Source organism: Hoplias malabaricus, chromosome 1, assembly GCF_029633855.1.
Source record: "Hoplias malabaricus isolate fHopMal1 chromosome 1, fHopMal1.hap1, whole genome shotgun sequence".
Taxonomy (NCBI): Eukaryota; Metazoa; Chordata; class Actinopteri; order Characiformes; family Erythrinidae; genus Hoplias; species Hoplias malabaricus.
Genome location: NC_089800.1, coordinates 79,425,105 through 79,495,857, shown reverse-complemented (window position 1 = coordinate 79,495,857; position 70,753 = coordinate 79,425,105). Strand labels below are relative to the sequence as shown.

Here is a 70,753-nt window from a genome sequence, read left to right as displayed (position 1 = left end):
AGGCTTTATCGATTCCCTCCTAAAGCGAAGCACAAGTCCTGCACTTGCTGAGCCAGTCAAGGCATCCAACTCGCACCCACACAACAGATAATGCACACACTTATGAAAAGTGGCATGCTCTTAGCTTAGCAAACTAACAGCTCCTGGGTGAGGAAATAAACTAAACAATGACTTAAATACAGAGAGCTAGAAGTGTTACATAATGCTGAAATGTGCCTCCTTTTTATGTGTCATTCTACATTAGAAGGTGCACACTTTTTACGTCTCTTGCACTATTTAAGTGCAACTGCAAACTGGAATAACAGATGGTAGCAGCATGGAGCATACAGCCTATGATTCGTGTGGTGGATCCTTCTTGGCGCTGCCGTGACACTGACGTCGTGGTGGTGGTGTGTTAGTGTGTGATGTGCTGGTGCGAGTGGATCAGACACAGCAGTGCTACAGGAGTTTAAACCCCTCGGTGTCTAGACTGAGAACAGTCCACCGACCAAAAACATCCAGCCGACAGCGTCCTGTGTCACTGATGAAGGACTAGAGGACGACCGACACACACTGTGCAGCGACAGATGAGCTACTGTCTCTGACTTTACATCTACAAGGTGGACCAACGAGGGAGGAGTGTCTCACAGAGTGGACAGAGAGTGGACACTGCTTAAATATGCCACTCATACCAGTGCAACACACACTAACACACAACTGCAAACACGTGAGTGTCACTGTAGCATTGACAGTGTCCTGAACATTGAATAACAAGGTGAAAGGGGGCTAAAAAAGTAAGCAGAGCAACAGATAGACTACTATATTGGCATTGCTCGAGATAATTATCTGTAACGATAAAAAGATATTTCTTTTACTGAAGAAAATCTATGAAAAAGACTCATGAGAGCGTACGGAAGGCTCTGACATGTTTATGACCCTGCATGCACATTAATAATAGATGTTGTACCCATTAATATCATGCAAACTGCAAGCGTAAACATCAAACACTTTGCCTTAACTTGCACCCTACATATATAAAGATCGAGGTGTCACTGTGGTTACTAATGACTGCTTTTTAGCCATGTGACTCTAACCCTAACCCTCTGACTCTAACCCTAACCCTCTGACCCCAACCCTAACCCTCTGACCCCAACCCTAACCACGAATCCAGCTCGTCTATTACCTGCCACACTTCTTGCAGGGGAACTCTCCCTCCTGTCCTGCCGCACCCTTGGTTCCGCCCCCACTCCTCCGCACCGTGTTCTCCTGCCGAGGTTTAGGTTGCGCTGCGGTGACGTGGCTGACCCCGAATACGGGCTGAACCCTCCTTCCGTCCTCCTGACTCCTCAAGACCAGGACCGCACCAGCCTGCAGAAGGGATTACAGTCAGTTCAATAGGCAGCATTCCTATAGCTCTCACATCTATAGAACTAGTGCTGTCAGACTGCAGCAATAGGAGCATGACAGCGCACGTGCTGTTGCTTTCAGCGGCCACTAGTGGGCGCCACACCTAAGTCACTTTCAGACTGAAAAATCTATTTTAGAAACGATTTAGCAACTAATGCAAAGCTATTTTGAAGAGAATGTGTTTATAAAGAAAATGATGATTTAAAAAATGTGATCTCAATGTTAGTTTTGTGTGAACGTAGTATATTAAAGCTTAATTTAATTAATTAATAAAACGACCAGCTATTTTTAATACTACACAACATAAAATGACAAAGGGTTACACAAAACCCTTTAAAACTTATTTGAACACCTAATATTATTATTGCAAAGTTACAGTTCAGTTCTCTACTCAGGGTCTGAACTATTGCAGTATTGATTTATTCATTTGCATTGCACCTTTAATTAGTTTAGCATTGCATAATCCATTTCCAATTCAGCCATTTTTTTCAGAGTTTTGCTGCTTTATTTTAGATTTGTCATGGTCTCGTTGTGTTGTGTTTGGTGTGTGTTTTCAACAGTGTATTATTCACTTGTGTCTCTTTGTGCTTTGCTCTGCTGTAACCAAATTCCAGTACATCCTAATGTTCACAGGAGTATTTTTATTATCTGTGCACTGACCAATTAAACTTAAGGCATGAGAGTTCACTCTGATCTTCTTGTACTCACGTTCTCTGTGGCCCGAACGCTTTCAGTTCCCCTGCCGGGGCTGCTCTCTTTCTTCTTGTCGCCTGACGCCTCCCACTTCCTGACTTCTTCATCCTCCTTTCGCAATTCAAATCTGTGTGAGCTCTGCAAATTGGACGAGGGGGAGGTTACACACAGTACCACGTTGCACTCGTCCGCATGAGACAAACGCCCACACAAAACCACAGATGAAGAGCAGCTTACTTTATAGTCCACCTCCTCCTCTGTGGGCCGCGTTTCAGGAAGCTCTGCTTCACCGTACAAGAGCGTGCCGTTCCTTCCGATCTTCACCTGCTTCTTGTAGGTGTAGTAAAACTCCACACATTGAGCTACAGTCTTGGAGCTCACCTTAAAGTCAAGCAGAAACATCCAGGTGTTAGAGAAGTAGAGATAAATAATGTCTAAATATCATTTAATTTGTTTGCTTTGGACACTGTAATATAAAAGGCACATACAGAAGAAGAAGATCCCCTTAGGGAAACTGCTTCTCTGCATTTGACCTGTCCGTGGCAGTGAACACACAAACACACACACTAGTGAGCACTGGAGAAAGGGGCTGCCAACCACCTCGGCGCCCAGGGAGCAGTTGGGGGTAAGGTGCCTTGCTTATGGTCACTTCAGTTGTGATTTTATTTTTCTTCGCCGGTCCCAGGAATTGAACCAGCGACCCTCTGGCCTCAAGCTCGCTTCTCCAGGCCACGGCTGCCCCCCCCCCAAGGCTACAGCTGCCACCCCTAACCTGGGCTGTCTACAAGAGCAGTATTGTGTGTTAATATGACTGGACGGAGAGCCAAACACGGCAAAGACAGTTCCTCTGTCTGGGAACTGGGCTGGGCACTGGGCTGTGGAGCTTTACTCTCCTCAAGTCAATGCTCAGGACTAGACATCGGTGACCTATAACTCATCTGTATACGTAAGCTAGGTTTTCGCACATGTGGTGCACTTTAAACCAGCTGAAGTCGATACTTAAAATGACCCCGTGGATTTGGATACTTCTGGACACAGTGTAGTATGATCTGCTTGCTACTTTTTATTTCAAACTTTTTTTTTGAATAATAGAAAGAAAGAGTCATAACAGCCAAACAAAAGTAAAAACGATTCCAAACATCCTACTCATGTTCCTTATCCCTCCCACCTCACCCACACACAGACAGATTTACAGCCCATTTCTTTGTATTAAACATGTACTACTAAAAAAATAGGAACAAAAATCTGAGGGGAGAAATAATCTGGTTAAAAATGTACTGGGATCAGCATTTATTCTGTATTTAATCGTCTTCTATTTAAGGAAAGTTACAGTGACCTTAAGTTACTGAGAAAAACCTACTTTCAGAAAGCTGTGTAAAAAGCCTTAAAAGGGGAAATATTCTCTCTCTTTTTAATGAAACATCTGTGACCTGCTTTAGTCAAAATAACACAAGGATCAAACAATACAGCAATGTTCTCCCTCTGTCTAAACATCCCTGTTGAGAACAGCCGGATTCAGCACCTGTTCCTTTAAAAGCTAAGCATCAGCGATATAAAAGTGTCAAACAAATAAATACAGTGGAGTTTGAGTTCCTAACTTGTGTTTATTGATAGTCAGAAAACATGTTATTTCTTACTAATTCAAGGAATAAGGTTTAAAAGATCATTGGTCCCCACCCCCCAACGGTGTTCAGAAACTCTAATAGGCGTCTTCCCTGTGACGTAGATGGTGGACAACAACTGCACTTAAACTACACAGAAACTGCACTTAATTTAATGCAAAATGATGAAAAGGTGGGTTGTTTTTGGCTGCAATCATTCAATGTACAGTGGGTCATCTGTGCACAAATGGCCCAAAGATCCCCAAATATTCAGAAAAAAAGGACTACATTTGTCAACTTTAAATGGGCACTTTGGAAAGGACCATCCGCTCACTCCGTTATCTGTAGCTCATTTCACTGGCACTTTTCCAACAATATGGGCATGTAAGGAAACCAACGAAAGGTGTTCAAGAGCCTCTGTAACATGGAGGTAAACAGGGTAAGGACACTCACTTCGCCTGTTTTAGTTGGTGTTAGTTAACGTTAGCTTGACTTGCTAAACTCGGTGGCTCAGATTACACTCGGCTACGTAGCTGCATTACGGAGGTTTTTAGTGTCGGATGAATTCGAGTTCGACTTCGATCACATTTACAAGAATAACGGTACCTCTACATCTGAGTTTAGCTTATTGCTAGGCTATTGTCATGAATAATGTTGGTTATTTAGCTAGATACTGTCATAACAGTCAGTCATAACGGTGACGGTCGCGTTCAAGAATTTCCGTAGCGAGCTCGGGTTTTTCCGTCAATTTAATAAAATTGTCAGTTTTAAAGCAAATTAAGCTGCTATTTTCATTTTAACTCATACTTATATATGTCAGTAACTAAAATAATGTGAAATATTCATGGAGGTCCATTAAGTGGTGCTTAGCCTTTAAATGATAATGAGCCCTGTGTGTGTGGTAGTGAATGGAAACTTTTTCCACAGGCATTTCCATCTTTTTTGTTTGTTTGTCTTATTTCCCTGCTCTCACTTTTGCCCTTTTCGCTCATTTCTCTTATTTTTTCAACTTTAATTTGTTTTTTTCTCTCTTACAATTTCTTTGCTCTTGTATTTGGTCATTTCTCTTACTCCTCTGTTATCATTGTCACAATTACAAACTGCTTTTCTCATAAATCTGCTCTCGTAATGTGTTATGCACATGGGCATGCTCCAATGAAAGGGGGTGGGGGGATGGCCTATCTTACATAATAAGGTGAGCAAAATCAAAGCAGCTCACTGAAGACCATTTTTCTTGCAGCCTATTGGAGGTTGTATACTTAAGATACTCAACTTAAAGTGCAAATAAACTGGAAAGGTTTTTCATAACCTGTCCCATTAAATAATAAACAACTGTGGGAATGCTGAAAGGTCCAGTGCCAATCAATAACAATGTTTCAGCAGGCAAAGCAGATGTACTTAAGCATCACCAGGGAGCGGGGTTCTCATCGGTCAGCGCCATATAACACTAAAAATAAAGTGACTCAAAATAGTGGCGGAGTTTTTTTTTTTCTCCAGATACATATTTTTCCACTGTGACTTAGCCACTTCTTGTGAGATCCTACCATTTTCTGCACCATGAAGAAGTCTTTCTTGTAAGCAGCGATGCCTTTGTTGAAGATGCGTCTCTCCTCAGGCGTCCAGCTATCCGAGCCTGGAGGGGACAGACAGGGAGGGAGACAGACAGAGAGAGAAAGAAGAGAGAGGAGAGACAGACACTTACTGTGAGTCTGTATGCTCACACACACACACAGTCAGGACACACACGGGCAAATAAACAATGGTGCTCCTGTCCTCTTACAGGGATTAACTACATGCTGCAAAAACACTCCCCCGTTTCCCCCCTTCTCTCCCGCTTGCCTCACTCACTCCAAGTCTGCAACCAACAGTCCTGGCCCACCCCCGTCCTTTCACCCAATAATCCCCCGAAACCACCCCTCCCCCAGAACTCAGCTGGTATTGTTTATGACCGAGAGACAACGAGCATGGTGCAGAATTCCAGCACAGAGTCCCACCAAGCACAGCATAAACAGTTAGAGACTCATCTCTAAGGACAGTGTGGTGGGGTGTGAGGGGGTGGGGGGCAGAGACAGAAAGAAAGAATTAAGACGGCAAAACGACTGCCTGAGGGTGAAGTCAGGGACTTACCAGAGTAGTGGTAGTCTGCCAGGGGGTGGGATTTGGGGAAGATGGGGTTTTTCAGCAAAAGAAGGGCAAGGGCTCCCTGGGAAAAAAGAAAGAATATAATTACTATTGAATAACTATTGGTGCTTTGACACAGAAATCATTCATTCATTCATTCAGTTATCCATTCATTTATTCCCTGGCTCCAGAGGAAGTGCCAATCCTCTGGAGGTCACTGGCGAAGCAAAGTGATGACCAGCTATGAAAGATACACTGATATGAAGAGATAAACGAGAACAAAACAGGTGTGTATCGCACCATGCTGTGAGAGGGACAGATAAAAGGGAAAAGAGACAGATAGAAGCAATAAGAAACAATATTAGAAAATATATTAAAGCAGACAGGAAGGGAGTGAAAGAGAGAGATATATATGAGAAAAGAGACAGGCAAGGGAAAAGCAACAAGAGAATATTAGAAAAAAAAATATTAAGGTACACAAAGAGAGAGAGAGAGAGAGGGGGGGGGATGATGGCCAGAGAGAGAGAGAGAGAGAGAGAGAGAGAGAGGTGAGTGATGGCCAGAGAGAGAGAGAGAGATAAACAGAAAAAGGTGAGTGATGGCCAGAGAGCGAGAGAGAGAGAGAAGCAAAAAGAAACAATAGTAGAAGAATTTAAACTAGAGAGAGAGAGAGAGAGAGAGAGAGAGAGACACATTGTGCTGCCAGACACCCTCCATCTCCCTGGCAACATAGGCAAGAGCATTTCACTGGAGGCGTTTAAACAAGCAGCGCCAGTCACTGGCTAATATTCCTCTCTCCCTCTATCTCCGCTGTGATCTGTCGTTCTGTTTTTTTAACACCGAGCAGCAAACTGAAGACGGCGCAAAGCAAAAGACTAATCCTTCTGGAACTGCTCCTGAGAACAGACAGCAGCGCCGCACAGAAGAGCATGAACTAATGCAAAGCAGGAACCGAACAAGGCACTCCGCTCCACATAGACACACCACTATGACAAGCCTCTGTGTGTAATCTGAAACGGCCATCAGTGATCTTACTCAGGGTCAAACTGACACAGTCCGCAGCGCCAACACACAAGCACATGGTTGAGTGGCCTTTGGTGTAGCTGTGTGATGGACAGCTGGCTGCTACTGCAGCAGAGTGAAAGCTCAGCAGTATCCCACTGGCCTCTGCTGCTGCTGGTTCAGCCGAGTGCACACAGAAAGGGGAGCCACGCGTATAATGTTCCTTGCGTGCCTGAGTGGACACGTGCGCACACAGGGCTAGTGTTAAAGCAGTTAAAAAAAAACGAGGGTTTCAAAGACTGAGTGTCATTGCCAAATGGAACACAGTCGATTTACATGATTCCAGATTCAGTGTGTGTTTCTTACACGTGTGCACAAGAGGAAACGGACTTCTAGGGGAAATCTGCTATCAGTGTGGGTCAGAATGATTCATCTTCCACATGAGCTCATCTCTTAGGACGCACCGACCACTTGCACCTCGCCAGTGAAGCCTTACATCACCTTACACTCACCATGATGTCACCCTTGCACTCATACAGGCAGTGCAAGGCCAGCTCCTGATTGGTCCCTCCGCCACATAATACGCTGGAGCAGGCCAGGTGCATGAGGTCATCCACTGCAAACAGAAGAATAAGCATCATGACCAGGAGCAGCAACATACTGTTATTGTCATTGTCAAGAACACCTCACCATTTTATACATAGATCAGCTGTAACATCATCTCCACTGACCATACAGATGCACTTTGTTAGCCCTTTCATCCTGTTCATCGGTGCTCAGAACCCCCACAATGCCATCACAGAACCGGGTGCCTATTATTTGCACTGGAGTGACACTGACGTGGTGGCAGTGATGTGTTGTGGTGGTACGAGTGGATCAGACACAGCAGTGCTGCTGGAGTTTTAACACCCCGCAACATCACTGCTGGATGGAGAAAAGTCCACTGACCAAGGAGGACGACCAACACAAACTGTGCAGCGACAGATGAGCTACTGTCTCTGAGTGGACACAGGGTTTAAAAACTCCAACAGCAACTGCTGTGTCTGATCCACTCGTACCAGCACAACACACACTAACACACCACCACCACGTCAGTGTCACTAGAATGGTACAGCATCCAAATGATAGATTACCTGCTCTGTGGTGCTAATTTCAGGGGCATGTGAATTGAAGAAGATGGGGGTAACAGAGTATGCAGAGCAACAGCTGAGCTACAGTCTGTAATTGGAGAAGCACAAAGTGCTCCTGCGTGGACTGTATGTATACAGGTGTGTATAGGCATCATTAACAGAGGCCCAAATCCATTTTTTACAAACACACGCTTATTCTTCTACTTTATCTCCAGGAAATTTCTGCATCTACTAATAGTTAGTTACACAACTGCAAAACCACACAGGATATGTCAAAGCATGTGGTAGCAGATGAGTGCAGAGTGCTATGTGAGCGTGGTTACCTCTCTCCTGCAGCTGGCCTTTACACTCCTGCTCAGGCAGCGGCGCCCACACCAGCTCGGCTTTGTGTGGGTCGAGCTTTGCAGCGGAGCGCTCCCTCAGCTCAGGGACCTCTGCCTGGTACCGCTGCCCAATGTTTATTCGCCTGGAGGGATAGGTAGAGAGAGAGAGAGAGAGAGAGAGAGAGAGAGCAAGAGAAAGAGAGAGAGCAAGAGAAACACACAGACAGAAGGAATAGAGGATGTTAATGGCCTTTCGTTTTGTTGCTGACAACACTCGTTATACCATAAACACTTTCCTTTTAAACTAAATTTCCAACTTGTGTTTGGAGCTCTGACTTTACACCGAGAACTGAAATCACAGCTGATGCAAAGTGGCACTTTTTAAGAGAGCGAGCAGACTGTGGCCATGGGTAATTCACACAACATCCCAGCTAGTCAGAGCCACCTGTTCCGAGCCTGTGACTGCCAAGGTCGAGGATAAGGGAAGAAACATTTTGTTTTCTTGTTTTGTTGCAGGATATGCTTTTATCGCACTGTTGGCAAAACCCTTCAGCAAGAAACACTTCCATTTATTACGCTTAACTGCTGGGTGTGCGCTTTTGTGTGTGTCTTAATTTCTCGTTTATGAACATCAGACGCAGAAGAACCAGCTGGTATCAGTCAGAGATAACATCCTGCAAACAGTGGCAGTCTAGCTGAGACCAGTGTTTTCAAGCCATAACACACACACACTCCTACTTGACAAACCTTCTACAGTATGAAGTATATAAAAGTAATGTGTGTACTGACACAAACTCGTTAATAGCTGAATATTATGGCTCTGAGAAACAGGCCTAAAGTAAATAAATAAAAAAATAAAAAAACAATTATATAAGTAATAAAAATAAAAAATTAAAAGTAACTATTATAATACGTTTTTCCAGATACTGAAATGAACAAATCACCAATAAAAACTAGGACACAAGTTGGTGTGAACAATTCAAAAGTCTCAATGACAATGATATAATTATTAAACACCTTTTCTATTTCAATAAACCCAATCACATTACTCCGGTCGGATACTGTGTGTGTGTGAATGTGTTGGTTTAGCTTTGTCCAAACCTCTCCTCGCGGAGTCTGTATTATTTGAGGTTATCATCCATTACCTAGTTTTAACGGTGAATTAATAATGATTTTAAATAACGTGTGCTGTGGATTTAACCAATTCGTGCAAATCAAGGAGAATCTGAACAAAACATTGTTCTTCAAACTCACTCTTACCTACTACTTTACAGAAAAACAATTATCTTTTATTTCTTATTTGCTTGATATTATTATTTGTTTGTATTTTCTGTGATTATATATAATTTATACAAGCCCCACGCTCACTGAGAAGGCATTAGTTTAAATATATATCATTATCTTAGGCGCCTAAGACTTCTGCACAGTACTGTACATTACTTAAATTATCTGTCACCGAATGATGCTCATTACAGGTCACTGCCGTCAGTTCAGTTTAAAACTATTAACATTGACAAAGCCAAGAGATTTATGTCTGACGGTTTCTTGTTTGTTCTTGGCAGTTTTTCCTGTGGCTTTTATATTGTTCATATCAATATTGAAATTATATTGTATCGACCAATAATGAAATATATCATATATATGATAGTATTCTTCAAGCTGCCATCTTCATAGGTTTCCTTAAAACAGCAGCAGACTAAAGTTAGAGCACCACAAATAATCTGATTGAGTATATAATATCACCTTCATCTAAACATCCACACTCCATGATTGCTGCTCTTTTCACTCGTTTTCTTCTCTTCTGGGGTTAGTCCTGTTTTCCTTGGGTCTCCTATCTGATATTCTGTAAATCCTATTTCATGCAGCCAACCGCTTACAGACCAGCGGCTTTGAAATATCTGTCCTGACAGTCTGATATCTTCCTTTTCCTTTCGTGACCTTCCATTTCTGTAAACTTGCACCGAATATTAGACACAACTGACTGGGAACAACCAGCACCACACTGAAGGAGTTTCATAATCCGTTCCACTGTTTCGACTGACCACTCAGGGGTCATGTTTACCTTCAATTATCTGAGTTTAGCAGCACACTAAGATCTGAAATCACTCACTTTTAACTGATTCATTTGCATCTGGCATTTGTTTTGGAAATGGAAATTGGGATTCCATATTTTCTGCCATGGGTGGTAAGTGATAACAGACTGTAAATGATGAACGCTGATACAGTGCTTGCAGTGGATGTGGAAGAAGGTCAGTTGTAGTTTGAACTGAACTTTGTGCATGTGTGTGTTTGCATTAATGATAGCGATACTTACGGCTCAAGACTGACAGGAGTGGCCTCACTCATAGCAGACAGCACTGGAGGGGTGATTTCTGTACTGTCTACACACACATTAAAAAAAAAAAATGTATGACCGTTTTTATTTATATTTCCTTGTTTAGTAGCTATAACTACTAAAGTCCAGTGAATAGGATTCTACAAAGTGTGTTATAACAGCAATGAAGACTGAGTCTGATCTTAAGTAATATTTGAAATTAACAAATTAGCCATCATATAAGCCACTTAAACAGAGTTTAAATAAAATTAACCCTTGTATTTTTGATTACATAACATTATATTTAAGCAATATCACATGAGGACTGCTGCTTTTCTCCACACAGCTGTGATTTGGCCGCAGGCACGAGGCTACAGGCCATGTACTGAAGATAATCCCAGCATGCTGTTTTGTTTACTCTGGTTTATGATAGCACAACGCCAGCTTTGGCAATTGTAAGAGGGGTGACTGACCATTTAAAAGTTGTGACGTTTCTAACAGTTATTACAGCAGAGCGTTACATGTTATTACATGTAGCTCTAAATGTCCCAACGTTGTTATACTCAATATTAGCACACAGGGACACACTGGTTTTCCACTGCATGGTATTTACTCTACTCTTCTCTGCTTTTGTGCTTTTCCACCAGGTGAATCAGGTCCTGGTTCTGGAAGTCGTCACTCTACGCCACGCAACGCAGACGTCCAGCACCAACTCTCCAACTGTTAAATCTCCAGCTGCAGCAGAGATCAAATTTGTTTTTATCCGAAACATGACGGCAGTTCGTAAAATTACGGCGTGGTCTTTTGAAAAGGTTCAAATGCTCCTTGGATCGGTGGCCGACAACAGATGACTGAAAGGAGCTGTGTTCTGTCCCAAACAACAACAACACGTGAATACACGATGAGTAAACAACGCTTAAAATTACCGATGCCGTTGTTCTGGTTTCCAAAGCTATATTTCAGCAGAGCTATTGCAATAGAAAACCAAAACATGCGAGGGACCAAGCAGTAAGTAAAGCTAAGTCGAGTAGGTACCACGCAGTGGAAAAGAGACATAATACATATGCATCACTGCTTCCTCAAAGGAGTCACCAGCAAGTTCTTAATCAATCAGCACACAATCAGAGAATCCCAATGCGAGTGTTATTGGCTATAGGGCACTTACTGGAGCGCAGGAGGCTGCGGGAGGCAGACTTGGGCGTGACGGGTGGAGGTAAGCCCTGAGTGCTGGCGGCGGCAGCAGCAGCAGCAGCAGAGAGGATGGTGGAGAAGTAGAGGCCGGAGCCCTCTCGTACAGGGCTGAGGATGGGAGGTGGGGTGTAGGGTGGCAGTGTGAGCGGGTTGTCGATCAGGCGCACGGGCGAGCGCAGGTGGCTCTGGTACGGCGTGATGCTGGAGTAGATGGGTGGGGCGATGAAGGTGACCTGTTTGGGTGGTGGGATGAAGAGGGGCTCCGGACGAGGCCTTCGCTTCGACTTGCCCGATTTACCCTCTGTGTCTCTGGTATTATCGGACCCTCCATTCTTTCATCAGGAGAGAGAACAGACAGTAGTCAGGGAAAAAAAACTGATTTAAAAAAAATAAAATAAAAAAACAGAGAAGGACGCTCTAAGGCCTGGGTTCAACCAGACCAAGACACTGATATTCCTTAAAATATGCAAGGGCAAGAAAAGAAATAATAGGGAAAGAAAAAAACAGGAAAAAAACACCTCTGGATTAGGGAGTGGATTAAAAGGACTATTACCCTGCTTTTAAAAAGGGTGTGTAACACACATTAGAAAGTGCTCATGGTCAGAGGATTGAACCTGGAACCTGGTGCAGTGTTTCTTCAATCACTCCAGCAACACTCACCTGGCTGGAGCTCTCAGAAAGAGAGTTGCGGAGAGAGCGCCGGCGTGTGACGATGACGGAGGGTTTGTGGTCAGGGCGGTCGGGGTCGTTGGGTCGGAGTGGCCAGCTGGCTGAGAGAGAGGCCTGCTCCTTGTCTGAGGAGACGTCATCCCGCCGCACGGGCACTGACACAGGGATGACGAGGGGCACCAGGCTCTCGTCTCTGGCCCGTTTGACACTCACTCGATCCATGTCCCGGACTCCTTGACCAGGGCCAGAAGCTGAGGGACTCCAGGGTCTGTGTGGTTCCTATAGAAGTGAGACACAATGTCATTAACTATGTGGATAAAGGCTGGCAGAAAAAGGGAGTAGGTAGTTTGATAGAATAGTTTAGCCATATATAAAAATATATCATGTAAAATTGTAAAGTTTGCTTTTATAATTAAGATTATACAGAACTGACGTTTGTACCCCAGCAGCTATCACTGGCATATGATATGATTATACAATTGTATATAATATAATGGGAAAAATGTATATGTATATTACATTGTCAAAAACAACAGCAGCATTCACCATAAGACTTTCATTGTTAGCAACATTAGAGTTAAAGCAACCCTAGGTAAGATTTTGGATTATTGTTAAATGGGCTCCCCCTACAGCTGGCGAGTGTAATTCATTTTTACAACACTGTCCTGAAATCAAGGGTCGCATGAAGGATGTGAGAGTGTTTTGCTACCCCTCTTTAAAAGTTGTTTCTGGTACAGGTTCTGCAGTGCTGAGCCTGGCGTAGCAATGACAGAGGCTCTATTCTCCATATTACAGCTCTGTGAAGGATCACGATGATTTTGAACCTGAACTTTTAAGGTAAATATACCACATAGTGTTACTTTAAAGCTAAAACTTCTGGTTGAAGGACCACATTTATAATTTAATATTACACAAAATTGGTTTTTCCACTAAACTACTTTAAAATGTGACCATACAATCACACATTCATATATACAGAGATATGGCTTAAAAAACCCTGAAGGAACAGGAGCAGCTAAATGACCATTAGAAACTGCATAAATAGCATGTAGCCTCTTCGTGATTCAGGCAGTTCCTCTTCCGGCAGCCTATTCCAAGAACTTTCATTTTCTGTTTTTGTTACAGTTGCTGTTAAGAACAATACGTTTAGAGAGCCCTTATTTGCTGTAAACATACATTAACCTAGAGAAGTATGAATCAACTAGATGTGGTGAATCAACAAGTGTTTACTCTATTTTGCCCTGAAACCCAAGGCAGGCACTACGCATGCAGGCATAGACATGCCATTATTATTTGTATCATCAGTATGTTGAAACAAAGGCATGTAACCACATGATAACATCTAGGCTAATAAGCTCAAGCTTCATTGTGGTTATGTTGAGAGCGATGCAGTTTTCTATCTCTGTGTTTTATACAGTGCACACACACACACACCCACACATAATCCCCAATACAAGATCATCAGTGCAGGCAAAACGTGCTCTGCAATGATTTCTTAATGGTCACCGATTTCCAGATCCTGCATTTTCACAATACGAGTCCAAGAAACAGAACAGAGCATATATTTCCTGTCTGCCGTTGACTTTTATTTCCTGTTTCTCCTGAGTAACCAGACCAGACGTGAGAACATTTTGCAACTCTGACGTTAAACCTTTTATATAGGCTCCTGTCTAACTTCATTTCACTGCACAGAAAAATCTTTCAATGCATTCCTTAAAATTCTCACATCCTGTTGGGTTCTGAAACCACACACAAATAACCCAGAGGCTGGAGATAAATTAGAGCAGGGGCCAGGTCTGCAGTGGCTAAAGTATTCCTGCACTTGACCCATACGCAGGCCATGGCAATGTCTCTCCAAACACACAGAAACACACACATGGTAGCAGTGCAAATATGCAAATGTCTGCAGTCAACACTCAAAGGGAAATTCCACCATTTTTTCAAAGTTACTACATTCAGAAAGTGTTGTTTAAGTAATTCAGGGTCATTTACTGAAGAAAGGCTTAGCAAAGGGTAAAACTTTACAATGTTTGAAAGGGACCATCATAAAAGTACCATGTAAAAGTATGAAACCAGGGTCTCAATGTCTACAAATATAGGCCTTTCATTTACTAACAAATCAACCAATGAATACTGTGTTGCAGCAGAGTCTCAATCTTCAGACAAAGTTTGCTCCAAAAGATGAGCGACTACAGTCATGTGGAGGTATTCTAAATATATTCTAAATATTTTTTTTATACAATTCAATCACTTGGTAAGTTACGGTTGTTTACAGAATAAGCAGATGTTTAAACATTTATTTGTTTATTCTTAATGTTTGAAATTGTTACGATTTGTACTAAAATAAGATGTAATTAAATATAATTTAAATAGAAATTAAATATATTATTAATGCTAATATAACATTTATTTTGTTATAATAGTGTGTTCTTGAAATTATTAAAATTATTTGCAGTGTTTTTTCATATCGCCAAGAATAGTGTTATCGCCCAAAAACCATCAAATATCATGATATTGTTTTAGGGCCATATCGCCCACCCCTATTGGAGTGTAATTCACTTTTACAGCACTGTCTTGAAATCAAAGGAGATGGGTTGGGGTTTCCTACCCTCGTCACACAGTTACATAGTGAAGTTTCTGCAGTGCTGAGCCTGGAATAACAATGACAGAGGCTCTGTTCTCCCCATATTTTAAGGTAAAAATACAACCTAGTGTTCGAGTAAATGAATGGAATATCCCCTTCGTTAAAGCTCATTTCTTAGTAGTGTACCATGTGTAAGTGTGGGCAGGTAGAGTTTTTCAGACTGTGCCCAATAGGCCACTCATACAGAGGCTCCAGTCAGCAGCGCACACATCCTCATACCCGCCCCATCTTCTGTCAGAAGCACGTTTTCTTTGTACAGAGCTGTTAACCACCATAAAACCACAGAGGCTTAGGGACAGAGAGTGTATAGGTAACAAAACACACACACTAAAGCACTTAAGCATTAGTAATATCAGTAGCATTGACTAAGATAGAGCTTTCAGGACCATCTAACCGAAGTTAATCAGAAAATGACACGCCAAAACCTGTAATAAAACAATGTGCTCCATCATATTAATATGTGCACATCTCATTTCTTGCTGTGATTGGTCATCACTCTGGCATTAATGCATGAAATGTTTTGTATCGTATTGATTTATTCCATTATAGGTTGCTTTAAAGGACAAGCCCTACCCAACAGCTCTGGAGCACTGATGCATTCCTGTGAAACAAATCCAGTAGTTCCTCAGAAGCAGGGATAGACTGGTTTATACCTCTGTGACAATCCACAGATATCTCTGCTTCACGATGTGATCATACGCAGATGTTCAAATAGGCGTTAGCCAACATATTTTAAAGGTGACGTTCACGCTTTTAATCAAAAACATAGTTTTAATCAATTTCAGAAGATGTTTCCTCATCATTTGCTGCTCTCCCGTCGGTTTGTGTTCTAATGTGTTTACGAAGCAGAGAGAGAAAGCCTAGAATATCAGAAAGAGACCCTTTGTTTTTCTACCCGTTTACAGTCTGATGTGCTAGGCTTTCTTCGGCATCCAGAGTTGTTTAGACAGTGGGCAGAGCTTCATAAGAACGCTAACTGCATGAAAGTAAACATAGACCAAAACTGATACAAAATTATACAGCTCGAGTTACACATGACTTTCTGTGGTAATTCAAACAGTGAAGAAAAATTTACGGACAAGTTCAAATTCAGTCGCGTACAAACAGTCGTTTTTTCCCCTCAAACATATCATAAAAGACGCTGAGCTTCCGAACATAAACAAACAAGAGAACGGTAATTCCCCAGAACCGTTGACGTTGCCTTTAATGTAAATGTGAATGCGTGCACTGAAGAGAATGATTGGAAGAAGGGGAACACTGGTCAACACTGGAACACAGAATTATTTAAAAACACTAACAGGGGAACCTCTGCGGTGATATCACACCGCACCTCTTCAACAACACATCCGCAAACTGCTTCTTTTTTTTGGCGGTAGTCTAGGACGATCTGGTTCACTACTGTTTGCATCTCATGACCACAGCTATCAGTTCGCCTATCAGTGTTTACTTGATGCACAGCTCCACAGAACCACACAAAACATGCAGTTGAGATGGAGCATCTGTGCATTACCCCTCCCCACGACTGCCTTTGCGAGGCAGATTATGTGGCTCTATGCAGACTGTATAAATCAGCCTTTAAACATTTTGACGACGTACACAACGTGTTTACATACACTGTTTAATATATTTTATTAGAGTAAGTGCACCTCACTAGGTTCAGCTACCTGAACCTAGTATGGTAGAATGATATGTAGAATAAACACTCCAAAAAGGTGCCAAAACACACCCTTAATCTAGGCTCATCTGGTGTGTGTGGGGCACTGGTGGGTGTCATCAGGGGCGGTAACACTGGTTGACTTATTTGCAGACAATGGGACAATGACATGTCATCTGACTTGCTGCACAAGGGGAACTAACCACAATAAAAATGTTATTTTGACTGTTTGGAAAATGTGCTCAGTTTAAGCAGGACTGGTATATATTTTATATTACAGAACAATACATTTCAGCAGTTAATAAGGTTGGGTTTGTAAACAGGTTATTTGTTATTTATAAAATTAGGCAGCAATTACTCTTTAAATACACGTTAAATGGGAGAGAGGTAAAGTGATAGAGCATGATGTGACCATAGTTCAAAAGTAAAATGCTGCAGAAATCTTGAAAAACTGGTGGAATTTCCCTTTACAAGCAGAACGCAGGTCTTCCCAAGTTGCTGCTTTAAGATATACCCAACAAACGTAGCCGTTCTTGTTTCATAACCATTAGTTTTTGTACTCGGTTTCAAATGTACCACATGTTTTAACTCATTGCAATGATGTAGGATCATTTAGTAGCTATTCACTGAAGTGGATATAGCCAGAGAGTTTTGAATAGACCTGCCTGCAGCCAAACTCTGTGCCAACCCCACCCTGAACTAAATGCGACCAACCTCAAAGCCTACACAGCCATGTCCTGTACAAATATGCACTCTGAACCAAAATAAAGAGAAGTTCTTGAATGCCTGCTACATATTTATAGAAGAGTTTATCTCTAAAATATACTACATGTTGATGCGTTTCTGTGCTTCACAGGCTGAAGATGGAGTACAGTAACTGGTGTGTGTGTAGGTGAAGCGTAAGCCACCATATCAGTGCTTTGAATCATCTGCTCATGTGAGCTGTGACGCCAGCAGGTGGTACTTGCTCTTTTCACATTCTTATATACAGCCGCCAGCTACTGTACAGCAGTGAAACCTGCAGAACCAGTAGGCCTTTTTAAGGATGGTTTCACCTCACACTCACAAGTAGCAAGTGGGCTTCCTTTCACAAACCATTCAAGTGTTGTTTCGAGACATTCAATCACAGTGTCCCAAGTGCCTGCAGCATTGTGAAATAGATACATAAACACCCAGTGCTTTTCCACTGTATGGGACCTACTCTCGACTCAAATGGGAACAGTGGGCTTTGGAAACCAAAACAACGGCGGCGGTAACGTTAAGCGGTGTTTACTCATGGTGTATTGGCATGTTGTTGTTTGGGACTGAACACATCTCCGTCATCAGTTCAGACAGATCAGTAGAGTTTGTTCCTTCCTTGTTGCAGCATCCATCTTTCTCTGGATTCTTTCATCGGTCACCGATCCAAAGAGCGTATGAACCTCTTTAAAAGACCACAGTGTAATTTTACGAGCTGCCGTTGTGAGTCGGATAAAAACAAATGTGATCTCTGCTGCAGCTGGAGATTTTACAAGCTGCTAGTTTGTGCTGGATGTCTGCATGTCATTGTGATTGGCCAATCAGAACTCTGCGAGGCTTATATGTCATGTTAAGCCCTTACTCTACTCTCTGGGAACCACGAATGAGCAGATACTAAAAAAGAGCCTGGTTCCAGGGACCAGATTTACCTGTTGGAAAAGCAAAAATGGCAAGCAGAGTCGAGCCGAGGCGAGTAGGGACCGTGCAGTGGAAAAGCGCCTTAAACAAAAAAGGTTCAGATACTGAAAAAAGTCAGGTAAAACTTACCCTAACAGTGTGAGAGGGAAGAGACTCCATCTCTGAGGCCTTCTGAGCAAGGGTCTCGAGGTTGACCTCTTGGGACACTCTCCTCTTTCGCCGGGTGCTCTGGATAACCCCTGTAGGTGCAGCTCGAAGGCCTTGCTTGGCTTCCCCTGCTTCGTGGGCTCCATTATGAGAGCCCTGAGTCTGATGGTCAGCGGGCATGAGGAATGGATTCTCCGGAGGGCCCCCTCCCTCTTTGGAGAGTCGTCTGGATCTCCGAGGGGCGGGCTGCTGCTGCGACTCCGTGGATATCTGCGGGTCGAGGTCCTGAGCCTGAGATGACGGCTGTTCAGGTGTATCCGGGGATTGCTCCGTCAACCGAGGCTTCTCGGGCTGTGAGGGTGCCTGTGGCTGTTGGTCACTGGTGTAATACTCCACCACTTGCTGTTTCTGTTGCAGCTCAGGCGCCTTCTGCTGTTTTTGAGATTGCGGCTGTTGGGCGTGCTGCTGCTGTAGTGGCTGTGCTTGCTGTTGCATTTGAAGCTGCTGTTGCTGTTGTTGCGACTGCTGTGCTTGCTGTTGTGACTGCGCCATTTGTTGCGACTGCTGCTGATGTTGCAGGTTTTGTTGCTGTTGGTGTGTTTGCTGCTGCTGATGGAGCTGCTGCTGCTGTTGTTGAAGCTGTTGCTGTTGTTGGAGTTGCTGCTGAAGCAGCTGCTGCTGCTGTTGTTGTTGTTTCTGGAGCATCAATCTCTGGATCTGCTGTTGCTGCTGAAGCTGCTGCTGCTCCTGCTGCTGCATATGCTGAATCTGATGCTGGGCATTTGTCTGTGTGTTATAGTTCAGATTTGGCAAGGTCCTGTTCCCCTGGAACACCTGATAGTATCCTAGGTTTTGCTTGGGCTGACCGAAAGCAAGCTGAAAAGACTGGAGAACTGATGTGTTTCCAGCGCTGGACGTCACGTGTTGCTGCGGATTTAAGACTCCAGTCTTGTGACCCTGCTGAAAGGCTTGCTGCTGCTCCCAGTCCAGACCCCTGTTGGTTTTAGAAGCATCCCTAAAGCCTTCACCACCTGCACTGGGTGCCTGCTGTTGCTTTTCCTGTATCCTAATCGCAGTTGGCTGCTGCTGCGCCATGCCTTCATGGATCGGTTTCGCAAAACCAACCTGGGCCTGAGCTCCCAGGTACTGAGGAAAATTCGCAGGCCAAGATGACATGTTCACTCCTTGTGACCAGGCCACAGGCCTCTCCTGAGGCTGCTGTGCAGGGTCCTGATTTGACCACTTCATGGGCATGGTCTGTTGGTAATGTCCACGGTTCTGGTTTCCCTTTTCCGGGCTGAAAATGACAGAATTGAGGTACATTTGTGGAGCCTCAGCATTGGAGCTTTCCACAGCCCCAGCTTCGCTGTGGCTTTGCTCTGAGGGAGGGGCCGCCAGACCAAAGTAGGAACCCTCTGTGTGCTGAGAGGCCTCTTTCATTGCAACTGCCTGGTCGTTAAAGAAAGTGATGCGCTTGCCTGTCCTCTTTGTGTTGGCTTTCTGTTGAGGTGGCAAACTCATGGCTATCATGAATCGGGATGCTGAAAGAGGGCTGGAGTGGGCTTGTGTGGGGGGACGGGGGAGGGCAGGGAGGGGTGGGGGGGTGGGGGGGATTGCGACTAATAGAGTTTGGACCCCCGAACTTCACAGAGCTCTCTCCAGAGGGGTGAAAATGTTAGTGTCCCTCCTGAATCACAAGGTTTTAAAGAAAGAGTGGTCATCCAAATCTGCTTAGCATCGTTGGGATGGAGGTTAGCTTTAAAACACAGAACTGCAGCATCGCATTTGTAGAAATCAGAATACCCACTGACAGAGCCTCGAACATGTCTATTAGCTTCTTTTTTGCCAAGTCTCTTGTTGCTCCCGGGATATCAAGGCAAACTGAAGCGCCTGAAGCTTGGCTTGTGCTGCTCGTTCATGGGTGACAACCTGAGAACAGAATAAATCAACAACATTATGGTCAGCTTCGAGTGGACGTACTTGGGACACAGCGGGGGTCCAATTGAAAAGCCTGTCTCAGCTTTTTCATGAATAGAGACACTGTGAAAGAGATTGTCGCAGGGGCAAAGGGAGATTTAAAGTGTGGTGTAAAGGTTGTGTTTCTAGTGTTTTAGTTCATAATTGCTAAAGTATTTAGTTCATAGTTGCTGTGCACAGAGCTAGAAAGAAACACACACACACAACCTTGCAGTCATTTCAGTAAACCACCCATAATACCACATGGTGAGTCACAGCAAGAAATGAGAGAAAGCTATCAACTGTGAGTTTGGAAAAGTGCATTTACAAATAAACAATTATTTATGGTCAGGGGTGAGTGAGAAAGAGCGAGGGAGTGAGAGAAAGAGAGAGAGGAAAGCGAGTCCATTTCCATTTAATAATGAAACAAATTTGAATATGATTACATTGTTTCAAAATACATCATCCAAAGATGGGAAGAAAATAAATAAATAAATCACGCTACGCTCCATATTTCACACTGTTACAGCACATGATTATAAAACCCTATTATCGCCAGACTGGGTTTCAAAATGATTTTCCAACTGAGGCTATATATCCAAAGACAATCTACACTTAGAGAGATTAGCGTTTATCGACACTACCACACTTCCCCATGGAAACTATCCTGTGGTTATATCACCTCTGATTCTGCCTCTCCACTATGCCCCTGACAAAATAAAGCCATATGCCATCAGCGTGTGCAGACGGGATTTGTGCAGAGATGACGTTTAGAGATTTAGAAAGTCTAGGCTTAAATCATTCAGATGCTGCCGTTAAGGCTTCAGAACAGGGACACCACGTCCCACCTCAATTATTTAAAACGAGACTTGTGATGGCCTCAAAACAAACAAAAAAAAAAAAAAGTGTGTTATCGTAGGTTAATAGTCTACGACTTTTCAGAGCACTGCAAGGCTTGTGGTTCCTCTTTCTCAGCTGCAGCCTCTTAACGCACCAAAGAAGTGAGCGTCTTTAAAAAATCGATGCCATAAGTAACTCGAGAGAGAGTTGTTACAATCATGAGACTTTCCATGCGATCAGTGCTAAAAATAGTGCCCAATAAAACAGTGCTAATGGTCTGCAGACTGAGGCCGTGCTAAGAAGTCTGTCTTAACATGGTACAGCCAGGGAACAGAAGATTAAAATGGCAGCCTAAGACATGTCATTGTCATTTGCATTGGTCTGAAGATTGCATGACAAAAAAATAACGTAGTTTTGTCTAGTAACTGACTTGCAACAACAGTAGTTCTGTTTGGTGCTGTGTGTGTGTGTCTTACAAGTGCTGCAAAACATAAAGACCACAGGATGTGCAACAGAAAACTGTGACCATGTGCATTAACCCTACATCCCTAGTCTTTAGACACACACTCATTCTGGGTTTCGTTTGAATCAGGCACATTAATACACACTTAATTAACCCCTACTGACAGGGGTGATGGCCTTTTTTTTCACATTGCTGTGAGGATTTGATTGGAAGAGCCTCTGTTGTTCAGGATCCAAACATATCTCCAATTTGGCCCTAAGAGACTGAATAGTACTCCTCTGGTTCTCAGTCCAATGCTGGAAAGCTTTATACCCCTCTGTCCCATGTTTACCATTAAGGATGAGGACTTTAGTCTCATATGCAGCTGTTCCCAAGCATCCCTTTCTATTGGTTAAACTTATCTATGGTGATTGACCAAGGCCTGTGCTGGCAATGAGTGCATGTTTAAGTGGCTTAGTCACTGATTCTTACGTGCATGTGGATACTTGTGCACATATACTGTAGTGATTATGGTAATTAATAGTCTGTTACATGACTAGTTTTCACATAGGGTACTGCAAGAGTAATGTAGAATTAAAGGTGGGCTATACCCTTTCACCCGCACGCTTGTCTATTGTATTTCGCCTTCAGATATCGCCACCCTTAATCCTAGCCACAGCTCTGGTGCATTAGTCAAGGCGACCTCTAGTGGTCAAGCGGGCAAACTTCAACAACACAGGCAGCTTCTCCCTCACGGCACTGTTATTCATTTTCTTCCAACAATTTTCTTTTTAGTTCACTTGTGTTGACACCATTGCTCCAGTAACTATGTTCTTCATATATTATTGTTCACTTGTACTTATCAGACATTGTAAAAAAATATTATAATAATTCTCCTATCGCACCTTTAAAATCCATGTTTTTGATGCCAGCTTTAAACTGTGGTGCTAATATTTCTAAGAAAGTGTTTCTGACAATCAGAAGTTGTAAAAGCACCGACCACCAGGTCATGACAACATAAAGCAGGGGGTTACTTTATCTTCTCCACTTGAAATAGCCAGCTGCAGCTGCTCAGCTCGTGCAGTCCTCACAGGGGGGTGCAGTGTAATCTGAACACACACACACACTCAGAAAGGAGGAATACACCTAGAAGTCAGCAGAGCGACGGAGAGCACTGGTGGGCGAGGAGTGTAAACAACAAGCCCGAGTGGAGAGCAGAAAGTAGCACAACACACAGGGCGAGGAGAAGGAGGACTGTGGGGTAAAGGACGGGTTAAGACTTTCAAAGCACAGCAGTGCTGCCCCATATTATCAAGAGATCGGATAAACAAGAACAACGCTTGTTTATAAAGTGTAGTATGAGGCTAGGATGGTTACACAAGCCCTCATCCCTCCCCTGTTTCAGCAGAGGTCGAGGGATAGTGTGTTTAATAGGCTTGTAACGTCAAACACAGCCTCTTAATCCTGCTTGACTCTTCACGTCGTCCAAACTGCCCTGCTCTGGACACAGAAACGACGACCCTGTCCTGCACAGAGGGGCAGGAGCCCTTCCTGGATCCCCTCCCTCCCTCCCACACACCCCCTCTCTCCCTCCCTCCCTCCCACACTCACTCCCATTCCCAGAGCAGTCAGCTCAGCGCTATTTACGAGAAGTCCTTTGTTGCAGAAAAGGGATTATCCAGTCACTAATTCCACGGCACGTTGCAACAAAGTGATCCAACAATGCGCCGCAATAAAGGCGAGCAGGACGCGCAGAGGGGGACATCCGAGCTGTCAGCTCAAGCCTTGAGTGAAGTGGCAAGGGCGACTTAGTCGCCTGTGACCCCCGTCAACCGCGGACGCCCAGGTGAAGGGGGTCGGCTACTGAGGGTCAGAAGCGCTTGCAGAAACTTCTCGGACCCGGAGCCGGTTCCCAAGCGCGCTGCCTGCTCCTCGAACTCGAGCAACTACGAGTCTCTGAAGTATCCTCCATTTTGGTAAACACAGCCCTGACTGACCCAGTTTAGCTCCGACAGTGTAGAAACACAGTGGGGGTCCTACCGTGCGGGTGGGCGCTCCTCGACTCTCCGGGTCGGTGTCCAGCTCGCGTTCACGGCGGCTAATGCAATAGAAGAGAAATGACTGCGTGCATCTCCGGGGTTGAGTCATGCCACGCTGACCTCACTCCTGTATTACTCAAGAGGCAAAGGGCTTCTCCGCGCATGCGACACAGGCGTGCATGGAAAAGCTGGAGCTCCTTGTCGCTTTCTCTCTCTCTCTCTCTTTTCTCCCCCACACACTCTCCCTCGTCTCTCCGTGCAGAAGCGAAACAGGGACGGGGCACGCTCGCAGGGGGGTGTCCTTTGAAACGCGCGGAGAGAAAGAAAGAGCAGCCACGGCAGAAACAACGCGCTCAGTTCAGCTCTGTTTCAGCTCGGTCTTGTGATCGCCCTCCTGCTCCACAGGCCACGCCCACTTCCCCCCGCACCATATATGGTCTTCCCGAACACGCGGGCGCTGCGGGGTCGTGCGGGAAATTCCGTCAGAGGGAAACTGTGTCCAGACACACACCAGGGGCTACTACACTGCACATTACACACCGTTTCATACACCGCAATACACTCCAAAATACACTTCATGCACTACAATACACATCATACACAACAATACACTACAAAATACACTTCATACACCACAATACACTCCAAAATACACATCATACACAACAATACACTACAAAATACACTTCATACACCACAATACACTCCAAAATACACTTCATGCACTACAATACACATAATACACAACAATACACTACAAAATACACTTCATACACCACAATACACTCCAAAATACACATCATACACAACAATACACTACAAAATACACTTCATACACCACAATACACTCCAAAATACACTTCATGCACTACAATACACATAATACACAACAATACACTCCAAAATACACTTCATACACCACAATACACTCCAAAATACACTTCATACACCACAATACACTCCAAAATACACTTCATGCACTACAATACACATCATAATACACTTCATACACCACAATACACTCCAAAATACACTTCATGCACTACAATACACATCATAATACACTTCATGCACCACAATACACTCCAAAATACACTTCATACACCACAATACACTCCAAAATACACTTCATGCACTACAATACACATCATAATACACTTCATACACCATAATACACATTATGAACCATATTACACTCCATAATAAACATCATACACCACCCGACACTCCATATTACACATCATATACCACCTTACACTCAATGATACGCATCATACAGCACACTACACCCCATAATAATCAACATACAACGCAATACATTACATAATACACATCATATCTTGTACTAAACTCCACAGCAGACACCACAGAACTCTGAACAATTACATAATTAGGAACACAAACTAAACTAATTGTCCATTTTGTGAGCTCCACTTGCTATATAAAAGTACACATATTTCTCTGCATACTTTGTCACCCCCTCAGAGCAGTTATGATTGGGTGGCGGATCTCTCTTAGTGCTGCAATGACACTGATGCGGTGGTGTGTTAGTGTATGTCTGAGAATAGTCCACTAACATAAAACATCCAGCTGACAACATTCTGTCATTTGCAGTAACAGATGCTGTGTCTTCTTCAAGGGTGGACAGTGAGTGGACACAATGTTTAAAAACTCTAGGTGCACTGCTGTGTCTGATCCACTCGTACCAGTGCAACACACTACTATTCCAAGCGCCATATTACAGACCATACATCATATCACCCACAGTACTACAGACCATGCACCATTGTACACACTGTGTACTCTGGAGCTGTAACAACATTTTAAGAACACAGTTTAGGTTTGATGTTTTATTTTTTCATTCATTTGCTGTTTTTGGACCAAAACTGACTGTTTTAAATGATGTTTGGCAGATTGTTTAAAATACGTGGACACTGTGTCCTTGTTTAAAACAGATACGTTATAAAAGTTGCAGCTGTGCTATGAAAAATGTATTCGCTGCTAATAGCAGTGTGCTGATGGAAGTATATAATTCTGGATGCAACTTTAGCTGCAGTACATTCATTAGTGTAGCGTGTATAATACAGTGGAGCAAGCAGTTTTGGACGCAGCGCCAGTTTGCTTCAAACAAGTCAAAACGAGAAGAGGCTCTTTGAGGCTTTGTTCACAACTAACATCTCTGCATGATTCACACTAACCTACTGGGTGAAAAAACACGGACACATAGGTGTCTGTACAGACTGATGTTAGCTAACACCGTGGCTGTGCACTGAAGATAGACTTGGTTCTAAACAACGTAAAGGAAAAGCCGTCATCGGACAGAGCTTCAGCTCAGAGTTATTTATCCTGAAGATGAAAGGAGTTTCTACCAGAATGCATTCATAAGCTCTTCCTATCACTGGCTATACGCAGTAGCCTCGCACATCTGCAGGGGTGGAAAAAGTACAGAGAAAGCGTACTGCAGTGAAAGTGTGGGTGCTGTGTCATAATGTTAGTGAACTTAAATTAAAAAGCCTGTACCTGATACAGTAATGAAGACATTGAATTTGCTTCAGTGAAAAACAAAGAGGAATTCCAACATTCGAATAGAAACACTCGGTTAAAGAGGTTTGATGTGAAATAGTAAACTGAATTGTACATTTTTAAGATAGGAACCAGGGCTCTTACATCCCACACTGTTAAAATCACCAGTTATCCTTCATGTCTCTGAGATTTTATATTATTTTAATGACACTAAAACTAAAGACACAAGACATTTTTTTTCTCTGATATGTAATTTCATAGTTTCAGTAAAACCTAAAAAAAAAAAAGTCCCCACCCAGCTCTTTTAAACATCTGTGAGAAAATAAATACGTCCACAAATAATTTGATGTATTTCAGTTACATTATAATTTAAAAAGGAGTGAGTGTTTGCTTGTGTTCTGTCTCCTCTGTGCCATCCCTGCTGTGTGGGCGCGGACCCCAGCAGATTGATTGACAGTCTGTGTCTAACGTATCCGCCCAGTGAGTAAATAAGGCACAGCTTCCCAGTGGTTACGGATAATCTGACTGGGGCTGTGTCCCACATCTCTACCTAGCCCCTACTTAGTGCAGTACACGAGTCTTCAATCACTGGCTCTTGGGCCCAGACAGCGTACAATGGGTCTAACAAAAGAGGCATTTGTGAATGTTTACATAACTCCACACGGCACGTACAGCCTTACGTTTGGGTGCATAAGCCAACAGGTTGTAACTCACATAGTGCACTATTTCAGGAGAAGGTTTGGGACGAAGCCTGTCAGAATATTTCTCAAATAAATGCATAAAATAAAGCAGAAGAACTTGTTTTTATCTCCTGCAGAGTCCTGGATATTTCCCCCCTGTGTTTCCTCTGTTTGTGCTGCATCTATTAGTCAATAGATGTTTTTTGTTATCCATGGCATTGTAGATTACTCTAAATGAAGTGTAGTGTAATTACTAAACAGAGATTAGGGGGCACTATACAAAAGATTTTTAAAAATGTATATGGCATTTTATGAAGTTAATCAAAATGTCTGCTAATAAATATAAAAAGGACAAAATGTCAAACAGGGACTTTATGTATAAATCCCCCAGAATAGCATGTACCTAGGGTTGAACAATAATTCAATATCAATATATAGCAATATAAAATGATTCAATAACAATTATATGATTTTTAAACACATTTGCAATATTTCAATACACATTATTTAAAGCATCTGTCACTGACTGACGCCACTGTGGTCACTACACTACACCACTGTTGTCAGTTCATTGCACTCACGTCAACATTGTTGTTTGACGGTGGTGTCAGGTTTCTTTCAGTTATTAGCAGTTTTTCTGTAGCTTTATTTAATTGTTCATGTTAATATCTGAATGATATAATATCGACTGAAATTAAGAAATATATTACGATATAAATTCTGTCCGTATCGTCCAGCTCTATGTGCACACTTGCGTATTTCCCACCCATCTGTTAGCAGAACTTGTTGCTATTGACTTATGTGAAATATCTGACTGTGTTCCAAGGAAGTTAGTGTGAATATGAGCTCAATGAGGAGGATACAGTGGTAGCAGCATGCCCCGTGTCCATTTCCAAGCAAACTTAAAAATGTCTTTTAAGAAATGCTCAATCAAACATTTCCAGGGGGTTAAATAACACTGTTACATATTAATACACATAAACCTCGTGCGCGAGTTAACAGACAGGCTTCACTGCTTGTAATATGATCCCCCTGAATGGAGATCAGCCAATATCAGCTATTAAAGCCTCGGGAGAACAATGTGTTCCACATCAGAACATAACACTGTACACATTTTAGAAAGACATTTTCTTCCCAATTTGGCAAAACCCTGTCCCATGTACGATTAAAGAAGTTGTGTGTCCGTATCGGCGCAGTTTCGAGGCCCCTGGCCCTGTAATGATATTGGGTAGGAGCCCCTCGTTAAAACCAAGACTCAAAGTGGTTTTAGAGCCACTTGTCTCTTAATACACACCCCCGAACTCCATGGAGCAGCTCAGAACAACAGTTCCAGGCATGACCAAGCATGTTTGCCAAGAGAAAGCGGACACTGGGCCCTAGCCATGTGTCAGTGTGCGCATGCTGCCTCTGCCTCAGCTTAAAATAAAGTGTAAAGCCAACAAACATCCAGGCCCTTGAATCTTGATATAAGCTATAGCTAGAGAGTAAGATGTTTATTTTAGTGTAAGCATTCAGACCCAGCAGCAGATATTTCACACTCCTTTTGGTGTCAGTGACAAGTACGAGCAATTGTTCAATACGGTGTCATTAATTTGTCATGCATAATCTTGAAATATGTAGAGCTCTACCATTTCCAGTCACATTTTCCAACAGGTTTCTGACTGCTGCACCACTGCTTCTGCCAAAATGTAAAGCTGATGCGATTTACTGTAACATAAGGTTAAATCCAGAGGTGACAAATTCAGGGCCAGGAAGTAATGGGCTGATCCTTCCTAGAATTTCAAACTTTCAACTGTGCTGAGGTGGTTCAGAGATGATCAGAAAAGCCAGGCTGGGATTCAATCCTGGAGGGGATTTTTACATTCTGGACGTCAGACATCTAGTTAAATCTTAAAACCAAAACAAGACTCGAGTCACTATAGTTGTATGTTCAAATCCCCTCCATTTTAGTGTGTGTGTGTGTGTGTGTGTGTGTGGAGGATGTAGTCTGGTTATCATGTAAATGTGTTTAAATTTGTTAGTATATATGTCTGTATGTGTCTCTCTCTCTGTCTATCTATCTGTGTGTGTGTGTGATGTTTGCTCTCATTGCCTCTGCAGTGCTGAGCCTGGAGTAGGAAAAACAGAGGGTCTGTTCTCCCTATTAACATCTCAGTGAAGCATCACAGTGATTCTGACGCTGTATTTTTAACATAAAAATATTATCTAATGTTCCTTTAAGATGTCAGGGGCAGTTTATATATTGACAACAACTATATCTGAATCTCTGAACAGGGCTGGGGTTGTAGGGGGTTAACCGATGACTGGAGGAGGGCTTTAAGGTGGAATACTTTCTCTGCTACTACTAAAAGCCTTTCAGATGCAGACCACAAAAATGTTGTGCCTGCCTTAAACAGAAAGTAAACTGGAACTGAGAGGTGACGGCAGAGGAGCCAAGGTAAGGGAGGTAGATGTTGCACCATCGTGCTGCACAAGCAAAAGCAGACAGAGTGCTCACTCAGGACCTCAGTAACTTACAGGAACACCACTGTGCTGCAAGGATCTTCCCCACAAAGGCTTCCAGTGAAGACATGGACCATATTTAATAATACTAATAACCACAAATCTCATGGGAAATCTGTATCAGTGATAAACTGTAACAACATTTTACCCCTTTAAAGGCATCACCTAAATAAATCCTCCTCTAAATGATCCCTGGTGGGAGGGGAAAGCCCCTAAAAACCGAGCTGTTACCGTTTAGAGTGCATAAGAGTGTGGCATGCACTTCTGTCATTTCAGCAGGGAAACACCCAGAGAGCAACGTGAAGATCATCTGTCGACACTTTGCACCAAGAAGCAAACACACACGTCGCAAATACGTGCAGCATTTGGCAGAAGCCCCACACATTTGCATACACTCAGCACTAAGCGTTTTACAGTACCTCAGTGTCTTGGGTCGCAGTTTGAAAACACTCCACTCCGTTTAAAGCTGCTGCTTACAAAAGACAGGGGGGGAAAAAACTTTCATTCGTCACTTCCTCGTTAGTAACATGAGCACAACGGATATTCCCAAATTTGGCGCCCTGTGGAACGCCGTTCCACGGGGAATAACAGCTCATTTAACCTTTACTGTGTGCACCACAACCAATGGTGAACATCTGCAGGATGTTGCCTCCAGTTTTAGACCCGTTTTCGGGTCCAGACGAGTGGGTAGAAGCTGCACAACAGGAGCAACTCGCTCCTTAAACCACTTATACATTCCATTTGTCCTCATCTCTGAATAGAAAGTTCATATATCTCTTTAAGTTCTCCTCATAATGAAAGTAACCCAGTAAACAAGGAACGTCCCTGGACGTTTAAAATAGGTCTAAAAGTAGTCTGTTCGTCAAGGACATATTTTAAACGTCAATGGACGTCCAAAATCCATCTTAATAAGTTAGTTAAGTGGTGACCATTCGATAACGTCAGTGGACGTCCAGAATGCGTTTTATACAAGTAGTTCATTTCGGGACCAATTAATAACGTCAATGGACGTCCAAAATACGTCTAATAGTCGTCTTTTCAATGTCTGTTTGGACGTCTTTTCAACTTTCATTTTCAACCTTAAGAGAACGTTGATTAGACGTCAGTCATTGCGTTATTTCAACGTTGAATCAACGGCTAAATGTTTACTGTGAAATGTCCACCTCAAAACAACCGTCTGTTTCCACAGGGTCAGCCAAAAGACACACCTAAGGCTAATTCCCAAAACTGGGTTTCTCTGTAAGCAGGAATGGTAAGCTTCAAATGCAAGCTCTTCATTGACCATACAGGAGCCCCTTTGTAGTTATACACATCGAGATGTAGTATATCTGTTGCTCTGCATACGTTGTTACCACTTATTCTGTTTTCACTCGTAGATTTAGAGACCGTTGCTGCACAGTGTGTGTTGGTCGTCCTTTAGTCCTTCATCAGGTTTTTTTGGATGGTGGACTAAGCTCTGTCCTGCAGTGGCACTAAGCGCTTTAAAAACTTCAGGAGCTCGTACCAACACAGCACTAAAGATCCACCTTCCAAATCGTGCCCGCTCTGTGGGGGTCCTGAGCACTGATGAACAGAGTTAAAAGGGGCTAGCAAAGTATGCAGAGCAGCAGATGGACCATATCCCGTAACTGTAGAACTACAAAGTCCCTAATAACTACGTAATGTATAATAATAATAATAATAATAATAATAATAATAATAATAATAACAATCATCATCATCACCACTTCACAGGAACCAATCAAAATCAGAGTTCCCAGTCACGTGTCGTTTGAACGGGTAAAGCTTAATCCCATAGCATTCCCTAGTCCCTACAAAGTGCACCATATAGATAATGAAACTATCTTCTGCACTCAAAACATGCACTACAGAAGGAACAGCTAATGGCTGAATATAAGTAGACGTATACACAAACTGCACCATTTTGGTGGAAAAACTCTTATTTTACAAAATATGTAGTCCACTATATAGGGAGTACTGGAGCCGTTTGAGATGCACCCAGAAATCATGAGGTTTGTCAGTAGTGAACATTCCGACTCTTTTGTAGTGAATCATGTCAATGAGTTCGGTTCACGAAAAAGAGTTTCGATTAACAAAATATCACCAATAAATTCGGTAAATATGTGGTAGATTCACAGAAACTGTACAATCCATCAAAAAAGCTGGTATTACACCATCAGAACGGACAATTTGGAGATGAAACTGAGCCTATGTCTCAAAAATTGGGAGATATTTCTTCATATTCTGTAACTGTTTTATCATGTCCATGGGAAGGCTGGGGCCTGATCCTACCTGGAATTATTGAGTGCAAGCTGCACTACCTGGAGAAAACCTACACGGACACAGGGAGAACACACCACACTCCTTAAAGTCTGTGACCCGAGGTGTCTGAACCCTGGAGCTGTGTAAAAATGGCACTACCTGTTGCGCCAGTGTTGAATTTGGTGAAATTGTGTTGAATTCGGTGATGTATGCAGCGAAAATCCAGGAGAAAATAATAATATGATGATGAAGAAGAAGAAAATAATCATGACAATATAATAACAATGATTTGATAGCTGTTCAACACGAGTCGGCTCACATAGTTCACATGAAATAACTGACACAAAGAGCTGATTCAAATAACCGATTCAAAGAGCCGAATCCGTGCCAAAGCTGCACCGTGTCACGTAGTTTAGTTTCTCTGCACTGTTTAACAAGTTTTGTCCAGTCCTTTTCAATATGTTATCGGTGCAAAGGGTCGTGTTGTCCTCTCGCCCAGGTAATGTCACGCTTCAGTGTCCGGTGTGTGTGTGTTTCGCTTGTTTCTCGGCTGACCTTAGCTAAACTTGCTGCTGTTCTCCACGAATTTGAAGTAAATATCGTTCTTGTTTGTTCCAAGGAAACAACGGCAGTCCAGTTCCAGAGAATTTCCGCCTGGAGGAGACCACTTTACCCACGGACCTAAAGCAGGGACAAGTGTTAGTGAGGACCTTGTATCTGTCTGTAGACCCCTACATGGTGAGAGGTTTTAATAAACAGTAATTTATCATTATACTGTCATGGCTTCCCTGTTTCTACACTTGGTGCACAGTGATAGATTTAAGTCTATCTGTTGCTTTGCTTTCTCTTCAATTCTCAGGAACTCTGGTCCACCTTGTAGATGTAACAGTAGCTCATCTGTTGCTGCACAATGTATGTTGTGCTGGTATGAGTGGATCAGACACAGCAGTGCTGCTGGAGTTTAATCAGGACTCGTAGTCCGCCAACCAGAATGATCCAGCTGACAGTGTTCTATGTCCACTGATGAAGGACTACTGGATGACCAACACAAACTGTGCAGCAACTAAATAATAGCATACCTGCTCTGTGTTTGTCCGTTAATGAAATAAAAATGCAAATAAAGATGAGATGGATGAGTTGCTTTGTTCAGCTTTACATGGCTATCTGTATATCTGTGCTTTAATTAAACTTTGTTGAAACACCTCTGTGCAGCGCTGTCGTATGAATGAGGACACGGGTGCTGATTACCTACTGCCCTGGAAGCTGGGTGTGTGTGTTGATGGAGGTGGGGTGGGCGTGGTGGAGGCCAGCAAGAATCAAACATTTGCCATTGGTGACATCGTCACCTCCTTTACTTGGCCTTGGCAAACCCACAATGTAATCGATGGCAACTCTTTACAAAAGGTATTTTTTTTATTATTATTATTTTCTAAGTAGTAACTGCTTAACCGTCACAATTGTCTTTCATGTGGAACTGTGTGACGAGTTTGTGCTTCCTTGTAGATTGACCCTGAGATAGTGGATGGACATCTGTCATACGTTCTGGGTGCAGTAGGCATGCCTGGGCTCACAGCACTTCTAGGAGTTAGAGAGAAAGGTCATGTAACACCAGGAGCCGGTCAGACCATGGTGGTCAGTGGAGCAGCTGGAGCTTGTGGTTCACTCGCTGGACAGGTACTTATTATGTAAACAGGAATAAAAATAGAAAAGCTGTCTTTGTTTGAGACCACATTTATTCGTTACGATCAAGTGGTCAGTCTTATTAGTGTGGGTGAGTTAGTAAGCGTGCTTGTTCCAAAATCCAGAATTGTGATTGGCTGGTAAGCATGTTACTAACATATTAATCCAATAAAATAACAAATGAACTGTTATAGACTGAAGTTTTAGGGCTCTTTGACAGTAATAGAATGCAAAGTTGTTGTATTTGAAAATGATGACTGTATACAAACATGATAACCTTCGAAAATTGCTGCCGTTCTGAACTGAAGAGTAACTTTACCCCATTTTTATTGACTAAGAATATGACAGGAACGCCCCTCTCTTTTTATTGGCTCATAGTAAAACAGACACACCCACTTCACACACATTCTGTCTGTCCAAACCACACACACCTTTACTTCGCATACTACAGCAATGAATACATTTCTAATGGTTGTGTGCTTGTTTTCTAACACACAGCCTCGGACACAGCCTGTCTTCACAGTTTGAACATTAAAACTTGCTGTGTGACCCCCACAAAGATAAAGCCCTCCTGCCCCAGCACCCTTTCCTCAGTGATATATAAAACAGTATTTTTTGGAAACAGTATGGTGGTATAACAGTATGATGGTTATACAAACCAAACCTAACCCCCACATTACAATGTTCAAAATCCAGTATTGTGGATTACCTGGACTTTTTAGGTGGTTTGTATTTAATAGTAGGTCATAACAGAAGTGTACGCCTCAGAAATCCGTGCTAGAGTCAAGGTGTAATGAAACTCTTATGAAACTCAGATTTACTGATGTTTGAATGGATTAATGTTGACGTAAAATTAGCACACTTGTTTCCATATTATATAGCCGTGTCATGACCCCAAACATAAATGCATTCTCGTCTGCCGTGGTGTCAGATCGGCAGGCTGGACGGCTGTGAAAGAGTGGTCGGGATCTGTGGATCAGATGAGAAGAGCCGTGTCCTGGTGTCAGAGCTGGGTTTCTCAGCTGCTGTGAATTATAAAAAGGGAGATATCGCGTCAGCACTGAGGGACTGTTGTCCCAGGGGAGTGGACATCTACTTTGACAATGTGGGAGGTCCCATCAGTGACGCTGTCATATCTCAGGTGGGGACTCTCCAGTCTATACATAGACAACTTTGCAGACAGCTCACTGTTAGACAGTAATATAAGTTGTGGCTTTGATAATATAGGCTTTTGCTTATCTCAAATCTGTAATGCAGATGAACACTGGGGGACGTGTGATCCTGTGTGGCCAGATCTCTCAGTACAATAAAGATGTACCCTACCCACCTCCACTGAGTGAAGAAACTCAAGAAGCTCTACGCAGCAAAAACATCACTAGGTATTAACCCATTCTGTTTATAAGGTTTCACACTGTATGTTGTATTCAGTAGCTAGCATCATGAGCTTCATTTATTCGTTACGATCAAGTGGTCAGTCCTATTAGCGTGGGTGAGTTTGTAAGCGTGCTTGTTCCAAAATCCAGAATTGTGATTGGCTGGTAAGCATGTTACTAACATATCGATCCAATAAAATAACAAATGAACTGTTTTAGACTGTAGTTTTAAGGCTCTCTGACAGTAATAGAATGCAAAGTTGTTGTATTTGAAAATGACGACTGTATACAAACATGATAACCTTCGAAATTTGACGCCATTCTGAACTGAAGAGTAACTTTCCCCCATTTTTATTGGCTAAGAATAAGACAGGAGCGCCCCCTCTCTTTTTATTGGCTCATAGTAAAACAGACACACCCACTTCACATGGTCTCCATGGTACTGGAGACATATGCTTTGGTTCTGGCTGAAAGTTGCATTCCGGTCACATACCCTCAGCAGATGTCGCTCTATCTGTCACACTACAGTGGCTGAGATTTAACCATGTTGTTGTCTCACAGAGAAATACACCATCAGTCTGATCTGTATCCTTTTGCTCCTGTTCAGAGAAAGGTTTATGGTGTTAAACTACATGGAGAAACATGACGAAGGCCTCCTGCAGCTGAGTCAGTGGGTGAAAACTGGACAACTTAAGGTTAGAACAAAATATTGTGGAGTCATGCAGTGTGAAAAAATGCTTTTTATTGTCGAACATTTTTTTTTTTTTGGTCTCAGCTCTGAATTCACGGGAATAGATTTATTGAGTAGTAACAATAATGAATTTGTCATTTTACTGTAAACATTGCAACTAAACGCCACACTGAATCCGCCTCCGTCTCCAGAACACCACGGGAGTTCAGCAGTGTTTCCGAAGCTCACTGGGGGCGTTTGAGGCTCTGCTTCTGTGTGTTGCTATATATTATATTTTGGTTATGTTTTAATAGGGTGACCAGATGTCCTCTTTTTTATACTTAAAAAATGTCCGGGCGGAATTTCACAAACATCCAGGATTTTGTTTTTCTAGAGCTTACATAGAATTTTGAGAAGCGTTTCGTTCACAAACTAGTCCCGCCCTCCCCTACTCCGATTGGTTCGCTTGAGTGAGAAGGGGGCGTGAAGAAGTAGCCCAAAATCTTCTGATTGGACGGTCTGACTGTAGAGCTACCATTATTGGTCGATAACCTTCTCTGTAAACATTTAATTGGTCAGTCTGCACGTCAGTAGTCCTTGTTTACGTCAGGCAAAGCTCAGGTACCTACCCTCATCTCGAGCAGCTATGCTGAAACGTAAATGTAAGTTCTCGTGAGAGCTCAACCCTCACTCACCCCGAGACGTGTCCTCTTTTTTACCATCTCAGATTTTCTGAGTCGGTGTGAAGCACACCGTTAATCTACGTGCGTTTTCTTGATGCATAAAAATCGGACTCGGTGTGAAAAGGCCTTTATGCTGCAGAAATGTAATTCCTACTCATTTTTCTTTAGGTGCTGGAAACTGTACAGAATGGTGTAGAAAACATGGGCGGTAAGACCTCCAGTAAATTATTGCATCCTATTTACTAAATAAGTAAAATAATTTATTCCAAAGGGTGATTTTATATTGCAGCTGCCTTTTGCTCAATGATGACCGGAGGCAATGTTGGGAAGCAAATTGTCAAAATCTCAGACTGAACTTCTCAACCTCTCCAGCAGGAGGTGCTGCAGGGGCCTGGGACTTACTCATGCTAATGGTAATACATGCATTGTGTGAATGTTTACATTTAACTGTATCGCTAGGTTAGTTCTATGATAAGCCTTAGATACAGTACAAATGTCACACGTGCCAAACACCACATTTTTAAAAGCTAGGTTTATATTTAGGGTTAGTAATAGGGTTAGAGTGAGGTCCGTTGATGTTAATTTTCAGTAATTCAGTTACTCCATTATGTGTGACTGTGGAGAGTGTGGAATGTTTGTCTAACACAGTTTTGATGTTTTGTCTGGTTTATGTGATCTGCACTGAACACAGTAGGTACTGAGTTAAACTGATCTTGGGGAAACTATTAATTTATTCACAATGAATGTCAATCATTTCAACTGGAGCAGCAAAGTATGTGTAAATGACTTGCTTAAGTTTAGCTGTCATTTCAGATGAAGGGTATTTGTATTATTAAGGCACTTAAGGGCAAATGTGCCATGTTTTCCATGTGAAAATGTACAGTACTCACTGTTAGTTATAAATCAAATAAATATTTAGTAAAAAATAAAAATGAAAAGTATATAATTTCCTTTGTGTCTTTATACGTTTCATTTTACACACACTGGAATAATTTACACAGGTGTGAGAGTAACTGTGTGTGTGTGTGTGTGTGTGTGTGTGCGTGTGTCTGCTTGCCGTACACCTGTAAAATATGCAATGCAAATGACAAAAGATTCATTATTGGTTCATGGACTACAAATAAGAAGTGCTGAGTTATGAAATAAGGGTAGACATGTACTCTCTGAATTTATTTATTTATTTATTTGTCAGAAAATAGTTTTGGGCCAATCACATTCAGCTTTGGACACCTTTAGATAAGTGGCATACATTTTTGGAAGAGCAGCTTTGATCAGCACTAGTGGAACTACAAAGTGACGTGGTTACATTGGTCACCAACAGGAATCCAGAACACAATATCAAACCGGATAAACTGATGATAAAAACATAGCGTTTCAAAAATCAAAGTCATTTCAAGTAACATCCTGATCACATCACCACAAGTCGAGATTAACATGTAACAATTAAATATCAGATTGCAGAAACCCGTCTAGACAAACGCTAAAGGAGCAACTCGCCCAAAACCCATAAATTCACCCTGTTGATCGATAATCCACAGTAGTTCAGTGATTCAGTCTTTACATTCCTGAGACAACAGAGAACTCGAGCGACCTCACACGGGAAAGCAACAGAATACACTTGTCGACAAATACACTTGAAAGTCATGTCACAGCAGGTGAGTGGTTGGACTGGAATTTCACAGAAAACACAAAAAAGAAGAAACAACAACACCACGGTTGGACATAGTCTGAGACCCTTTTTAACTTAAACTCTGCCTTGTGTGTGTGTGAACTCATCTTCCAGTTGGCTTTGTCATGTATTATAATGTCAGTCCCAACAGAAACAAGACGATAAATTATGGATCAGAGTTTAATTTAACTTTCTCGGCATGTGTTCAGACCAGGGGGTGGTTCCACAAAGCAGAGGCATATAACTTACGCTCAGGGTGCTTCTCAATAGCAACAACGCAAAGGAGGAGCATGTTTCCTACAGAAGAACGTTCTTGAGAGTATGTTCACCTCGGGAGAGTAAACCTATGACGCAGAAATAAATGATGGATGTTTCGGGTCGACTCACTGGCCAATCACAAACTGCTGCTCGTTTTTAGAAGTAGATCAAGAACAACATCCAGGGATTTGGAACCGTTCTTAAATACTGTAACCAAACTTGGGCAGTGGAAGACAACATCGAGCAAGAAGCAGAGAACATAAGAACACACAAGAACGTGTACAAGGAAACGAGTTGAGGACTGTACACTAACATTTCCTACTGGACGAAGTGTGACTACAGGGTTAGGTTTTCTGGTTAAACTGAGAAATCCTGCTTTGCTAAACACCCCTCCTGACCAAAAATATCATTTACTGATCTGGGGGTTGTCAGGAAACTTGGAGTCAAGTCTTAGGACTGTCCAACAGTGTGTCTCCCAGCCTTTTGGCTCAGGCAAAGTGTACAAGTAGATTTTAGAAGATCCAAAAAAATCCTACATTCATTTTTCATTAAAAAGTGTGGTTTTCTTGAAGACAGACAAAATATCACCATAGAGACCAGCTTGGGACCCTTTAGATATCATGATTGTTTTTTTTTATTGTGTACTTAGCTTGTTTTACAGCAAAACACACAGACTCCCATGTCTAAGCTTGGGTAAAAAAAGCATCCCGAACCTTAACAAGGATTTGTTTCAATTCAATCTTTACAGCTTCATATTCACTACGAAATGTGAATGGTGTTCGATCGTAACCACATTTGCTTTGAGTATGTGACTGTGCTGATCTAGGACATTTTTAAAGAAAAACTAGGTAAGATTTGGCATTTTAGCTAGGCTCCGCCTAGACTTCATTCATTCATTGTCTGTAACCCTTATTCAGTTGAGGGTCACGAGGGTCTAGAGCCTACCAGGAATCACTGGGTGCAAGGAAGGAACACACCCTGGAGGGGGCGCCGGTCTTTCAAAGGTGATACACACACACACTCACACATACACTCACACCTACAGACACTTTTGAATCGCCAATCCACCTACCAATGTGTGTTTTTGGAGTGTGGGAGGAAACCGGAGCACCCGGAGGAAACCGGAGCACCCGGAAGAAACCTACGCAGACACAGGGAGAACACACCACACTCCTCACAGACAGTCACCCGGAGCGGGACTCGAACCCAAAACCTCCAGGTCCCTGGAGCTGTGACTGCTGCACCACTGTGGCGCCCCTACCCCTACCGAGTGTAATTAAATTATACAGCACTGTCCTCAAGTCAAGGATGTGTGTGATTACCTGCCCACGTCCAAAAGATACATAGTGCTATTTCTGCAGTGCTGAGCCTGTAGTAGCAATGCCAGAGGCTCCATTCTCCCTGTTGCAGGTCAGTCAATCATCACAGTGAGTCTGAAGCAGTAATTTTAAGGTAAAAATATTAACTACTGTTGCTTTACAATTTAGTTTTCATCGCACGTCATTTAATCATAATGTGGTTTTAATTTGTTTGTCAGATGTAACTCTTTTGTATTCACTTCACTGTAAGATGAAGATTTATGATCTCTTAAAAGCTTTAAAGTGCTGGAGTTAGATGTGGTCACTAGAATTCAAAAAGAACAAGGAACGTCAGCACACCCTGCAACGCAACCATCTGACTGACATCAGCAGCACAGTATGAAACAGAATGCTTGTAGGTTTTAGGATTGTTTCCCCCAAGCTATCGACATATCTATTCAGGACAGAATGTGACAGTCGTGTCTCCTGTGGGTGATTCAGCAACGACAATGCCAACAGGTTAAAGAGGTTTTTCAAGCAGAAATACTGGATTTCCTAAACAATGGCCCAGAAGCAGACATACAACTCTCTTTCTCTACAAACATAATACGAAAAACCAGGACAGTCTACTTTCTTTGTGGCGTATACCCTCACAGTCATGGTTAAAAAAATAGCCTCATGCATTTTTCCCACTGAAGAGTGTTTGTATAAAATAAATTCTGACAGCAGAGTGAGCTAACAGTTCTAAGGTAACTTCATTAGTTTTGGTGTTAAACTGCTGGAATATCTTCTGTTTCTTCTACTGGAAATAACTTGACAACAGCCAGTTTTATGGCACTTTTCCACTGCATGGTCCCTACACTTACCGACTGTACTCTCTGTTTGGTCACTGGCTCGTTTTCCATTACCACAGCTCTTCCCCAAAATGTGGCTGTGACGTCGCAAAACCCCGTCTCTAATGGGGAACAGCAGGCTTTGGAAACCACAACAGTGACGGTAATGTTAAGCGGTGTTTACTCATGGTGTATTGGCATGTTGTTGTTGTTTGGGACTGAACACAGCTCCGTCATCAGTTCAGACAGATCAGTAGAGTTTGTTCCTTCCTTGTTGCAGCGTCTGGCTCTCATTGGATTCTTTCGTCGGCCACCGATCCAAGGAGCGTTTGAACCTCTTCAAAAGCCCACGGTGTAATTTTATGAGCTGCCATCATGAGTCAGATAATAAACAAATGTGATCTCTGCTGTCAATTATGTGCTGGACATCTCAATTATGTCTTGATTGAGGACTCTCTCTGGAAAATCAAGGCTCTGTAAGGTTTGCACATCACGGTTCAGTCCCTACTCGGCTCACGTTGAACCATGAGTGAACAGGAACTAAGAAACAACCTGGATCCAGGGACCAATTTAGGTAGAGTAGAGTCATGCAGAGTAAGTACCATGCAGTGGAAAAGCACCAGATTGCAGATTGGCCACAGTAATGCAGTGTGGCCCAAGACCCTGGAGACTGGACGGAGCCAAAAGCCTCACTACTGACCGGGAAGAAGCAAACAGGGGAAACCGGGGAAGAGGAAAAAACTTCGGCCGGCAAGGCAGAGCTTGAAGCCAAGAGAGCTTTGCCCCTTTTCCCCTGTCCTTTTTGTCAGGGATGGTTGGATGTCCTTCTGTTCAGGCGACCAGTGAAGACTGACAGGGGCACAGTCCACACACAGACTCCTCCAACATAGGAGTCTACGTTACTGACTTAAGATGGCACGTTCATTTTCAGGACACTTACAGGATAATACAGCTGGTGCTTGTACAGGACGAGGAAAAACTTGGCAAAAAACAAGGCTAATAAATAAGAATAAATTATTCCAAAAAATAATGACAGCAAATCAACATGAGGTGTCTTGGCAGCGAGTCTCGCTGTCATAACTGGGTGTCGCTCTTATTGTCAGTGAAGTGTGGTACTGCTCCCCTCCAGGCTTTGTAGATCAGCAGCAGACCCATCACCAGCGCCCAGGTTCGCACCGGAGACAGCAAGAAAGCCAGCAACCCATAGGTCTCCAGCAGGAAGTAGCAAGAGTACGCCTGCCAGATGAGGAGCAGCAGCATGCTCAAGTGAATAGCCGGAGTCCGCCAGCGGCATCCTGGCCGGCAGAAGTGGGAGCGAAACGAGCAGCCTCGACAGCGTTGGTGAATAGTCCAGCAGAGGTAGCAGGTCAGAGGCATGTTGAAGAACAACAACTGTAGAAAACACAAAAAAATTAGCATTCACTCCACAAGGGCCCTAGACAGATATGAAAACAACCCTCAGAATGAAAACAAAGTTATTATATTGACTAAATTAATGTTTAAGGGTCCTCTTTGCTTTATCGCCACTATATTGTAACATAGCAAAGCCTGGTAACCTCTGTTTCTATGCGACAGTAGAGAAAAATTATGTTCTGCCAAAATACTGAAGACAGTGAGGTGAATTCCCTCACCTTGTTGATTTGAAAGAGGTGAAGATCTAAGAGCTAAGGTTGTGGTAGATGATTAGCACTAAAGGGTAGATCTCTTACAATCCTCAGATCTTTTTTTACCTGCATCACACCCACTATATATGACAGACTTCCCTCCAGGAAATGGCCATCCACAAAAACACCGAATGCAAAACAAACCCCAATGTGGCCGTCGATCACCTCACCGATGAACCAAGGGCCTGCAAACCAACAGACAACACAAGTTCAGTCTGTACACTAACAGAAGGACAGCAGTCCATACTTCCATACAATCCAAATGTAAGATCATATAAATAGTGAAATAATTTCATGACATTAAGAGCAGCTAGGGTCTTTAAATTGTTTGAAAATCATAAAGTTTATGAAGGTGTGGTAGGAATATATAGGCTATGAGCTCCGTATATACAATATTTTAAAAATGTGAAAGATGGACCAGGACCCTGAAATTGAATTGAGAGGAAAAGATGATGATGATGATGATAATGTGAAAGATGGACACTAGGCCTGTGTTTTCTAGTTGATATTTCACATGCTGTTGGTGTGGATGCTTTTCCTTAATAAACTACTATCAGAGATGTCTACATGCTTGTGGATGTGGCCTGAGCTCATTTCTGGCCTGGTCATTAACACCGGTCATCCAACTCCTGGTCTCCCCTACTGAGCTCAACGTTCATAGTTTAATCCAGTGCCACATGTTGCCCAGAAAAGAGGCGCTGTTTTCACACAAGTCTGTGCTTTTTGTTTTTTAGCCGTTGTTGGCCGCAGTAATGTAGTAACCTTACAGCTTGAAATTTCTGTCTCTTTTTCTCTCTCTACTACCCCCACTCCACAAATACACACACATACACCCAGTCACCTTTTACGCATTCAGAGTGTCCAGTCCAATGAAATGCAGAGAACACAAATCAAATACTTCCTTAACACGGCACGGTAAAATAAACAAAAATCAACATCAGTGGATATTGAGAAAGTGTGAAAGTTATCTGGGAAACTTACCAAATGCTGTACACAGATTAAACAGCAGAAGAGTGTAGTAGAAGGTGTTAACTGTGCTGAAAAGTTGTAGAGATATGCATGCTTGAGAAAACAGGCCTAAAAAAAGACAAAGAACACATGGTTTTTCAGCACAGTGTCCACCGTATAGTCGGTGAAGTCGGGTTTACACTGCTCATTTAAGAACCGACAATATTTACCATGTTTCCTCTGAGTTAAACCTCGGGCAGAGGGCACTTGCAAAAATTTGAAGACCACGAGGACACCTACATTCAGCAACACCACAGCTACAAATGCAATACGTGCCTTAGAAGAGACACACACACAAACAGGAATTAGAAACATCATCCGCCATCTCTGATCTAATGCTGTCTTCACTTCTTTCCTTACCAGGATGTAGTGATCAGTGAGCAGGATGAAGGACGGCAGGAAGCCGAAGCTGAGTGTGAGATCTTCCTGTAGCGTGAAATGCTGCTCTCGCACCTTTGAGCGACCTGCTGAGTCCTTGCATAAACACACACACACACAGATAAAAAGGTACACATACACCATTGCTTTGGAGATGTTGCTTTTTCCAGTTTAACAAAACATAACATTAAAACAACATTAAAGTCATAACATTCAAACAACTCCTTATTTTTACAGTAACCCCTTTCATCCAGTTCTTCAAGGGTCAAGACCACCACTGAACCACCACAGAGCAGGTAGGCTATTATTTGTGCGGGTTTAGAAACTCCAGCAGCACTGCTGTGTCTGATCCACTTGCACAAGCACAACACACCACCACCATGTCAGTGTCACTGCAGTGCTGAGAATGGTCCACCGCTCAAATAACAGCCTGTGACCTGACCAAATCAGTTATGACATCAAAAACAGGCAAAGACAAAACAGCATAGTATTTTCTACTAAAAGAAGCTCCGCTCAAACTGGTGTGGGTTTTATTTACCTCCACTTTGACGCTGATTTTGTGCAGGTCAGTAGAGTACAGAGAAGGATTCCAGGGCAGTACATAGAGAGGACCTCCCACCGACACTGCTTTCCCTAGGGGCTTGCCATCCACAGTTACATGCACCGCCGTAATTGGTGCAGCTGAGAAAACCAGCATCCTGTAGAACACAAAACACACACACACCACCACAATCAGCTCTGAGCCCCCAACCCTGCAATTAGAGCTTCATCTCAGTTTTATAAGAGAATACATGCAGAGAAGAGGAGGTTGGAAACAGCAGGAGGTAGGGTGAGGGGGAGGTAGAGTCTCAAGAAGACACACACAGAGGAGACACCTGATGTGTGTTGAGCTGCGGATGCGGCCCAGAGGCTCCACTCCTGGGTGCAGGTACTGCACATCTTTGGGGTTGGTGATGACCACAGCTGGCCAGTCCTCAAACGTCAGGTCTGAAAAGCTGAAGAGGTCATGGTCAAAGGCCAGTACCCTGAACCTGATCAGAGGAATGAAACACATTACTGTCATTAAACAGTGAAACACCACCTTTGCACAACACTCAAATGTCAAATATCGAATGTATTCTGCTAAATTTAAAGCAAGATTATTATATATTTGCTGAAATAGTATTTAGGGCAGCACGGTGGCGCAGCAGGTAGTGTCGCAGTCACACAGATCCAGGCACCTGGAGGTTGTGGGTTCGATTCCCGCTCCGGGTGACTGTCTGTGAGGAGTTGGTGTGTTCCCCCCCGTGTCTGCGTGGGTTTCCTCTGGGTGCTCCGGTTTCCTCCCACAGTCCAAAAACACACGTTGGTAGGTGGATTGGTGACTCCAAAGTGTCCGTAGGTGTGAATGTGTGTGTGTGTGTTGCCCTGTGAAGGACTGGCGCCCCCTCCAGGGTGTATTCCCCGCCTTGCGCCCAATGATTCCAGGTAAGCTCTGGACCCACCGCGACCCTGAATTGGATAAGCGGTTACAGATAATAAATGAATGAATGAATGAAATAGTATTTAATTCATTAATTTATTCATTGTATTTATTCATTATTCATTTATTATCCAGTTCAGGGTCGCAGTGGGTCCAGAGCCTACCTGGAATTATTGGGCGCAAGGCGGGGAATACACCCTGGAGGGGGTGCCAGTCCTTCACAGGGCAACACAGACACACACGCATTCACTCACACACACACACCTACGGACACATTTGAGTCGCCAATCCACCTACCAACGTGTGTTTTTGGACCGTGGGAGGAAACCGGAGCACACGGAGGAAACCCACGCAGACACAGGGAGAACACACCACACTCCTCACAGACAGTCACCCGGAGTGGGACTCGAACCCACAACCTCCAGGCCCCTGGAGCTGTGACAGAGACACTACCTGCTGCACCACTGTGCCACCCTGAAATAGTCTTTGAAAAATGATCTTATCTTGACATTCTGTTCACCTTAATGCAATTTCAGAGGGAAAATTACAAACAGGAACTGTGTATAAGTCTTGTGTGAGCTATATTTAGTTTCAGATCCTCAGAGAGCTGCTTAGATGAGTTCCCCGATCATTAGCTCTCGCCAATTCCCCTGATAGCTAGGACTCACCCAATAACACCCATCCAACTGAAAGGAAACATGAAAGGACACATGACGCCAGCCAATATTGGTTGTTTTGTTTTAACCTACCACCTTAAATGTGCTGTAGCATCAGGCGTCAGAATGCATTTGCTTTACCATTTAAGGTGGAACTGGAAAGGGTCATAGTATACTGAAACTACATTAAATTAAGATAATACATTGGAGGACCAGCTGTCTCCCAAAAAACTGGGCCAATGCTTAGACCACTTCCCTTATAGAGACCTCCATAACCTGCTGTGTTAGGGTTCAGTACACTTTTGTACCTCAACATGCTGTGCTTACCTGCGATTATCCATCCAGTCTCCCAGCTCCAGCTCCAGAGTACCTCCAAAGTGTCTACTGTGGAGGATGGGCATAGTGCCACCCAGTGTGTGCAGATGTCCACAGAGGTATGCCACTGCAGTGCTGCAGAGACCAACCAACACAATAAGATACAGATAGCATCACAAGCTTCAGCTTTGTACAACACAACCAGGCTGCTCCTATTTACTCCACTGCTGGCTGAACATCTTTTCAGACACACACATTTTACATCACTATATCCCTCACCTCATCAAAGCTCTAACTCCTGGAGAAGGCGACATGATAGTGGAGGTGGTGTAATGTCCAAACCAGATGGTCTGATTGCTGCTGTAGCTCTCCTTCCTGAAAGTTTCCAACGTGTCCATTTGACCCTGTCAGTAACATAAAGAAAATATGGTTCAAAGTCACATAATATTACAACAATATCCATCTGGACTGTAAGTAAAGTAAAGAAGACCTGATTGAGTATTCCATAGAAGTTGTAGGGACGCTTAGGCCCTGGTGTGAGGGTGGCATCAGCACAGATGAAGGAATAGTTCCCAAAGGGAGTACTGTGTACGTAATGGAAGGAGCCCACCTTCTGGGTAGCAGAATATTTCCTGACAACCCAAAGTAAGAAACAATGCATAAACATGGCATAATAACAACAGTTACCATCCACATACTTAGAACACAAAATGGTGCATTTATATTTGTCTCAGTACAGCTAGAATAGAGCTGGTCTGAATTCGGCTGACTTAAGGGCAATTTATACTTCTGCATTGACTCGAGGCAGAGCCTACGCTGTTTATACTTCTGTGTTGGTGTCTGTGTCGCTCTGCAATTGCACCTCCACACCACTAGGGGCTGAATCTCAAACATCTACCTCTAACCTGTATAGTTAACAATGTAGTGGTGTAATAGAATTACTTTTATAAATCTTTAAAGTGCACTATTTAGGGAGTAGGTTGCTGTCTGTGACAGAGCAGAGTTTACTTGAGGTGCCTAATATAAAGCCGGCACGTTTTCCCCACGTGGTCCTGCTTCTCATTGAATTACGTTTCTCTTTGGAGACCTCCATATTTTTCCTTTGTGTAAAAATTTTATTGATTCCTGAAGACCACACCGTGTCTGAGGAAATCTCTTGCTATGAAATTGCTGTTGTCTACGTCTCTGTGTGGAGGAGTTCATGTTCCTGTACTTCTTTGGTTCAACATAAACAATGTCTGTCCGACTTCTAACCAATCACAGTTGTTGCTGTCTGCATTGATGCGACACGTAGTTAAATTCCTGCAGAGGTGCATGTTCACATGTAGGGTCTATGCAGAAGTATAAACCGGGCTTTAATCCTTACCTTACCTCATGGGGAAACCACTGGTCTGCTTGTGCTACTACAAATCCAGGCCTGGACCCTGAGGAACTCAATCTTGCCCTTAAACGAGGGAGTACCTGGAGAACCAGAATGTGCAATCCCGAGAGACAACTATCAGCTCGTCAGAAGTGATGTGTGAACCAGGTCTGGGTGGTGTTATGGTGGTCTCTCAGGGAAACTGGATCTGTGGTAGCACAAGCAGAACAGTCCCCACCTCCCACCCCCCACCCCCCTTGACACCTCCACATTAGAACTTTATTTTGGACACTATTTAACTGAACTGTATGTAAAAGGTAACAGATCCTGATAGTAAATTTACAATGATAGTCCATGAGTTTTTAACAGACCTGAAGTAGTTGTCCACACTGTCCAGAGATACGACGTTGAAGGCATCTGGAAAGATAAGAAAGGGTGTATAGTGTAGACTGCATTTTATAGGATATACTATTTGAGAGTTGAGTACAGGATCAAAGACAGCTTCTGCCTGGCAGTGTGGTAAAGCAACACCAATTAAAATGTCCCTGAAGAAAACGTAATCATTGGCAAGCTGGTGCATCAAAGCTGAACTCGAGATATGTGTCTCACAGATGTGAGTGGCTAAGTGGCTAATACACAATAATGCATAAAAAACACTGAGTCTCTCCAATCACAGCACTGGATCCATGCATGGACAGCTAACGGGGGGGGGGGGTGCTGTTGTGGGGCTTGTGGATGCTTAATGAAAGCATTTGTGCTTTCATTGGATGCTTTGTGAAAAAGGAGGAGAATATATCAGCTTCCTATAAGTTTCAGACAAACTAAGTCCATAGATTGGAGAAGTTGTGTTTAATCTGTTTACAAATGAAAACGCACACAGTTTTGATCAGAGCTGGGCTCCATTTCAAAATCATTACTATTCCTAGTAAATAAAGAACTGAGAGATGTGTTTCTCAAGTGAGCTTAAATGGTCTAGATGCTAACAGATGGTCCACAGAGATGACTCACTACAATGGACCTAAATAAACAGCAGGAAATACAAAAGAAAATGATGCAACACTAAGGCTTCATTTAGGCACTCCACACATTGGCTATAAATATTTTTCTTGTGTGCCCAGGCTGGACCACACTAACACTTTAACAAACACGCACACTAATCAGCCAAGCATTTAAGATGACTTACTTGTTTCTACACTCATTGTCCAACTGACCATACAGGAGCAGTTCTTAGTTCATTACTTGTTCTGCGTATTTTGTTAGCCCCCTTCCAGCCTCTTTTTCAATGCTCAGAACCCCGAAAGGACTACCACAGAGCAGCCATTATTTAGGGCCAGTGCAGTGACACTGACGTAGTGGTGGTGGTGTGTTAGTGTGTGTTGTGCTGACACAAGTGGATCAGGCAGCTGCTGCTGGAGTTTTTAAACTCTTAAAAGTTCACTCGCTAGTGCTGACCCAAAAGCATCCAGCCGACAGCGTCCTGTGTCACTGATGACGGACTAGACAAAGACCAACACAAACTGTGCAGCGACAGATGAGCTACTGCCTCTGACTTTACATCTACAAGGTGGACCAACGAGGGAGGAGTGTCTCACAGAGTGGACAGTGAGGGTTTAAACTCAAGCAGCCACTGCGGTGTCAGATTGATGTTCAAACAGAAAGATACCAACCATGGTTTCCCCGAATGTCTATCCATTTAGTGTGCTCCAGCACTCGTGATCTTTTCAGGATGTTGTGATAGGCCTGCCACTCCACCTCGTGTTGAAGGGAGCCCATTTTATTCTCAGTCTTTGCATCTGTTAAGTCCCCTAGGAAATAACCGGAGAAAGACATGTTTGAACATGTTATGTTTCAACTACACTCTCAGAAAAAAAGGGATGGTGGGGGGTAAATTATTGGTCACTAAAGGTACAAACAGTGTAGTGTATCTTTAAAGGTACAGCAGTGGTGTTAAAGTCCAGTTGTGTTCCCTAAAGGTTCATTACCTTCTCTTCTCCAGAAGGAGAGGGGGATCTCTGTAATCTTTCATTATACAACTGACATATAAAAGAAATGAATATAATACATTTATAATAGAATAAAGTACAATTAACCTCCAAAGTACTGAATATGTGCCCCTGAGGGTACCACTACAGTGACAGCTTTTCTGTCATGGGGAAACCACTAATCTGTTTGCCTTACCGCAGGACCACCACTGAGACGCTTCGGACCAAAACCCTTCCTTTCATACTCCCTGTTTACTGACAAAGGGCTTTGTAAATACATCTGAGCTTTTTCCCCCAGTGCACAAACAGACTGGAGAGCAGCAAATAGTGAGGAAACATCTCCTGACTTTTATAAAATGTGTGTTTTTTTATTATTATTAGAATCCTGAACATTGACAACCCCAACTGAGTTTCTGAGATTCAGAGTTGGTCAGAGTGCCACGGACTGGATCTGTGGTGGCAGTAGTCTGTGAAAATTAAATGTATATATATATATAGTTACTTAACCATGATTTAACAGTTTGCAATAATAGCAATTCTAATAATAATAATAATTATCATATAATAAAATGTTAATGACCATAGAATGATGTCAGTATGATTTCATAAGAGAAAGAAACCAATTCAAAAGCTGTAGGGCTCACTTCAATTATCTTTAAGATGTAACTGACCATTAAAAAAGTCTGTAATATGGAAATCATGGACCTAAGAGTGTCTTAAGTAGTGTTTCAAAATGTATTGTTCACCCCTTTCATTTATCCCCACAGTTCAGAAAGGACCCAGCCTTAGCAACAGCCATCAAAAACGTGTTCTTCTAGATTTCTCACCTGTAGCCAGCACAAGGGCCGGTTTAATGACATCAATAATGTGAGTGCAGAACCTTTCAAAGTCTGGTGTGCGCTTTGGATCTCGGAAACGACTGATGTGAATGTCTGACACCTGTAAAAAAAACAGGAACACATTAGCTAATCAGCTCATTAGCTTAAAAACTTTCAAACAAATATATTTACGTGAGGACTTTCAGTTGTTCAGGCCATGACAGAATACGGGTGCTGTTAAAGGTTTGGACCACATGTTTGCACTCTCTTTTGTGATGAACTCTGGTTTCTCATGCAATGCTGTCTGAGGGTTCAAAGGTCATGCTCATTGCCCTATATTTACTTTAACCCATCCTATTCCCATCATTGACCCTGAAGGGGTCCATGTGTGAGGCCAACTCATGGATTACACTTACTGGTACCCAGCTGGGCTGCCCAAACTGTCCCCACACAGATGCATTTAATGAGAACAGGTTCAACATTGGGTCACTAGATGTGGCTTTTAATGCAATCTTCCTTTCCACATTAAATAGTTAAGGAGTTGCAGTTTGGTGCCTGTTACACTTGCACCATTTAAGATAGAACTGAAAGCACAGGAGTCAGCTTCTCCTGTGCATCATACAAGAACAGTTACATGTACTGGTTGAGCTTCAATGGACGTCTTTAAATTTACTACTGCTACAGTGTGTTAAGGGAAAATGCCATAGCTATATGTTTACAGCTTCCCTGGTCACGGTACAGTCAGAGCCGAGCTCCAATCACCTGAATAAACCAGAAGATGTTCTCCAGCTCGGCTCCGGGGAACGGAGGCTCGTTCCTCTTCTTCCCTCCTCCCTCCACATCCTCCTTCATCAGGTTGTCTAAACTCCGCTTGGGTAGCCACGTGTTGTCGTAGCTGTCCAGCAGCCAGGAGGTGAAGCAGGCTATCACCAAACCAGCTGCCACCACCGCAGAGAACAGCCTAAGCATCCTGACAGGAGTCCGCTCTCCGCGCACCGAATCACGGACACGGGCCGCTCCTATCTCCGCGTAGTGTCCCGAGTGGACGGGTGGTCAGGTGTCCTGACAATACCAACCTGCTCCACTGGGAGCTGAATGAGAACAGAGCGAAGCCGACTCCCAATTGACCCTTGCGCCCTACCTAGTACACTAGCTGCCTGCTGTCTGTGCATTACAGCCTACAGAAAGTTCCAGTCCCATTTCCGAGGACTTCATGATCTGGACACTCGTCCCAGCGCCTACTGGACATATTAATTCGGCTTCATACGTCCCCAAAATAGACACCTACTGAATACACATAGGGTCGTTTTGGCTATTAATTGTTCACTTTGTGCACTACGTAGTAAGTGGAAGCCGTTTAAGACACAGCCCAAATTAGTGACGTCTGTAGGCTGCAACTTCCTATTGCCTCGACACACAAAAAAAAAGTAAAATAAACACTAGGGGGCGACTGCGAGAGAGTCTATAATCAATAGAAATGAATGGAGCTAACGGTAAAAATATATAATTAACCAAGTAACTGGCCGTCCCTATTGTGGCCAACCTCGTTTAACTTAGGTAATTATAAATATATGTTTAATTTAAGAATAAAAATAAACTTGTAAATCATTCTCCATTTTTCCACAGCAATATGGCTTTTTATAGAAGGGCGCTAGCATCAATGCTACTAAGCCCTGATTGTGATATTAATCGCTAAACATAAAAGAATGTGTGAAATTCTGTGCTAAGAAAACAAGAGAATATAGTCATATGTATTTAAAAAATTATTTAAAGTCAACAGGAACTTTTTCATTATTTGGACTCACTCGAGCCAGTCCTGGAGTCAACTCCAAAAGAATCGATACATCAATTCTGTGTTGACGTCACGAATAGGGAATTTCTCATACACTTCCGCCTCGCTGTAGTTTTAAAGCGAGGCCAGAGATCCTTCACAGAGAGTCTTCACTCACTATTACACTCTCACCCTCTCATTCTGATTAATGACATCCCTCTAAATCGGTATATTTTTTTACATATTGAATTTTAATTATCCCACCGGCAAATTGATCTGCTATTCTGTTCCCGGACATAACATTAACTTACATCAATTACAACATGTACAAAACATATTTTTTTAAAATAGAGATTACAAACAGGGAGTTCACCATTTTGAAAACTAAACATTTACTTAAATGAAAGACAGATAGACATTAAGGAGACCCAGCTGGTATAAATCCAGGGTTTATCCTTGTTACTGTGTGAGTGTGGTTGAATTGATCCTTGTTATTGTGCTTGTGTGTGGTGGTGTTTACGCTATGGCATATCCTGAGTGTATAAGCGGTGTTGCCCCATGACTGAGCATGTCCACTTTGAAACTGCAGTGTTCCAAACACAATTTCAGACAGACAGGGTTTCATACGTCACACACCTTAGCATCCAATCCCATCAACTTGGGTGGGGTTTTAGAGCTGCAGGCGAGTGGCAGAGGAATATGGAGAGAGAGAGAGAAAGGTGGGGACTAATTGCATAGTCACAGATCCCGGCTCATTGAATGAAAGCTTATGAAGGTGGAGATTTTCTGGCAGGGCAGTACAATATATCACTGGGAAGGCATGCTACATTAGTTCCCTTAGTTGTAAATATCACCTAGAAGTGCACACTCTGTGGGACTACAGCGCTTAGGGCTCAAATCAGGACTGGGCCACAATAAATACTCTAATATACACTATTATTCATTTAAACGTCTTTTCTTCTTTAAAAAAAATGGAAACACCATTCTAAAACACATCACATCATATTTGACAGAGAAGAAACCCCCCACAGTGTATGTTTATGAAGAACAGATGACCGGATATCCTAGTGCGCATGCGCGGCAACTGCTCAGCGGTGGTCGGGTCCCGGTAATGTAAGGAAAACAGTAGCAGGTCTTTATTAATGTTATATGGCGCGGTGAACCCGGTTCTCTCTCGCGCGTGTCTCTGTGGTGGTCCCGGTTTTAGAGGCGAATTTTAAGAGTTGTCCCGGTTGTGTAGAGGCGGGGGCTCTGTTAAGGCTAAAAGCTAAGCTAGCGAACAAACTTTGACAGCAGCAACAACGAGCTAACGTTACTGAGACCGGGCTACATCTCGACGACAAATGGCTAAGAAAACCTACGACTTGCTGTTCAAGCTGCTGCTTATCGGGGACTCGGGGGTGGGGAAGACATGTGTGCTCTTTCGCTTTTCGGACGACGCCTTTAACACAACCTTCATCTCCACCATCGGTGAGTCAAGCGCCTCTGTGTGTCCAGAAGAGTCCAGGCACCCATTCGAATCAGCTCCATTGCATTTTGTAGTCCTAATATTACAGAATGTAGTCCAGCTGAAGTCCGCACTGTTTGCTTCTTTTCACATTGTTCTTGAATGGTCAGGATCCCCTCAGGGCAGGTAGGATATTATTTGGGTGGTGGATTGGTGGATCATTCTCAGCGTGTTGGGCTTGTAAGAATGGATCAGAAACAGCAGTAGCTGCTGGAGTTTTTAAACCCTCCAGTGTCACTGCTGGACTGAGAATAGTCCAATAGCTAAAAACATCCAGCCAACAGCGTCCTGTGTGCACTGATGAAGGACTAGAGGACGACCAAGAAAAAAAAAAACATCTACAAGGTGGACCCACGAGGTAGGAGTGTCTAACGGAGTGGACAGACAGTGGTTTAAAAACTTATGAGGACTGCTGTGTCTGATCCACTCGCATCAGCCTCAACACACTAACGCACCACGCCACGTCAGTGTCACTGAGCAGTGGGGTCATAACCATTGAAGAACAGGGTAAAGGGTGCTAACAAAGTATGCAGAGCAATGGAGGGACTAGAATCGGTTATTTTAGAACTTCAAGCATTTTCAAAAACAAAATAAAACCCTTTGGAGCGGCTGCACATGAGCTTAAAGTGACCATGCCCAATGCCAAGTCTGTGCTAGAGCACTCCCAACACACCTGATCCAAGACATCAGCTCGTCATCAAGCCTATTCTGAGTCGACGTGGGAGAGTTTGTGCTGGAAAACCCCAAAAAGTCAAGGATGGGATACTCTAGGACCAGGGGTGTATTACACAAAGCTGGATTTCTCAGTTTAGCCAGATAACTTAAGCCTCTAGTCAGATGTGTTTAGTAGGGAAGGAGCTGAGGAGCGTTCCTATTGGACAGTCCTCAACTCTGGGCTTAAGTTGTGTGTGTGTAGCTCATAAATCCTGTTTTGTGGAACAGCCCCCAGGGTGTAAACCTGATTTCTGGAGTGGTGAAGCACCATGCAATATATTTGTGAATCTCAAAGGATCTTTCTCTTTCAGCACACCATAAAATACTCATTAAATAAAATATATGAGAAGTAAAATCCAAAGGGGCCTGTTGTGAGGATGATGGTGATGATATTTGCATTTCTACATTTTCTGAACACCCAGATTGCTTCGCAGTCTTTGGGACATTTGGGAGTCGCCACAACCACCACAAATGTGTAGCATCCACCTGGAGGATGCGACGGCCAATCTGCACCAGTGGCTTTAGAGAATCCCCTGTTGTCATAAATCTTTGCTTGTACCATGTTATTTTTTCAATATCACAAATCAGGAGTTGTTAATTATATTTAGCTTAACGTTGTTATAATACTTGACTTTAAATGAGAGATTACCCAAAATTTCCCAAACTACAGACTGTGTTGAAGGGTTTATTCTGATTTTCAGGCATAGACTTCAAAATTAAGACCGTTGAGCTGCAAGGCAAGAGGATCAAACTCCAGATATGGTAGGTTGTCAATACTCACAGCCACTTTGATGAATCTTGTGACTTAAGCTCTATTTGGACTGGACTAGTTTTACGGGGGGAGCTTGGGTAATGCAGTTTTACCACAGGATGTTAGTATAGTAACAGAGATATATCAGATATCGAAGTGGATACCCAATTTACTGGACTGTCACTGCTGTTCTGAGAACAGCACACAACACAAAATTTCCAGTCCTCAAATTTATCTTTGTCCTTCATGACAGAAAATGTGAGAGATAATGACATTGTAGGCTGCTATTGTGCAGAAAACACCCATACCTCTACCCCTCTGTGTTTGCCTAGGGGTAGGGTATCTCATTTCTTGTTGGGATGGAGGGGTAGGGTGAAGAGTTAAGGCGACGTGGCCCTTGAAATTAAGATTTTTCAGAGACACAACAAACAGAGCGTAATGGTGACCAAACCCACCCACAAATGTCGGTATTTTTTTTAATTTAAAACTTATGATAACTGTTTTATTAGCTTAGTTTATGTATTAATAACGGGCATAAAACATTTAATAGTACGCTGGTATCTTTGTAGTTAATTTCCGGTTCCACCTTAAATTGTTAAGCAATTATATTCTAGTGCCTAAGTCTACTGCACCATTTAATGTAGATTTATTCAGCTCCACATCACAGAAGAGTGAGGAGAGGGTGATAAAATTTGATTGTGTAACTCTTCTGAAGACGAATTATGCTCTAAATATAACTAAAGTCCAGCAGCTCCTCTGATATCACTGCAGACTGGTGCAGAGCTGCTACAGAGCAGCGCTAGTCACCTGGGAATGAAACTCTTGTTATTTTTGTTCTGATGACGTATCAGGATCTTGAAGGGTCATCCCGTTCCATAGGGGGAGATTTTAAACACTACACGTATAACTCTGTTCCAAGGAGTAAGGGGTAAAAATACTAAGTGAGATTCACCATAAATGACAGAGGTACTCCGGTATATTACCGGTATATTACTCCGGTATATTATATTACCCTGTTTCCACAGGTAAAATTAATCAGAGCTTTAAAAAGAGTCTGAAGTACTTTTACTTGGTCCTATTGTTTATCATAGCGGTATAAGTGATGTCACTTGTCCCATTGCAAATATTTTCTCTTCAGGGACACGGCAGGACAGGAGCGATTTCACACCATAACAACCTCCTACTACAGAGGAGCCATGGGGATCCTGCTGGTCTACGACATCACCAATGCAAAAAGCTTTGAGAACATCAGCAAATGGCTGCGCAACATTGAGGAGGTGGGCTTCAGATGATTGTCTGCAGGGGAAATGTATCAATTTGTTGTAAAAAATTATTGAAGATGAGCTGAAAATGAATGTTTTGCTTAAAATGTGTTTTAATGCTTTATGTGCAAAAGTGCTTTAGAAAAACGTGACTTTCCTGTTCTTGAATATTTTTTCTGAGTTAGTTCTTCTTTGGAAGTGTAGAGCTGATACAGATTGTCATAGATTTCACTATGTTGAGTTGTGCTGATGGTAGATTTGATAAAATAGATGATTGTTCCCATAGCATGCCAATGAGGATGTGGAAAGAATGCTGCTCGGGAACAAGTGTGATATGGAAGACGTGCGTGTGGTGCCTAAAGCAAAGGGAGAACAGGTACATATCTGTGACAAAAAAACAGAAAAATATCTGAAAATTTCACACTAGATTTTGTAATGGAGCAAAAGTCTGAACTGAATATGATAGACATTAACTGTGTACGCTTAAAGAGCAACTCCAGGGCCTCCACTCTGTGCATTTTTAAGAGTTGGAGATAACTTCCACCAGCCGTCGTGTAAAATTCAGGCAGCGGTGACGGATGTAAAAGTCTTTTGAGAGAGAATAAAGTCAGATATTTTGTGACTGCCCCAAAAAGATTCCTCCTGATTGATATAGATATATATTTTGCAGTGTGTGAAATATAGGGCTGGAAAATAATTCAATATCATTACATATCGCTATATAAATTGTGTCAATAACAATATGATTTTTAAACACATTTTCAATATTTCAATTCACATTATTTACAGCATCTGTCACTGACTGACTTTGTTACAGCGCTCAGTTTTAAAGTTAGATTAAAAATATTAATGTTGACAAAGCCAGGAGGTTTATATTAAAAAATATATCATGATATAAATCTTGGCTGTATCGTCCAGCCCTAGTGAAATACGAATGTAGACAATCTCTAGAAGGAGGTATTTTCCCCTACCTTCTGCTTTTCTGCTCCACAAGCGCCGTGGCTGACTGCCTCAAGTGTGTGTTGGGGTGTGTGTTAATTGTCAACGATTAAATAATCTCAGGGTCTCCTTTTCATTGCCCTGCTGTGAAATGACAATTAAAGCATGTTTCCCATTTTTAAATGTGCCCTGAGTACTTGCCAGCGTCACGACACATTACTGTATCAAAACGTTAAACTGCATTACTATATCAAAGAGGTATAATACAAAACAGGATTTCTCAATTTAACCAGATATCTTAAGCCCAAATTCAAGCCTGTCCTATAGGAACAGTGATGAGGGACTTTACTATTGGACAGTCCTCAACTTCCGGCTTAAGTTAGCTGGCTAACTGAGAAATCCTTGTTAGTGGTATACCCCCCAGGGCGTGTTTTTGTGTAACTACCTCAAAATTTCACTGGTGTTGCTCTTTTAAGGTGTAGGTTTTGAACATATTACATATCTTACATTAATCTTTATCCCTTTTGTTCTCAGATTGCTTCAGAACACAACATACGGTTCTTTGAAACAAGCGCAAAAGCAAACATCAACATTGAAAAAGCTTTTCTTACACTTGCTGAGGACATACTGCGAAAGGTAATTCTACTGTAGATAAGTTGTTCTTTATACAGAAACCGTATTGCCCTCTCAACTGCTACTGTTATTTGTTGTGGATTACTTTGTCTGTTGTTCTTAGTTCAGTTTTGGAAGCTCCAACAAACTTTACAGATTGTTTCCATCTTCATAACAGCGATATTCATCTCACAATGCCTTGTTGAGTATCTGATGAGCGTTAGTGAGGCAGGATGTTAAAGTCTGAGATGTTGTGGCATCCTCATCCATCCATCCATCACTCACACCTGTGGACAGTGTCACACGTTCACCCACCCACCCACTCACTCACACTCTCACCTGTGGACAGTGTCATGGACTATGTGAGGAAACCAATGCAGACACAGGGAGAACACAGCAAACAGACAGCCATGCCGTGACATCAGTGTTCGAAGTGTAGAATGATTTATTAATGAGCACGTAGACGTCACATAGGTCTGTCTCAGCCTCCTGGAAATGGTCCAGTGCTGCTTTTTCAGTCCGGTTCTTTCAACTTTCCCTTTGTTCTTTGTTCTCTCACTCTTTCAGACCCCTGGGAAGGAAGCCACCACTGAAAATGTCGACATGAACAACAGAAGTGGCGCCACAGGAGGAGTCAGGTGTTGCAGTTGAACAGCAGTGCCGCTGCTTATCTTCCGAAACCCTTCACATGATTTACACCACACCTGATTGGCCTCTTATAGCTTCAATATCAATATCATACGTTAACCCGAATGCCCAGTATGCTGGATAAGATGATTACCTTTCACTCTACTTGATGACACGTTCTACATATTTAAGTACAAAAGTCTACCTTTCTTAATTTCCAGTTACGTAAGTGAACAAAAGAGGGCAGTTGGTACCTTTAGAGATAACGGACAACACCGCTGTTTAACAGAAACTACGGACAGTCCCAGAGTAGTTAATACATAAGAACAAAGTATAAGAGGGATTTAAAACACTTATTCATGCTGTGGTGATTGCTAACTGTGCCTTAAATGCTGCTGGGAGATGTAGGAGCTTAGCTCGTGGTCAAGTTTTTTGGACTGATTAAATTTTAACTGCAACCGAAGGCTTTTCCACCACATCCCCTTATCAAATTCATATCCTGTGCCTTACCACCAGCAACAGCGAGGTCTTTTAGGTCCAGGCTCGAGCCTGGCTGAGTGCACAAATCAAACTTGTCAGGGCACTAACGGACCTTGTTCTGGTCTTCAGAATATCTTTATAAACTCTACAGGCAGTTGAGGCAAACAATGGCATCCACAGAAATAAATGATCTCTGTATCTCACATTTGGTTTTAAAAATGAACTTCTGTGTCAACTGACAGTGATTATATACGATTTGAACTGAATGTTAAGTGAACGAATGCTGCTCTAGCCCCGTGACCGTGTATTATATCTGCCCTGAGATCATGCACTTTAGGGACCTCTTGAGGGACGTCCCGGTTGCAAAGGTCCTTTGCGGAAACATGAGAGGCTTTAGGCTCCTGAGGTGTACCATGCCTACTATTAGCATGTCCAGTTAAACAGCTGCTCTTTAGTTACTAGTGATATTAAAGAGGTGGTTTAAAGCCGCGGTTCTCAATCCTAGTCGTGGAATATCACTGCCCGGCACCTTTAAGACATTCCTCTGCTACCAGTACACCCGATGCAAACTAGTGAACAACCCTTTCTGAAGCTGAAGTGGGTGAGATGGAGAGCAGTGGTCCCCCAGGACCAGGATTGAGAACCACTGCTTTAAAGTTTCAGCATTTCTCCTTCCCTTAATGTCTTTCCTTTCTCTTCATCTGCATTTTTAACGCAGTTTTAAATTTTTCCTCTCTGATATTTTGGGTGACGGCAAGAATAGGCTGAAGCTACATTGATGTTATGTACTTACTGGGGGTATTTACAGCTTTGGAATTTGCTTGGGGTTTGTTTTTTTGTGACCTTTGTAGTGGTCTGAGGCATTTATATAATTTTTTTTCCCTCTTGATATTATCCTAAATGGGACTTACTAGTATTCTCTTTTGAATTAACTGAGTCACATCATCGATGTCGGCTTTACATTCGAATATTGATAACAGCTTTATCGTAACTTCTTACTGATGCATTTTGCACTTTTTTTTTTACTGATGGATCTAATTGTCTCGGTTTATGTCGCGGGGTCAGTTCAAGGCCGCTTCACCCGAGTGGAGACCGGCAGTTTCAGATCAAACACTTGACCTGTTGGGTAGTACATGTAGGTTCTTACTATTTTTGGTGTTAAAGGGATACATTGTGGATGGTCTGCGTCCACTTTAGCTTTAGGCTAAGAGTCAGCCCTGGTTTACATTTTTTTAATAACTGAGAACTCGTATTGATTAACGAGATGTGTCTTGTTGAACTAGCCTGGTGACTTAATAGCAAAATGAATAACACGTATGTTTCTGCCTTCAGGACTCTGTATAGTTAGAATTAGAGGGGAGTGATGGGTTTTTGATGTTAGTTTTGTAGTGCAATAAACTCACTTTTCACAAACATCACACCTGTCCTGTTTAATCGTGCACTTAGATGAAAGCCTGTCCCAAAAAAATCTTTCCATCACAACTGTTTAGTCCTGGGGCGGGGGTGGCGGCCTACAAAGAGAACTCTGAATAAGCCCAGAGTTGAGGATTCCAAGGGAAATTTCCATCGTCCAGGTCCCTCTTTGTTTACCTGCCCCAGCTGACCAGGGAAGTATTCCACAAAGCAGGATTTCTCTCAAATTAGACAACTTAAAAGGAACATTCTGTAATATCTTTACATTCAAAATACAGCTTCAAAATCATTGTAATGATCCACTGAGCTGTAGGTTTTCAGAAACTGCACTATGTAACTTCTGGGGAGGGTAGGAAACCACCCTCCCCATTTGTATGGATTTCAATACAGTGCAGTAAATGAGTTACACTAAATGATAATTACATTTATGGTGCTTTTCTATCCTGTGCTTTACATCATCATTAGAGTCACCTCAACAACTTCAAGCATCATGTTTATTGTCTCCTGATGGTGTTTCTCTAACCAGAGAACGTTTCTGTTCAGCAAAACCATTCACCAAAACAGGTGTTTAAAGAAGAACAAGCAAATGGGAGAGTTGGTTTGTTAGGAAACTTACACCCATGCACTACAAAACTCACTGTCATTTACAAGCACGGAAAATACAAAACTATCAAAATTATTAAATTTACAAAAACAAGCCAGTAAAAAGGCTACTTTAATGTCACTGATGCATTTAGTGATCCTCCATTTTCTTTACGGAGAGACCATTTCTGTAATATCACATTGTCCTCTAATTATAAAGTGCACAAAGTCAGTCATGCTCTGTTAACAGGAAAAAAATCATCTGCGACGTGGCGCTGAAGGCACGTCATCAGGTCACTTATGGAACTTCTTGCTTGGATCCTTGGCGTGGTCCAGCAACAGTTGACAGGGTGTGAACTGGTTTCCGTAAACTTCCTCAAACCTCCTCATAATCTCCACTAATTTGTCGGCACCAAATGTGTCCACGAAGCGGAACGGACCTGTGGAAGCAGAATAATATAAGGTTAAGAAAACAAAATCAACACAGGTTAGAGAAACGTTACTAACTTGAGAATTTTAATAATACTAATGTAGAATGATTCATTCTTTATGTAAGCAGGGGTTTACATTGAGGGGAACACTCATTTACAATAGAGCTGAGAAAAAAAAAATCCAAACTACAGATAAAATAAAACACATTTGTCTAAAATATTTACAAAGGACTTAAACTCTTAAGCATTTTGAGGATCTTGAACTTGCTTTGCCTTTACTTAATAGTGTAACATTTGCAAAAGACGATCAGTTCTAGACTTCTGAGGTCATCATTTTAACGGATCCACTTTGTATATTCCAGACTTTGTGATTCTTACCTCCAAGGCATGGGGGGAAACCAAAACCGAACACCGCTCCAATGTCTCCCTCCACAGGGCTGGCGAGGATGCCCTCTTGTAGGCACAGCAGAGCTTCATTCACAAAGCGAGACACCAGTCTGTACTGCATGTCTGAGTCTGATGCCCTGCGCGATGGAAGCATGGACAAGAACTTGTCAAAACACAGGAAATCCACTTCTGTTTACCTGATATTTACAGGAAAAAAAATAAAAATACACGTTCCCAATCTTTACCGCAAACAAAATGGTGGAATTCAATCTAGTCAAAACCTACCGCGTGTCCAAAGCTCCACATTATTCGTTTTATAGTGCACTATTTTTGGGTTCCACCATTTTGTTTGAGTGTCTGAAAACCTAGTGCAGAATTTTCAGTAAACTCAAACAATCCCACAATGCACTGCAATAAGTAGTGTACAACCGATGTACCCTGCATTGTTTGGCTGGAAGGTTCGCGGACTTTTCTAGCTGTCTAATCTGTAGTTTTAAGGCAATATGTTTATTAGGTCATTTGTGAAACATGGAATCTCTTCTTGTGTGTGCAGTATTTAATGGCTAAGGTCTTTTATTTTGAAACTTTCTCTGGAATCACTGTTGTATTGGTATTTATCATTCATTCATTGTCTGTAACCCTTATCCAGTTCAGGGCAGCAGTGGGTCAGGGGTCTACCCGGAATCACTGGGCGCAAGGCAGGAGCACACCCTGGAGGGGGCGCCAGTCCTTCACAAGGCTAGACACACTCACATCTATGGACACTTGAGTCACCAATCCACCTACCAGCATGTTTGGGGACCATGGGGGAAACCCATGCGGACACAGGGAGAACACACCAAACTCCTCATAGACAGTCACCCAGAGCGGGATTTGAACCAGGACCCTGGAGCTGTGTGACAGTGACACTACCTGCGATAATTACCTACATGCGATTATCAGAAACCTATGACTAAGAGAGAAGGCACAGAAAATAAAACATACACTGCAGGGTTTGGCGTTATCTTGAAAGTTTCCAGAATCTCCTCAAGCTCTGGGTTCACAGCCTTGTGTTTGAGCCCAGGCTGGTAAACGTAGCATCCTCTTCCAGACTTGCGACCTAGCAAGAGATAAACGGGCCCAGTGTTAAAACGATAACCATCATAAATGAATGCTACAAGAAGGCAGTTTCTTTACCCTTGAATCCTTTCTCCACCATTGTCTTCAGAAGTTCTGGATTTCCTCCCCCAAATCTAGAGCCAAAAGCTTTGACCAGGTCCTTAGCCACATGAGAAATCACATCAATCCCCACTTCATCAGCCAGAGTGGCAAGACCCACTGGGAACCCGAAGCCTGTGGTTAGAGAGTCCAGCTTTTTGGGGTCCGTTCCTTCCTGTGGTCAAGGTTTTTGGAAAAACAAAATACTCCAGAGTTAGAATTTATTTAAACATTTACAAAGTCGATTATTCACTTAAACATAGACGTAATCCCTGTCCATAAAACAGGATTGAGTTTAGAAGTCACATGACAAAACACACCTGCAGCATTCGGACAGCCTCCGCTAACAAAGGAACTAAGCACCTGGTGGTGTAGAACCCAGGTCCATCCTGTAAACACAGTTACGGTGATTAAAAGGAAACTCAACACTTTGACATTTATTACAGCTGGGCTTCTATAAGAGCTTACAAACACACAAATAATCTTTCAAGCAAACCCATGATAAACATGGTAACTCACCCTCACGACAATAATGACTTTGCCTTGCTTCAGGCCAAGTGCCACTGCAGAGGCTGTGGTGTCCTTAGACGTTTTATCAGTTGTAATAATCTCCAACAGCTGCATTTTGTCCACTGGAGAAAAGTAGTGCATTCCAATGACCTAAGGAAAACAGACAGAGATAATACATTAAACAGGTTACTTAATAATGGCTCAAACTCTCCAAAAGAATAAGGAAAATCAACTTGCCTTTTCTGGTCGTTTACTGGCAGCCGCAATGTCTTTAATTGGCAGGGCTGATGTGTTAGATGCAAATATACAGTGTGGAGGAATGACCTGTGAAGATAAACTGATAAATGTTTAGTTACTGTATCCAATAAGATTAAACTGAGCAAGCACTGACCACTGTTTACAAAGGAAACATAATATTATAAGATTACGACGTTTAAACCAAGTTACGGTGTTGTATTTGTCTTGTTTCAGTGCTGAAGTTGAAATTACAGTCTGCGTATAGTGGAGAAAAAAAAAATCCCCTTGATTCAGCATTGTATTTCTACCAGCCTCCACAAGCTACATAGCGATGTTTCTGCAGTGCTGAGCCCCAAATAGCAGTCACAGGATGTATTCTCATTACAGCTCAGTGAAACATCACAATGATTTTAAAGCTGAAATTTTAACTGCGAAAATGATGGACTGAAAGTAAGCTTACAGCTTCAACTTCTTTCAGGACTTTGTGTTTGATGGCGATGTCCTCAAACACAGCCTCAATGACCATGTCGGCCTTTTGAAAGCCACTGTAGTCCAGCTGTCCCATAAGGTTAGACCATATACTGTCCCTTTCAAATGAGGTAATGCTCTTCTTCTTGGTCTTGTCGTTTAGTCTAGGTGCGACAGCCAGAATGAATGCAACGTCACAATTCACGGGGCTTTATGCGAACCTCTTAAAGCAACACAATGTGAGACGCTTACACACCCCTTGTAAATCTGTTGCTGCCCCCTGTTGAGTCCCTCCAGTGTGGTGTCCTTCAGAATTATGTGAACACCTTTATCCACAGTCACCTGAGAGATGCCTGCCCCCATCAGCCCTGCTCCCAAAATGGCCAGCGTTCTACAGAGAATGGAAATGGAAGATTGTGTTAAACACGTCGTCTACAAAAACAAAGCATGGACACACAGAGGCCGTTCAGTAGGTCAAGCTCAAGAGCAGACTGTTCCTAAACAGAACTGACCCCAATCCTGAGTAGAAGCACTTACTTAACCTCCTTTTCCGGAGCTCCAAAACGGTTCTTCTTGCATGTGACTTGGCTTTGATACAGTCCAATAAGTGCTTTGGATTCAGGGGTCATTGCTAATTTTCCAAAATTCTAAAGAAACAAAAGATTTTATTTTTTTAATAATTTTTAATAATTTAATTAATAATTAATTTAGGTAATTCTTTCCATCTCTTCACACAAACGTAAAAAACATGTTCAGTACATTAGTACACTTTACCTGTGACTCGACTAGGAATCCTACATCCTTCCCCTGCTCCACACCAGCCTTCACACTCTACAGAAATAATGGATGAATGAAGTTTGTAGATGCTGTAAATACTCTAAATATGCAAAAAAAAAAACCTTGCCTAAAAATAAAAAGGTCCATTTAGCGTCAACACTTTATGACTGAGAAACAGTCTTCAAAAAATCATTCTTTTTCACTGCTCTACCTCAAACTCCACCTACAAGAGCAGCCATTGGCTCATAAACCTCTGAACGCCATCATGGCATTGGCTCACTACTGAAACGTCTTTATAAACTGGGGCATATCTCATGTAAATGAGGCACTAGTAGGCGGCGCTTGAACACACTGAAGCATTTCCACACTGTATGAAAGATTCATGAATCAGACGATGAAGAGTTTGTTGGTCATTCAGCAAAGTCAAGTGAGCACTTGCTTTTACAAAACTCTGATGAATAAAAGCCAATGAAAACTTAGAACAGACCTTACATGCAGTATTCTCCCCCTTGAAAGATTAGCTTATCTTGATAATAGATTTTTAAGTTCTTGGATTACATCAAACCTGATGTCAGAGACATGCTGCAGTATTAAAAGAGGAAGTGCAGAAGTAGACGTTTTTTTGGTTAGTCCTTGGTGCTAACGTGAATAACTTATATTTAAGAATATTTATTTATTTTTTGTATCAACTGTAACACCTTTCTGTACCGCACACTTTATTATTTTGTCATTTACTTAACTCTGGAGGGAGGAAAAAAATAAGAACATACCTCAATAATTTTTAACGGTGCTGGGTACAGGCCTTTTGTCTGTTTCATAACTTTTTTCTCCACCATATTGTAGATCTGATTTCTCACAAAGGGATAGCTCATAACATAGTCTTGTATTTCTGTAAAGATGTAGAGTATTTGTGCAGAGGAATCCATTATAGCCAGGACAGAAAACACAGGTAATATAGCATTAAGGAAATAAGAAAACAGAGAAACATACTTTCCATCATGCCCTTTTCTTTGGAGAGGGGGATTTTCTTGCTGACGATACCACGGGCATAGTCCACAGCTACTTCCTCCAGGTAATCAATAGTCCTCTCCTCTGGGCTCTTCAGTCCAGGGCCTGGGTTACAATTCAAATTGTTAATGGGAAAAGAACACACCTCATAACGTTATGATGTTCTAACAGAAAACCACAGGAGAGTGTTAAAATAAAAACCATTGTTACCTAGAGTGAAAACCAGCTGGTGCACCAGACCCATTTTCTTGGCTTTGTCTGCATGGATGTTCTTTCCTGTGAGCATCATATCAAAAGCACTGGGAAGACCAACCTAAAAATGTTATCACATACAGTTATAATAAATTTCAATTTAAAATCATGGAATGTGTAAAAAACACATCAGAATGATCAGGAGAACTAAGCAGGTTTGGGCCTGGCCAAAACATAAATAGGAGACCCCTAAGTAAACCTTGAGTGGCAGCTGGAGATGGTGTTAGTGGGGCCAACAGGGGGCGCTGTCCTCAAGTGGATCTCACTGCTCAGGTGAGGTCGCAGGGGACATTGCACTGAATAAACCTTTTCATCATAAGATGAGATGTAAAACCGAGGTCCTGACACTCAGAGGTCATTTAAGACCCCTGGGCATTTTCCTGTGACCGCAATGCCTGCCTAAATCTGCCGCTGTGGTCACTTCTAGCCTCCTAACAAGCCCCAGCATTAATAATCCGGCTCGGTCTGTCCCTCCTGTCTCCACTCTACCCAACAGCTGGTGTGTAGGGAGTATACTGCCTCGGATCTGATGCATCGTCCATCTGCATGCTGCACGTTTGTAGCGGTTGAGACGACTCCCTAACGTACCACTGTATGTAAAGCGCTTTGTGGGTCTAGAATAATCTCTGTGCATGTTTAACTATCATCCATACACGACATGCATAACAAGCTTTAATATTTGCTTACTACATTTAAAAACATTACATAAGACTTGAGAGCTGCTGACCATTTTTGGCAGTCGCTGTGTTCCTCCAGCACCAGGCAGAAGACCCAGAAGGACCTCAGGGGTTCCTAGAACAGTCTTCTTATTCTTTGTTGCTATTCTGTATTGGCAGGCAATGGCAAACTGTAGAGAAGAATGTGCAGAATGATCTTTCAGTATCAGGCTGTACATGAAATACCATGTGATTTGTTTCAGCAGACAAAAACAACAAGAACAGAAATTCAGACATACACAGATCAGCCAAATACACAAAGGTGGTTTGTTGGTGTGTGATGTGCTGGTACAAGTGGATCAGACACAGCAGTGCTGCTAGAGTTTTTAAAGCCCTTAGTGTCACTGCTGGACTGGGAATTGTCCATCAATCGAAACAACATCCAGCCGACAGCATCCTGTGTCACTGATGAAGGACTAGAGGACGACCGACACACACTGTGCAGAGTCTCTGACTTTACATCTACAAGGTGGACCAACGAGGGAGGAGTGTCTCACAGAGTGGACAGTGTGTGGACACAGGGTTTAAAAAACTCCAGATATTAATAGCAGAGGTTTGTTTCATGCAAGGACTTTAATCTAGCTTACCTCTAACCCTCCTCCAAGACATGATCCATTGATGGCAGCAACAATAGGTTTTGGGGACTTCTCAATCATTTCAAAGATCTTCTGTCCCTCCTGAGAAAGCCGAGTTACTTCCTCTGCACTTTTACAGGCCTGGATCATGCTAGAACGATTACAGATGAAAAAAGAAAATGAATGACCTCTTGGTAATAAAGCTGGAACCTGTTTATCCAGAGTTGGAGAGTATAATACAGTCACAGGATTAACACTAACTTATCTTCCAAACAAGGCTGATAAAGAGGTAAGCACTCACTTTATGTCAGCGCCTGCGATGAAGCAGCCAGGTTTGGAGGAAATCACCACAGCACTTTTGATCGCATTGTTGGCCCAGATCTCATCCATAACTTCAGTCATGTCCTTTTGCATTTGAATTGACAGGGTGTTCACCTAGAAAAGGAAAAAACAGAGACTTATTATTATGATTATTAGCATCATCATTATTGCTGTTTAAACTCATCAAAGTAAAGATTACCTTCGAACTTGGGTCACTGACACGAACAACTGCCACATCTCCCTTGACCTCATAGTTTACGTGTGTTCGAGCTTAATAACCATTGATGGGGGAAAAATGTCAGAAAGAAACAGGTCAAAATAAAAATATATAAATAAACTAAACAACAACAGAACATTACACAAAAATCACATTAAACGTGACTTTAAATAATTACATACATGCAGACACTGATAATAATCAAATACCCACCCATTAAGGAGGACGCCACACAGAAACTCTTTCTGGAACAATCTACGCATAAAAAGCAGAGAACAACAAATTTAATTACAATATTCCAGTGTGGTTATTTATTTATTACAAAATGGGTCTTTAGCGTCGAGTGGACATATCCCTAATCAATCAATCAATCAACCAACTAAACCCAGTGGTGGGTCAGGGAAGGTTATATCAGATTAAGATAAGGGCTGAGTTTCAAATGTCTCCCTCCTCCCTACAGAGTGAACTATGTAGGTCAAAAAAATGACAGCTTTTACTCCCAAATAATAAAGACTTCTATAAGTCTTCATTCAAGCAATATTTGGGTGTAAATAACTGTCATAATGCCATAACATGACCTATAAAGTGTACTACAAAAGGAATAAGGAGCCATTTGAGGTTAAGACAAAAGCTGGGTCTGAATTCACACCCTAATTTACTCTTAATGTTGTACTTAGTGTCAGCCATTTTGTGTTGTCTCAATTCTTGATGAGACAACACTTCAGTGATCCTCCTGAAAGACTACACTTTAGTGACCTCAGTGACATTGAGACCTACGAATTGTAAGACTGACAGGTTCCTGGTTCATACGCCTGTGTTTGGGTCAGGAGTGTAGTCAGCAAGCTCTACAGACACCTGACTGGACTTGTTTTTTTATAAGGAATCTGCATCAACTCAGTTCAGATCACAGGCAGAAGGAATCTCATCAAATAGTTCGATTATTATAAAAGCTTTAAAAGCTAGTATTTCACAGTGTGTTTTGTTGATAAAAAGAGAACATGAAAGCAGCTGCAAGCAAGACAACACACTTAAAGCTGGAAAACATCACTGTTCTGACCTCCTCCTACATATTGATAGTGTGGCTTTTAGACAGATGTGATACCACTTAAAAGTATTGAAGTTCCAGATAGTTCATGCAATGACAAAAGCTGCTAATGTTTGGAGTTGTGTTTATTGTGTCTGTAGTCTCAGTCAGTAGTTTATTTGTTTACATACAAAGTTCATTTCCAGTTGGGACAATATGCAAAATGTATATAAATAGAAAATGCATATCAACACCGTCCAATTAAAAACATGCATCTCCACGTTTGTGGATTTGTAGTTTACTGTATCATTTGATCACAGCAGCTGTCCACACTGTGTGAAAATTTCATGATGAATGGAGCAATAGAAAAGCTACAAAATTACTCTGAATAAAATATTTTTACATTGACCTCCAAAGAAAGTTAAGGTTTCTCTAGTAAAGTTACTATTTTGGGAGATACGCGTTTTTAATTGGACAGCAACAATATATCAATCCCAATATTTACTTAAAAGTAGTACAAAGGCATTTTAAAATGTTGTAACTGAGGATTCTGAATAAAAAAAAATGCCAGATGCCAGAAACACACCTAAAAAAGAAAGTTGTGAGGGTGCAAACAAAGAATGGTCAAATTGTGCAATGCTACAAAACATAACATTAGGTTAATTAGGTTTGATGGGTCAGTGACATGATTGCCTTTAAATTAAGCATCTCCTAGAGGCTGAGCCTTTCAGAATTAAAGACGTGAAGATATTCACCGCTTTGTGAAAGACCCACCGAACAATTTCAGACACAGCTCCAGTGCATAAACCCATGACTCAAGTCTGGAAGGGGAGGGTCGGACACAGTGACAGACACAGACACTGGAGGGTGAACTTTAAGCCAAATTCTCTATTATTAGCTCAATATCACCTTGAAGGACTTTGAAAGAAACCTCCTGATACAATCAAGAAACCAAATCTAAATCAATAGGGTAAGAATCAGGATTAGTGTATTTATTGACCCAGACCAGATCAATCCAACCTTTCCAGAGGTCCAAAACAATCTTAGAAAGTGGGAGGTTCAAGTCTCTTGAGCAGAGCAAACAACCATTTAATAAAGCATACAAGAAACTGCAGATGACATTTATTCATTCATTCGCTGTTCTCTATTGAGCTGGAAATTGACTTCCAGCCACAATAACTGAGCTGATAAGCTAATTTAGCTCCTTAGGGAAGCCTGTGGCTGGTAAAAACAATGTACGATAAGCTAACACTGACGTAATCCAGAAACAAGAGGCTCAAGGGTCTCCTACTGCTCCTAATCCAACCTGCTCTTTCTCATTTTCCGTTCCACCTTAAATGAAGCAATAGTTCAGGACTTGAGATTCACGACCCGAACTTGTGAAATGACCTCTAAATATGGCGGTCTGCCCCTGTCCAGCTGTATGTAGGGGGGGTGCGAGTGTGAGCTGTGTGTACCTGGGGGGAGACAGTGGTGTGTGTACCTGAGAAAAGCGAGTATCTCTGCGAAACCGAGAGTTTAGACAGAAGACCGAGAGAGCGCACTGCTGCCATCTTGGGAGGTCAAAGCTGACAAACGGAAGCGGCAGGAGCTCAGACAATCGGAGCCGCTTTAGAGAACATAGCTCCGCCCCTCAGACAGGACTTTTTAAACGGTAACTGACAAAACATTGTAACCATCTCACTCACTGTCCCATTCTCTCATATCCGCTGACCACACAGGAGCATTTTGTAGTTTTACCAAATAGTATAGTTTAACTCTGTAGTCCGGACGTTGCACCCCAGTTTCACCCTGTTCTTCAATGCTCAGAACACCCAGAGGACTGGCGTAGTGGTGGTGTTTGTGTGTGTTGCACTGGTACAAGTGGATCAGACACAGCAGTGCTGCTAGAGTTTTTAAACGCTGCCCTGTTACTGTCCACTCTACACATGTATCTCGTTGTTCCACCTTATATTATATTATATTATCCATCCATTATCTGTAACCGCTTATCCAATTTAGGGTCGCGGGGGGTCCAGAGCCTACCTGGAATCATTGGGCGCAAGGCGGGAATACACCCTGGAGGGGATGCCAGTCCTTCACAGAGCAAAACA

At 42.5% G+C, this 70,753-nt stretch overlaps 5 protein-coding genes across 5 annotated transcripts in view; 2 read left to right on the top strand and 3 right to left on the bottom strand.

The window, feature by feature from the left end:
- The window catches only part of mideasb (mitotic deacetylase associated SANT domain protein b), a 25,018-nt gene extending 4,948 nt beyond the window's left edge, over window positions 1-20,070 (bottom strand). Inside the window, exons 1-11 of the mRNA XM_066674573.1 lie at window positions 18,514-20,070; window positions 12,422-12,709; window positions 11,736-12,093; window positions 10,571-10,637; window positions 8,257-8,399; window positions 7,316-7,419; window positions 5,808-5,883; window positions 5,225-5,313; window positions 2,317-2,460; window positions 2,095-2,217; window positions 1,163-1,347 (exon numbers count right to left, since the gene is read on the bottom strand). Of these exons, the coding sequence (XP_066530670.1) occupies window positions 1,163-1,347; window positions 2,095-2,217; window positions 2,317-2,460; window positions 5,225-5,313; window positions 5,808-5,883; window positions 7,316-7,419; window positions 8,257-8,399; window positions 10,571-10,637; window positions 11,736-12,093; window positions 12,422-12,709; window positions 18,514-20,061 (3,125 nt within the window). The 5' untranslated portion in view covers window positions 20,062-20,070. The remainder of the gene's footprint in view (window positions 1-1,162; window positions 1,348-2,094; window positions 2,218-2,316; window positions 2,461-5,224; window positions 5,314-5,807; window positions 5,884-7,315; window positions 7,420-8,256; window positions 8,400-10,570; window positions 10,638-11,735; window positions 12,094-12,421; window positions 12,710-18,513) is intronic.
- Window positions 20,071-32,137: 12,067 nt separating this feature from the next.
- Window positions 32,138-37,096, top strand: ptgr2 (prostaglandin reductase 2). Its single transcript, XM_066684509.1, has 9 exons — window positions 32,138-32,274; window positions 32,395-32,513; window positions 32,988-33,179; window positions 33,279-33,449; window positions 34,387-34,596; window positions 34,713-34,834; window positions 35,436-35,523; window positions 36,350-36,389; window positions 36,471-37,096. The coding sequence occupies exons 1-9, from the start codon at window positions 32,235-32,237 to the stop codon at window positions 36,533-36,535; spliced, it is 1,047 nt and encodes a 348-aa protein (XP_066540606.1). The 5' UTR covers window positions 32,138-32,234; the 3' UTR covers window positions 36,536-37,096.
- A 252-nt stretch (window positions 37,097-37,348) lies between these two features.
- Window positions 37,349-50,924, bottom strand: tmem62 (transmembrane protein 62). Its single transcript, XM_066674561.1, has 14 exons — window positions 50,645-50,924; window positions 49,892-50,003; window positions 48,750-48,887; window positions 47,454-47,499; window positions 46,213-46,354; window positions 46,002-46,126; window positions 45,735-45,857; window positions 44,165-44,320; window positions 43,828-43,987; window positions 43,272-43,385; window positions 43,082-43,187; window positions 42,885-42,980; window positions 41,970-42,088; window positions 37,349-41,631 (listed from the first exon to the last, which is right to left on the bottom strand). The coding sequence occupies exons 1-14, from the start codon at window positions 50,849-50,851 to the stop codon at window positions 41,314-41,316; spliced, it is 1,962 nt and encodes a 653-aa protein (XP_066530658.1). The 5' UTR covers window positions 50,852-50,924; the 3' UTR covers window positions 37,349-41,313.
- Window positions 50,925-52,974: 2,050 nt separating this feature from the next.
- On the top strand, window positions 52,975-60,199 carry LOC136699649 (ras-related protein Rab-10-like). The gene is made up of 6 exons (XM_066674550.1): window positions 52,975-53,123; window positions 54,576-54,636; window positions 55,764-55,902; window positions 56,174-56,263; window positions 57,361-57,462; window positions 58,006-60,199. The coding sequence occupies exons 1-6, from the start codon at window positions 52,997-52,999 to the stop codon at window positions 58,087-58,089; spliced, it is 603 nt and encodes a 200-aa protein (XP_066530647.1). The 5' UTR covers window positions 52,975-52,996; the 3' UTR covers window positions 58,090-60,199.
- A 191-nt stretch (window positions 60,200-60,390) lies between these two features.
- On the bottom strand, window positions 60,391-70,257 carry hadhab (hydroxyacyl-CoA dehydrogenase trifunctional multienzyme complex subunit alpha b). The gene is made up of 20 exons (XM_066674538.1): window positions 70,144-70,257; window positions 67,850-67,891; window positions 67,619-67,689; window positions 67,400-67,533; window positions 67,111-67,249; window positions 66,535-66,654; window positions 65,766-65,868; window positions 65,538-65,660; window positions 65,318-65,436; window positions 64,545-64,601; window positions 64,308-64,417; window positions 64,027-64,161; window positions 63,763-63,934; window positions 63,303-63,389; window positions 63,075-63,215; window positions 62,876-62,944; window positions 62,535-62,730; window positions 62,343-62,457; window positions 61,350-61,495; window positions 60,391-60,980 (listed from the first exon to the last, which is right to left on the bottom strand). The coding sequence occupies exons 1-20, from the start codon at window positions 70,211-70,213 to the stop codon at window positions 60,835-60,837; spliced, it is 2,295 nt and encodes a 764-aa protein (XP_066530635.1). The 5' UTR covers window positions 70,214-70,257; the 3' UTR covers window positions 60,391-60,834.
- Between the last annotated feature and the right edge of the window lie 496 nt (window positions 70,258-70,753).

Bases quoted from the DNA above. Each gene is read 5' to 3' on its own strand.
- hadhab (XM_066674538.1), bottom strand. From the start codon at position 70,213: ATGGCAGCAGTGCGCTCTCTCGGTCTTCTGTCTAAACTCTCGGTTTCG. The intron at 67,534-67,618 runs GTAATCTTTACT...TTCCTTTTCTAG, and splicing joins TCAGTGACCCAAGTTCGAAG to GTGAACACCCTGTCAATTCA. The intron at 62,945-63,074 runs GTGAGTTACCAT...CTGTGTTTACAG, and splicing joins AAGTCATTATTGTCGTGAGG to GATGGACCTGGGTTCTACAC.
- LOC136699649 (XM_066674550.1), top strand. From the start codon at position 52,997: ATGGCTAAGAAAACCTACGACTTGCTGTTCAAGCTGCTGCTTATCGGG. The intron at 53,124-54,575 runs GTGAGTCAAGCG...TCTGATTTTCAG, and splicing joins AACCTTCATCTCCACCATCG to GCATAGACTTCAAAATTAAG. The intron at 57,463-58,005 runs GTAATTCTACTG...TCACTCTTTCAG, and splicing joins CTGAGGACATACTGCGAAAG to ACCCCTGGGAAGGAAGCCAC.
- ptgr2 (XM_066684509.1), top strand. From the start codon at position 32,235: ATGTTATCGGTGCAAAGGGTCGTGTTGTCCTCTCGCCCAG. The intron at 32,514-32,987 runs GTGAGAGGTTTT...ACCTCTGTGCAG, and splicing joins TGTCTGTAGACCCCTACATG to CGCTGTCGTATGAATGAGGA. The intron at 34,597-34,712 runs GTGGGGACTCTC...TCTGTAATGCAG, and splicing joins GTGACGCTGTCATATCTCAG to ATGAACACTGGGGGACGTGT.
- tmem62 (XM_066674561.1), bottom strand. From the start codon at position 50,851: ATGCTTAGGCTGTTCTCTGCGGTGGTGGCAGCTGGTTTGGTGATAGCC. The intron at 50,004-50,644 runs GTGATTGGAGCT...TTTTTTTTACAG, and splicing joins ACATCTTCTGGTTTATTCAG to GTGTCAGACATTCACATCAG. The intron at 42,981-43,081 runs GTAAATATTGTC...GTCTTTTTTTAG, and splicing joins TTTAACTCAGAGGAAACATG to GCCTGTTTTCTCAAGCATGC.